General features: G+C 36.9%; 8 protein-coding genes across 17 annotated transcripts in view; 3 read left to right on the plus strand and 5 right to left on the minus strand.

Moving 5' to 3' along the window:
- The first annotated feature begins 964 nt into the window (after positions 1–964).
- Positions 965–4025, plus strand: LOC125780100 (uncharacterized). The gene is made up of 2 exons (XM_049461685.1): positions 965–1769; positions 1851–4025. The coding sequence occupies exons 1-2, from the start codon at positions 1695–1697 to the stop codon at positions 2151–2153; spliced, it is 378 nt and encodes a 125-aa protein (XP_049317642.1). The 5' UTR covers positions 965–1694; the 3' UTR covers positions 2154–4025.
- A 2256-nt stretch (positions 4026–6281) lies between these two features.
- Positions 6282–11458, minus strand: LOC105224842 (uncharacterized). Its single transcript, XM_049461679.1, has 7 exons — positions 10844–11458; positions 10552–10784; positions 9852–10494; positions 8782–9009; positions 8370–8526; positions 8034–8173; positions 6282–6589 (listed from the first exon to the last, which is right to left on the minus strand). The coding sequence occupies exons 1-7, from the start codon at positions 10943–10945 to the stop codon at positions 6344–6346; spliced, it is 1749 nt and encodes a 582-aa protein (XP_049317636.1). The 5' UTR covers positions 10946–11458; the 3' UTR covers positions 6282–6343.
- A 2004-nt stretch (positions 11459–13462) lies between these two features.
- LOC105224789 (uncharacterized) lies at positions 13463–25593 on the plus strand. Of its 2 annotated transcripts, none has more exons than XM_049461684.1 (7): positions 13463–15196; positions 15256–15461; positions 17996–18168; positions 18233–18295; positions 20468–20651; positions 20730–20874; positions 20940–25593. In XM_049461684.1, the coding sequence occupies exons 1-7, from the start codon at positions 14262–14264 to the stop codon at positions 23164–23166; spliced, it is 3933 nt and encodes a 1310-aa protein (XP_049317641.1). In that variant the 5' UTR covers positions 13463–14261; the 3' UTR covers positions 23167–25593. The 2 variants fall into 2 exon arrangements, with proteins under 2 accessions (XP_049317641.1, XP_049317640.1); XM_049461683.1 differs by having other exon boundaries at positions 13476–15196; positions 20727–20874; positions 20940–25592.
- Positions 25594–28462: 2869 nt separating this feature from the next.
- LOC105224788 (probable chitinase 2) lies at positions 28463–37613 on the minus strand. Of its 4 annotated transcripts, none has more exons than XM_011202994.4 (5): positions 37427–37613; positions 30368–30458; positions 30085–30249; positions 29506–30011; positions 28463–29440 (listed from the first exon to the last, which is right to left on the minus strand). In XM_011202994.4, exons 2-5 carry the CDS (start codon positions 30456–30458, stop codon positions 28751–28753), a joined length of 1452 nt encoding a protein of 483 aa, XP_011201296.2. In that variant the 5' UTR covers positions 37427–37613; the 3' UTR covers positions 28463–28750. The 4 variants fall into 4 exon arrangements, with proteins under 4 accessions (XP_011201296.2, XP_049317637.1, XP_049317638.1 ...); XM_049461680.1 differs by lacking the exon at positions 37427–37613 and adding an exon at positions 33374–33496; XM_049461681.1 differs by lacking the exon at positions 37427–37613 and adding an exon at positions 33386–33481.
- Positions 37614–41375: 3762 nt separating this feature from the next.
- LOC105224786 (DDB1- and CUL4-associated factor 8) lies at positions 41376–45420 on the plus strand. 2 transcript variants are annotated; one of them, XM_011202991.4, is made up of 10 exons: positions 41376–41442; positions 41505–41837; positions 41909–42076; positions 42408–42888; positions 42953–43039; positions 43102–44058; positions 44129–44271; positions 44338–44482; positions 44628–44720; positions 44804–45420. In XM_011202991.4, exons 3-10 carry the CDS (start codon positions 41910–41912, stop codon positions 45047–45049), a joined length of 2319 nt encoding a protein of 772 aa, XP_011201293.2. In that variant the 5' UTR covers positions 41376–41442; positions 41505–41837; position 41909; the 3' UTR covers positions 45050–45420. The 2 variants fall into 2 exon arrangements, with proteins under 2 accessions (XP_011201293.2, XP_049317633.1); XM_049461676.1 differs by having other exon boundaries at positions 41438–41837.
- On the minus strand, positions 45171–63591 carry LOC105224787 (dynein axonemal heavy chain 12). The gene is made up of 14 exons (XM_049461675.1): positions 61407–63591; positions 59501–59681; positions 56766–59432; positions 56395–56709; positions 56092–56334; positions 55633–55857; positions 54276–54440; positions 49036–53512; positions 48817–48978; positions 48440–48597; positions 47626–48371; positions 47411–47560; positions 47216–47354; positions 45171–45615 (listed from the first exon to the last, which is right to left on the minus strand). Exons 1-14 carry the CDS (start codon positions 63464–63466, stop codon positions 45421–45423), a joined length of 11883 nt encoding a protein of 3960 aa, XP_049317632.1. The 5' UTR covers positions 63467–63591; the 3' UTR covers positions 45171–45420.
- A 1997-nt stretch (positions 63592–65588) lies between these two features.
- On the minus strand, positions 65589–69009 carry LOC105224784 (ankyrin-3). 2 transcript variants are annotated; one of them, XM_011202989.4, is made up of 7 exons: positions 68853–69009; positions 68361–68719; positions 67867–68286; positions 67578–67812; positions 67318–67471; positions 66965–67247; positions 65589–66903 (listed from the first exon to the last, which is right to left on the minus strand). In XM_011202989.4, exons 2-7 carry the CDS (start codon positions 68523–68525, stop codon positions 66061–66063), a joined length of 2100 nt encoding a protein of 699 aa, XP_011201291.1. In that variant the 5' UTR covers positions 68526–68719; positions 68853–69009; the 3' UTR covers positions 65589–66060. The 2 variants fall into 2 exon arrangements, with proteins under 2 accessions (XP_011201291.1, XP_011201292.1); XM_011202990.4 differs by having other exon boundaries at positions 68839–68997.
- A 499-nt stretch (positions 69010–69508) lies between these two features.
- Positions 69509–69830, minus strand: part of LOC105224783 (uncharacterized) — a 2692-nt gene continuing 2370 nt past the window's right edge. For all 4 annotated transcript variants that reach the window (XM_011202985.4, XM_011202986.4, XM_049461678.1 and 1 more), the window contains one exon: positions 69509–69830. This exon is cut by the window's right edge and continues 468 nt beyond it. In XM_011202985.4, coding sequence (XP_011201287.2) covers positions 69686–69830 — 145 coding nt within the window. In that variant the 3' untranslated portion in view covers positions 69509–69685.

Here is a 69830-nt window from a genome sequence, read left to right on the forward strand (position 1 = left end):
TTATATCGTCACCTAAAATGAAAAATAACGTATGATCAAAATTCGAAATTGACTGTTTCATTGATTACGACTCACTACTTAAAATTACATGCATATATATAAGTACATATGTCCAACATTTTAAGGTTCTGCTATTAGATATAACCCAGTTTTAACCAATATTTAAATTTGGTTTCACTCATGTTCCATTTTATTAAGTGTTTCATTCTTTCCCCTATAAATTACCGAAAATGTTGTTAGGTTATTTTGCATTTTAGGTGACGATATGTAGTATATGGGAGTCGGTAGTAACTATTATCATACCACATACTAAAGAAATGCTCCCTGGGTTGCATTAAGGTACCTCCCATACAATCACTAATCATAGGGTGTAAAGTCAGCCGGATGTTCGAAAATCCGGATATTAGTTATATGGAGGCTAGATCAAGCTTTCTCCCAATTGTATTTATTTTAGCCACAAAGGTACACTGTTATGAGTAAAACACATTCTTTAATTTTCATTGAGATAACTCACATATTGGCCGATATGTGCGGTACAAAGTCACCCGGAAGTTCGAAAAACTTTATATTAGGTATATGGGGTCTCAGGGAAGTATTTATCCGATTCAATCCATTTTTGATACACAGAGTTACTATTGTCAGGAAAGATTCTTTCTGAATTTCAATTGTATATCTCATAAATTGAACGGTATTTTCGGTAAAAAGTCAACTATAAATACTGGTGTCCACATATTCGGTACATAGGGGCTTGAACATTTTTTTTTTGTTATTTTCGCTTTGCCTAAACAACCAACATCTGTAGCAACAAGTTGCAAGAGTATAAAAAAATAGAACTAGGTGTAAATAAAACAATAATAAAACAATAATAACGTCACTCCAAAGATATTTACTGGCCTACTTAAATTATTTAGCTTTATTTATGTCAATTCGAATATTTTTTATTAAGAATGAATACTTTTCGTTATTCACGCCAAGTTCATATATAACAGCCGTTTTGCTTAGTGATGTCATTTTTGGTTGTTTTCTGGTTTGTATTTTTGTGTCTTTTCATTTAAACTTTATGCTTTGTTCGTATCACTCACAATTTATTATTTCTTATTACAATATCAAAATCTCGATTCATTTCATGAAATTCATTAATGTGATTTTATTTTTTCACTTATTCCAATCATGTCGTTTGAACTCACTCCCCATCATCAATCGCCATCATCAATATTTATTGTTTTTCTTCAAAAATAAATAAAAATGCGACACTTATTCCGATCTGCCATAAAAACAACGTAACGTTAAAAGAGAAAAATGTCGAAATTTTTTTAACATCATAAACGCATACATACCCACACACATATCATAATATACATATGTAAATTAATTTCCATCAAACATACATACATACTTACATGTAATTTATAAATCAAAATGCACTCACGAATTGGCTAATTGAAAATTGAAATCGAATTCCCTCAAAAAAAAAATATAATGCCAACCAACAGCGTCTAACGCAGGACATTTGCAATTTGAGTACGCTCTGCAGCAATTACAAAAAACTCTCACCGACAGTTGAGTTTTCGCCTTTGCAACAGCAATTACTCTGCCCCAACCAAACGTCGTTGCACAACATAACAACCGACGAGGGCGAAATCATTGGCAATGGGGCGGAAAATGATGCGGAGAGCATTTTGAATTTGCTTAAAATGTGGCAGACAGAAGGTCAATTCAATGAGCTCAAGATTCGTGACTTCCTCAGCACGTTTGTTAAATGCCAGCGGGTATTTATTGCAATACAATATTTTCCTTAATTATTTATTATTGACTATATTAACATTTATAATATTTTATATGGATTGCAGTGTGTACCAGAGCAGAAGCAGGAGCACAGCAACAATGAGCGTTTGCGTGTGTACGCCAACCAATTGCAGAATGTATTGTCAGTGCTGCAAGCATGCGAAGAATCAACACTCAATTATGCAGATTTGCAAAAGCTACGCTGTGACATTGAGATAGTTAAGGCGAACGCAAATTGGTCAAGTATAATCGCTGATCGAGCGGCGGAAGTGAATTGTAACAATGGCAAGCTGTTGAAAGCTAATAGCAATAATAGCAATGAGGATGTCAATGCCAATGCGGCGTTTGAGGAGAAGGAAGTCAATTGATTAGTTAAATAATTAAATGGTGGGTTTCCTATAAATAGAATATGACAAAAGGTTAGTCAGGATATTTAGATGAGGAATCAGCATAATTCGCTCCATACGCCATCCAAAAATGTCCATTTATGTATATTTATTAACTAATTAGCGTTATTTATTGCATAATAGAACTTACGTTTAAGGGTCTAAAATGCCACAGAAATGAGTAGTTTTGTAAAGTATGCTTAGCATTTGTCGTCAATCATTCATTGCTTGGCTTCTTTGGGCAATAATTTGTTCGGAAAAGAGACTAGCTTATGTATATGCAACAAGTAGAGACTTAAATAACGTTACTGAAATTTGAGAAAGCTTTTGTTTTTGAAATTATTTATTAATACTATGAGCAAAAAGTAGTAACACTTTGTTCATAGTTTTGAAATTCTTAATTTATTCTTTAAAATCTATGTTGGCCCTCAAAGTAATCCCCCTTGGTCACAATACACTCGTGCTAACATTTTGTCCAATCCTCGAAACAGTTGTTAAAGTCAGTTTCCGGAATAGCCTTCAGCTCACGCATCGATTTTCGTTTAATGTCTTCAATTGACTCAAAATTCCCCGGAGCTGTCGTTTGAGTTTGCTGAATAGCCAGAAGTCTCACGGAGCAATATCAGGCGAATACGGTGGTCGCGGCACTATATTGGCTGAAAATTTATCGAAATTTTGCTAAAAACCAAAAGTTGTCGGCCCATAATTCTGACCTCTTACAAATAGCTTCGCGCAAACAATGAATTGCACTCAAATAGTATTATTTGTTGGCAGTTTGGCCGGTTTTCCGGCATCGGCTCACCTTTGCCACGATAATCGGTCGATTTACCGGCTGTTTCCAGATCGTACGAATAGATCTAAGACTCATCGCCAGTTATAAGACCTTTCATGACAGCCTGGTCGTCGGAAAGCATTTCCCAGACGCTAACGCGACGCTGCTTTTCAAAAAAATTAGTGGTTTTATAGAAAAATATATAAATAATTTTTAAAAATAATAATTTTATAATAAATTATAAAAAAAATATTTTTTTGTTTAGATAATTTTTTATGATAAGTTTATATAAAGAACTCGGCAAAATTTTTAACCGCTTGTTTAACAAAAACATGACTCTTTGAGTTATTTTTAAAGTCTGACCTACCCACTGAAATTATTAAAATTGATGCAGTATTTGATTTGAAATACTATTTTGTATATCAAAAGTAGTACATTTATCGAAGGTTTTCTCACTTTTTAGTAACGAATGTGAAAAACATTAAGGACTATATAGCGAACCATGCTATATAAGAGTATAGAATATTAATAAAGAGTGCGTTTTCGAAATAGCCTTTGTATGTAAAGTTGTGCGGTACTAATAAATTTAAGTCCAATAATACTATTTATGAAAAAGTAATTAGCTTTTAATTTAATTTTATTAAATATATTATGTGTCCTTCTTTAACACCTTATTACAGAGTACATCTAATCGCTTTGCTCAAAACTTACATTATTTGGAGTTTTGTTCGAATACAATATATTTGTGGTCATTAATTATGTAGATTTATGCTTAGATATTCTAATGGAAAGGTTTTCTTTAATGATAGTTGCTTAAACAAGCCAATGCGTAGCTAGTTCTTGTTAGTATTATTCTGCCAACTAATTTTCAAAATTATATTAAAAATTTTAAACGTAAACTTAATTATACAATTATTATACTTAATCAATGGCCAAACATTTCCAAATTCCAAAATTGTTGATAATGAATTATTATTCGAAAATACATATATAAGGCGCGTAGTTATGTATGTTACAGTGTTAAATGTTGATTATACTCGAATTTAATAAACACTAAAAATAAAAACAATTTACAAAAATTACATTTTAATCGTATATTTGCATTTATGCATGAGCACATGTTGGTGTAAGGTTTGTATTTAGGTAAAACCCGTGAATGGCGAAAGCTTTCTCCTTCTTTTTGGCGTAGACACCGCTTAATCGATTAAAGCCGAGTTTACAACATCGCGCCAGTCTTTCTTCCTTTTTGCTATTTGGCACCAATTGGATATTCCAAGTGTAGGCAGGTCCATTCCAACCTGGTCTTTCCAACATAATTGAGGCCTCTTCATCTGCTTTCCCGGTGGGTACTGCATTAAATACTCTCAGAGTTGGAATGTATTCATCCATTCGGACGACTTGATCTAGCCAGCGCAGTCGCTGTCTCTTACATATGTAAATACAATATATTTGTCAATATCGTTGTATATCTCATACAGCTCATCGTTCCATCGAATGCTATATTCGCCGTTACCAATGCGCAAAGGACCATACATCTTACGCAGAAGCTTTCTCTCCAAAACTCGTAACGCCAACTCATCAGATGTCATGTCAATTCGTATGGTACGCTAAGGATACAGGTAAGGTTCGGTTAGGTTGTACTAGCTTGTCGTCACGTCATGCATATACCTACAGATCCTTTATAATGGCAGATAGAGTTAGTTTAATACGAGTTGAAGTTTACTTCTTACAGGAAGTTAACGGTTTTTGCGAAATTAGTAGATACTTGATATCTAATTCTGACATTTCATCTAGCCTCTTGAACTGCAGAAGCTCCTAAATTGCTAAACCGAGTATAGATAAGTTCGTCATGACCTTTTTACTTTCAAAAATGTTGTCGATTATAATGCTCACATAAGTTAGTTGTGACGTGTGACTAGGTCAACAACTGTCACGCCGTCTTTTTAAAACGGGGTGGTTTAAAAACCTCTGTGTATTTGTTTTCCTTCCGCTTCCTTGCACATGATCTTGGCGATCCTGAATATACTTGAGGCATTTCAGCTCACTCGTCTCTCAAGCCTGTAGGAAATTTCAGCATTGACTTGTGAATTTCTTGTACTGGTTTGGTAGCAAAGCCGATATTACTTCTAGTAATCTCACCGCCTATTTCGTTTCCTGGAATGCTCTTGCGGCCTGGAACCCAGTATATATAGTATTCAACCGTTTCTAGGGACATTTTCTGACGCAATGCTTCTAAATCGACATACAACATATATTGACTTTCTTTATGTCGTCTCCTGTGTCATTATCTATCTCATCAACTTTCCTGACCGCCAAGACTTCCGGACTGGACACCAGACTAACCTTCTGGATGCAAATCCAGCACGCCACAGGAAAGGCAGCGAGATCACCCGTGAACTGAGCCGACTAATGGCGAACATAGAGGTCCCTGCGAGTTCAAGGCAGACTCGCTTAAAAAGGAAAACCGACGAAAGGTAGTGGCCAGGGTGCACCGCACCACAGCCCATAGAGTGGCATCAGCCTACCGAACTGCATCAGGCGAGACAATATTAGTTATAAGCGCCAATTGACCTTCTAGCATATTAAAAAAAAACTGAGGGAGCTAAAGAAATCATCCGATAATAACAAGAACGCAATACAACAAATAAGGCAAGATACAATAACAACATGGCAACAAAGATGGGGAATGAAAGTTGCGGCAGAAAGATGGCCAGGCTAATAAAAGATCTAGACTTATGGAGAAGCCGTAAATTCGGTAAAGTAGATTTTTACGTAACCCAGCTATTATCCGATCACGGATACTTCAAAAACGACATCCACAGAATGGGAGCGAGACTTCGACGCAGGTGCGCAGATGTAAATCTCTCAATGAGAAAAAAGGGAACGCCACCCTGAAGTAATGCAAATGTGGTCCCAGGGTGGGTGACGGTTCCTTAGAGGGGGGTTTTTAGTGGCCTGCAAGTGGCACATACCGTTGCTTGTGACGACAGCACTGATGATGCGGAAGGCATTTTCCACCCTCTCACCCGCAAAAAAAGACTTCCGTTTGTAAGATACTGCAGTATTCCGAAGGGTTACTGGACGTCTAGCTCCGTGAAATAGATTTCTCTACTCACTCCATCAGCAATTTTTGATTCAACCGTTAAGATGTTAACCCCAATGAAAAATGTCTATTATAAGTTTCCAATATTAATTGTATCTTTGGATTAGCTAATCAAAGCCTATTTTTTGTATGAGCAGCAGTTTTATTAAAAATATAACGCCTGTCGCGGCAATATTACTTAATTTTATTAATATTATTAAAAAATACGAATAAAAAGATATTGGCATCATCTGATTGTAACAATATTTTATTGACTTAATTTACTTTTCTTTCTATATTATACACAAATTTAAATGTCTATGACCAATTAGAATGCGTCAACGAATCATAGAGAATTGTAGGAGAATGTTGGGAGCCATAAGGGTGTATAAATTCATAGGCCGATAATATTATAAACAGAAAGAACATGGTGTAAAATATGATTAAAAAAATGCCATAGCTACGACGCAGTTCAAAATTAGATATGCTTAGTGCAATAAAGGTGTAGCCGATCATCAGGAACAGAAACACGTATATGGTAGAATTATTGTTAGTGATGAAAAGCTGCAAATAAAAAACAAAATAAATTTTTAATATAAAAAAGTATGGAAGAACTTATTTCCGGTGCAACCCAACATTATATACTCTCGCAATTTGTACAAAGTAAAATCGTGTGAATATTGCTCATAACTTCGACATACGTTATTTGAGGATATTTTAAAACCATTCTCCTTGTAGAGACGAGTTTACGCAGCGATATGACACAATTTCTAGACTGAACCAAATTCTACTAAACATAATTTATTGTTTTCAGAGAACTCGCATAATAAGCAATAATAAGTATATATTACTTAGACATATGAGGGCCAATGGAAGTATGATCGGGTTCATCAATTTTTGGCATCAAACTTCAATATGCTAAGTGTAATATTTCAGAGACGGCGATCTTAAGGTATTTGAAGAGCACACGTGACACTTTTTATATTTACACGTTCCTCATTCCTTGAATATCTATCTTAGAATCATTTCTACTTATAACGGGTGATCTAAGTAGAGACACTTCACTCAATAGCATTTTTTTGGCAGACAACGCATGAGTCGTGTCAAACTGTCATGTTATTTTTGTTCAGTATTGTTTAGGATTTCACCGTGAAAAGCCTTCGCCTAAAAAACGCTTACAAATCGTTCGACTTTATTACGAAAATTCACGTTCTGTAAAGAATGTGTTTTGTGTGCTTCGCTCAGCTCAACATAATTGTCCTACTGAGCATATTATGGCATACTTGGCGCATTTTACGTCAAGATCTTTAATAAAAAAGAATACGGCTTGTGCAAGAACTTAAGCCGCTCGACTTCTTAAGCGACATCACATCGCTCTATGGGCTCTTGAAAAGTTCCAAGAAGATCCGTCGTTTTCGAGTCAAATTTTGTTCAGCGAAGACGATTAGGACCAGGAACTAATCTTCGAAAATTGGACTCAACGGAAGAACCATCTGAGACCTTACCCCGACCTATATTTGAAAGAGATAATCTTCAAAAAATAAATACCAAAGAATGTTCTTTCGAATAATAATAAACATTGTGTTTTTTCTCTAAAAAAGTAGGGAACTTCGAAATGGATCACCCTTTATAAGCTGACTAAGTCAAAATCGCATGATATGAGAAGGGAATAGGAATTTATCATACAAGTTGTCTATTATAGTTTTAAAACATCCATATTAAAGTCCTGTAGTTAAGTTGGCCGGCGGTCAAACAGACAGACACATTGATATATGTATAAGATTGGTAAATGAGGAATGCACCGCGACCTTAGGTCTATTGCGCCAAGTATGCATATATCTCTTCAACTTTCTGAATTTGTTGCAGTTGTTACAAGCAACTGTTAGGTAGGGGTACCATATTATACCACAAATTGGGAGAGCACAATAATCTTTACTAGCATATACATATATAGTATAGTACCTATATACATATATAATAAGTATATGGAAATAATACACCCACTTACCGGGGATAATGTATCAAAACATGGCTGGAGAACCATGGCAGGGAAGCTACCGATTGTATTGTATACAACCAAACCGGTGACGAGACCAAACGCAATATCCACTTCTTCGTATTCTATTAATTCATAAACAAGAATCATCTCTAAAAACAAAAGAAATTAAAGATATATTAAGTATATGCCATAACTCGATTACCTAGATTATCTTTTGAAAAGAAAGTTTATCAAAATCTGTCACATAACATTTTCAATTATAAGCAAAGTTTCAAGCTTACAAAATACAGTTAGTTTACAACACTAACTCAGTAATTTTTTGCTCAGATATTTATTTAAGTTTACCTGTTACACTGCTGGAAAATGAGGAACTCGCAACAGCAACATCATCGAGATTCCATCGTATTAGATACTGAAGACTTTGATGAATTAAAGTATCAGCTTCCATGGTAAGTAACTGCCAAATCATGAAAGCAGCAAACAATCCAAATACACTAAAGATCTTGAATTTGGCAAAAAAAATATACAAAGGTATAAATATAAATTGGAAAAGTGTTGTGGAAAAATACTCAGAAAGTAATCAAGGACTATCTGTTCTAATTAAAACGATTTTCTTGAATATTTGTGGTGTTGATATACTTCTAAATACTACTAAGTAAAACCAAAAAAGTTAAAACGTGATAATGAGGATATCGCGAGATTTTTTAAGAAGGTCGGCGGTCTTTCTATATTGAATGAGTTCCAGTTGCATACTTACTTTGTACAATCTAGGCGGCTCCCTAGCGCTTGTCTTAAAAAGTAAAATAATAGCGGCTAGAAATCCAAAAGCGAAAAACCCAAGACAAATTTCCAGTTTTATGTATACTATTAGTGGCAGAGATATGAGCATAAGATTCGCACATAACAGATATTTATTCCAACCTTGGAAAGGTGAACTTTCATTTATAACAGGAATCAATAGGGTCAGTATAATCCACATGGGTGCCTGAAAGTATATATATTTAACATAATATTTACTTTAATACTTGCCTATATAAATCATTTAAATAGCAATAGGCCCAAAATACGCATTTAAGTACACATTCAGAGTTTGTCCGGAAAGGAATAGGACTGATTTTCTTCCGCCGCGATTGTACTTCATAGAGATTGATCAGTTGTCTCCGAGCACGTGGAGAGTCAGGACAAATCAGCTTCGAAAACTTGATTTTCATATTGTCTTATTAATCCTATAACATCGCTACAAAGTTGTACTCTATGCGTAAGTTGTGGAGATATTACCTTGCGCGCTTGAGGTCAGCTATGTATATAGTCACTTAAAACTTTAAACGCAACTGCATTTTCAAAGTCGGCTGTCCAGATTTCTTGCCAGCTACTACATGATCTTAATAAAATTTTACACAGAACTTCGAGACATAATTTACAAGGTCTTAAACGAAGATGTAAAACATCAACCAAAGGATCGGAATCAAAGCAATTTTTATTATGGCAGTGGTCCGATTATGCCCATCTACGAATTCGTAATTTTCCTTACCAAAGTTTCATCAAGATATCTCAATTTTTATCCAAAATACAGGTTGCACGCAAGGACGGACAGAGACACAGTCACCCGGATTTAAAATTTTCTCGTCATCCTGTTCATTTATATATAAATATATAATCCTGTATCTATGTCGATTAGTTTGGGTGATACATACAACTGTTAGGTGAACAAAACTATTCGATATTGATCATTTCAAATTCCATGGTGCAAGAAGATCTATTTAAGTGTCTTACTTGATTTCTAAACTTAAACTTGTTACACACCTTTTATACGCTCTTCATACTTACAAATAAGATATTAAAGATCATACACTTTCTTCCAAAAATGTCTCCGTAAAAATTTTGACAATTCGTTTTTAAAGGGGAATTATCGGTTTCACCATGATTCGCCACCATAGTAGTGACCACTTCGTTTAGCACATCCTCTATAACATTTTCACTTTCGATTTGCTCTGGCGCTGGAATAACGTCAACATTCGTACTACTTCTAGAAAGCACCGATTTAAATGGATCGTAGAGTTGAGCGAAAAGATAAATCAAATAAACGACGATTAACATTTTGGCATGCCATTCCAACTTTAAATCTGCTCGCTCGTCTTTGGGCAGAATATCATTCTTAGTTTTAAGACTTATTAAGGTATATACGTAAATATTTCCAAGCAAGATCACTAACAGACTGACAATGCAATGAAATGGCGAGACATGCAAATTCTTTTGAATTGCGATCAATCCCAATCCCAGAATATACATAGTAAATGTCTTGCTTCCCAATTCCGTGAGAAAAAGAGAGTATATCTCTTTTGGTGAGTTGCAAATAATCGAACTTTTAAATAAATTCGGCAAGATGAATAGAGTTGAGACAATAAGGATGCCACAGTGGTAAGGTTTAATTGTAGACCAGTTACACAAGGTAAGCACATTTGGTAAAATACTGCAAAAATCATTTAGAAAATATTAAGTGGTCTTTTGTATGCACAGGGGTACTTACAACCACCTGGTCATTACGAACACGGAGAATATGAAAAACAAGAGCAAGACGAAGGAACAGACGATATATCCGACTTCGCCAAACCAAGGTAAATTGTCGATCTTAATTGTACAAACGGCGAACTCCAAATAGTTGATAAGCTTCGTATCGAAATTGCAGTGATCATTGTGGCGAACGAGTTGACAGTGAGCGTCGGGATCTATATTTAATCCTATTGGTCGAAAGCAACTGATCTATAGAGGTTTAAAAGTTATTATGCGACTAATATGTGTTTATATATAAAAAAAATTACCTCTATTTCACTCGTCATGTACTGCTTGTGTCTGCGCGTCCGTGTGTGCAATTTGAAATTCGTTGCATTTTTTGTTAGCAAACCGTTAGAAGAATTACTCATGATTTCTCAGTAGAAATGAATCTTTAGCGCAATTAATCGAATAATAAGTTTCAATAATTTAAAACAAATGACAAAATTATATAAAGTCATAATATATCAAAACAAATGAACAAATAGATGTACATATGCATACATATACAAATTTCCTTCAAAATGTTGCCAACAAGCAATAGAACCTCAAAAATTAGTTTATATGTAGTTTTGAATACAGTATATTGTATATTTATTGAAGCGGGATTATCGGGACTTTAGACTTTAGATATTCCTACAGGAAAAAGCCTAACGGCGTGATATCACACGAACTTGGTGCCAATCTACAGGCCAAAAACGTGAAATCAACTTCTTACCAAAGTGTTCTCTCATTAGATCCATCAATTGATCTTGTTGAAACCAAATGTCGCCGAGATCACGAGCTGGAATTTCAGGCATCAAATAGTTAGTTGCCGTGGCGCGACAGTTCTTTCCATACCCGTTGAGCTAGAAATAGACCTCATCGCTGAAAAAAATTTGGGTCGAAAACGTCGGATCTTCTTGAAGCTTTTCTAGAGCCTATAGAGCGAAGTGATGTCCTTTGGGAAGTTCCGTCTATTTTTTTCATTTTTCAGAATGCACCGATGAATACACTTTTTAAGTCCGACAATTTTTTTATCGCAAATATCGGACTATCTGTGACATATGTACATATATTAAAGAAATTTGGACGGAGTCGTTTTCTAATAAAAACGTGTGATACAGTAGAGTTCCTTTTTTCGATAGCCTGGTTTGGATAGATCATGCGTGAATCGTGTCAAGCTGTCACGTTAAGACTTATGTCTGAACAACGTTTACAAATCGTTCAAATAAAATTCACCTTCTGTTCGTTCAACTTATGGTCAACATAATCGGCCTACTGAGCGTACTATTCACAACACCATGCCTCATCTTGAGACCCAGCATTCATCATTGGATAATATTCGACCAAATAGACCACTTCTAGTACGCAGTGAAGAAAATAAAGGTGCCGTAACTGAGAGTGTACATGAAGACCGTGGAGAGTGCATGGAACGACTTGGCACTTTTTATGTCGAGATGTTAAATTGAAAGCGTACAAAATACAGCTTGTGCAAGAACTGATGCCGCTCAACATTTTCGGGACAAATTTTGTTCAGCGATGAGGCCTATTTTTGGGTCAATGAGTATGTAAACAAAATTTCGCATTTATGATCAAGAGCAACCTGAAAAAAAACTCAGGAGCTGCCATTTCATCCAGCAAAAAAAACGGTTCAGTGTGGTTTGTGAGTCGGTGGAATCATCGGTCCATATTTCTTCAAAAATTATGCCGGTGAGAACGTAGACTTTTTTCTGTGGATATATGTAAAGTCTAAAGTCTAGGCGGCCAATCCCGCTTCGATTCAAACTTTGTAGTAAAACATCACGCGTGTCATTCGCCAGTTATCAGTCGAATTGCTCGAACGTGTCATTAGACTCGACTGATGGACCATCTGAGATGTAGCCAACATTTGAAAGAGATAATCTTCAAAAAATAAATGCCAATGAATGTTCTTTCGATTGATAAAGTTTCTGTATTTATTTTTAGTAGAGAACATCGAAATAGATCACTCTTTATAAGCTGAACTTTCTCCAAAAAATGTTTATAATTGTTGATTCAAAACATTCATTAAAATTTTTCCACTATGCGTGGATGTCTATGAATGCTGGGAATTCAAAGTTCAATTGTGACCTCCCCTCTGTCTCAACGAATCACATAGACCCAGCACAGTAATAAATTCCTATATTCTGCTGGGCGCCATTGGAGCGATGTGATCCGAAGGCCTTTATCCTGCATCTATAGACTGCTGTACAGTCTGGTGTCAGGACGTCGGGAGTTTCCGGCTTCTTGTCGTAGAACCGGCAGTTTGCGCAAGAGGTTAAATATGTTAGGTGTTTCTCGTGCCTACAGTGCTAAGTATCAAATGCCACAAGTAGCGCGAACCCGTCTCAAACGCTGCGTTGTACTATTCCACACCTAGTGGAAATATTGCGGAGTCTTTTAAACAGGTGAGGCTAAAATTATAATCTCGCTACGGTGATTAGAACAAATTAATTCGTCGCCCATAGAAATTAATTAACAAAACGAATTTAATTTATATACATACATACACCTAATTCTTCACATGGGCTACGATGAAAGTGATGAGGGCTATTCATTTACTCAGTAACTAAAACATTAGTTCATAGTCAGTAGGGTTTTCCGTTTCTATAATCAAATTGGTTTGCTTTCACGTTTCTATTATAAGATCGTATTGTAAAGTCCGCACTAATTGTTGTTGTGCATGCTCATTCATACCTGCATACCTTTGATGCATTCAATGTTGCACAGTAAGCAATTTCTGAACTACCTCTCTCATTGTCCAGGTATCTTTAGGTGCTGATTAAAAGAAGAAAAATCACTGCTGTTGCCACGATGCTAAGCAGGCAGCGAGCAAAGTAAACGCATCATGTATTTGAAGATAGTCAAACAATTGATTTCTTGAACGAAGCGAAGAGATGCCAAAGAGCAGCGAGAGTAAGAGTTGTATAAAGAAGTCAATGGAAACGAGTAGGAGCGCGCTGGCTTCTAACTTCTTACACGTACGATCGTATTATGCTCCCCACAGACTATGCTAGTATGTATGGCGAGTATCAACAGATCTACTGAGTAGCCAGTATACTTTAAGTCGTCGGTGAGCAAGGCTCATATTATGTGACGGTGTTTGGCAAAGAAATTACATTTCAAGTGGAAGTTGCGCTTTTCTTTGTTAATATTTATCATAATTGGAGTAGAATTTCATTAATTTATTTACAAAAGTTGTGCAATTGGTTATTGTGTGAGTGCCTGCACCGTTGCACCTGGTAATTCGTGGAATTTTTCGCAAGAGTTCAACTTCAATAATACTTGTGCGTGCCTGGTTCGTCACGGCTGCTCCCATAGAGTCATTGTTACGACTTGGGAACACGTTCGAAAGCCAGTAAAATAAATTGTTGTGTGGTTTTAATGAAAGGGTCAAACCGGTTTAATGCCACAATGGACGCAAACAACCGTGTGGGAGCATGCTAGTGCCAGAGCAACGTAAGATCAACAAACATTTTAGAATTGGAGTATTAAGTGCAGGAGTGCAATGAAATTATAATTATGTATATATAACGCATATGTATGAATTGTGAATTTGTGTTCTTCTGAAAGTTATGTGGTGAATACATAAGTGCGCTTCTTTTAGTTTTGTCAATTGAAACGAGATATTCAGTCGCCAATTATAGCATACGAGTATGTCAACCAAAGGCTCTTATAGTACAAAACATGGCTTCTAATGATTTAAATACAAACTCAGCGAATCAACAACACCGACCAATCGATGAATTGGATTTGGAGTTGCGACAACATGCGTCCACCAGTCATTCTTACCCGTCGAATATCGTAAACGCATCCAATCATCACCTCTCCAGTGGCAGTTTGGCAGAAAATAGCGCATCCTCAGTGGGCACGCAACAGCATCAATACCATTACATACAATATCCGCCATATTACTATCACATAGGTGGACAGGCGTATCGAACGCAGCAGCAACAGCAACAACAACAGGCACAATTTTTGCATGCGCAACAACTGACTGGACTGCCGGAAGTCACCTGTCATTGTCATTGCTCGTGCGGTGCCCAGCAGCAGCAACAACAATTGTGGAATCAAAGACAATATCAGCAGCAAAATATTTCGGCCTCCACGGCTACGATCGGCCAGCGGCAAAATGAGGAGGACTCCAGTAAAATTGTGGTGCAGGTGCATTGTCAATCAAATGATGACGCGGATTGTGAACGCGATCGCGAACGCAACACGCAGCCACCCACCAAAGCGCAATCGGAGCAATCATTATTAAATCACTCGTACCAAACATTGCAACTGCAATCGGGTACGGAGGAGAAACCCTTGAATGTGCTGCATAGCTCCCAGTTAAATGTCAGCTGTGATTGTGATTTGGAATGTACTTGTGGTGCGGAAAGGTTGCGTGGGACCGCCGGTGAAGCGGCCGCTATGCATACTAAAACGGCTGCGAGCGATGACAATTTGGACACAGATGTTTTGGACAATCCATCGCCTTTGAAAAACCATAAGCAATGCCAGCTGGAAGCCATGCTAGGTGCTGATGAGATCACGGTCAGCGAGTCGGACAACAATAGTACTATGATTAAGAAGAAGAAGAAAACGGGTGGTGCTTGCAAGCACGCCAACAACGAGATGTAATGTTCTATGAAAATTTAGTTCAATATATATTTTTTATCGTACACGTGCATTTCAGGAACTCTTGGTGCCATATGCAAGACCAGAATTCAGCGCTGGCGACTGATAAAAGCTGTGATTGCCATTACAATTCTAGCCATATAGAAATCTACAGCGATGGCGATAGCAAAGTGGGCCATGACTCTATTGATGATCAGCGGCCACCACTGCCTCCGCGTCCACCACCTCCTCCTCGATTGCGTAATGCAACAATAACCGGAAATGGTAGGTGTAAAAAATTAATTTTACAAAATGTTTATTTTATTTTTCAGTTTTACCGCAAACACATCATTGAAATTTGAGGAAAATCTAAATTTTTTTTATTTACATTTTTTTTTTAATTAAACATGATTATATTTAAATGCGTTCTACTTGAGCAGAAAACCCAAACTACAAGTATAAAATGTTTAATCAGTTATATGAGTTAGTGGCTTTCGTTTGGGTCGTCCCATGGGAGAAGTTTTACCTTCTTGGTGAACTTCTGTCACATTATCTTTCGTGTCGCCATTTCAAGCGCACCAATTTTTGGGGTCACACTTGAAGGAGAATCGTCTTTACATATAGTTCCCTGACTTCGCTTCGTGATTTCTCTTCAAAAATAGGAATCGAATCAATGACTGATACAAGACATGTCCACTCATGATTCTGTATTCCATATTAAATATATTTCAAAAATGAATACCTCTGGCAGTTGGATGGTCTCCTCCGATAACATTACAGGCCCATAATGATGAAAAAAAAAACACTTATTCGTGGACTTCTGTCAAGCTAACCGTCCTTTTAGCCATTTTCGTGGCACTAATATTAGTCTGCCGCCATCGATGAAGAAGAGTATCCTTATACAGCATCTAAGCGCTTTTGCTTCGTGATTTTCCTCGGAGATGCCAGCTTTAACAAGTGGAAGAGGAGTTTTTTTCATCATGGTTATGCCTCAGTATTCCATATATAGAGTTTTTCAATAGGCACACTACAAAAGTAGACCAATAGGGACAGAAAACGACGTCATATTTTTCTCCGCTCTTTCGACATTTCTCTTCAGTAAGGTTTGCTATTTCATCATGGAAAGAATACGATTCAACAACGAGTCGAAATTATTAAAATTTACTACCGAGATTCGGACTCAACTTTAATTGTTATAATAGATCACTGCTTCCTCTTTGATTCATTATACACTTGTATTTATAATAACATAATTGTCTCCCTAATCGAGCCTACCACAAAACTTTTATTCATTTCTAAACCTTGTGGGAGCATTTTTGGATTCAACATGTAATTTATTCATAAATAACAATAACAAAATGTAAACAACATGATAACCTTTTTTGACCAATTAAAAGGAAGACCATCAACCGTTGCTGAGTAAAAGTGTTTAAGATGTCTGTGAGTTGCAATTCCTATAGGCATTATGCTCAATTAGCTATTAGTGTACATAAACATACATACATATGTATTTGAAACTGTGTGCATATGTCAACTCTATGCAATGACTCTACTTGCAGTTAGACAAGCCTACACATTTATGATCTGCACATGCGCTTGGAAGATATCATTTACCCTTTAGGAAAATATGGAGAAGTGTTAGAAATGCTTTAAAGTTCAGTAACTTGAGAAGAAAAACAAGCAATATCTCTTCGAAAGTAATGTTGTTTAATAAGTTTACCAGAATGAATAAGATCTTCATAATCCTCAAGAAACTTACTTAGGTACTTCATGTTCATGTTAAGTAGTCTTCACGCCAGCCGATAAATTAATTCATTTTACTATTATTACTTGTATTTTTCTCCATACTTTCCTCCATACTTGTATTTTCATTTACTAATACCGTATATTCATTACTCGTTGCCTATTCAATTTCCTACCGGGCTTGTGTGCATAGACAGGCAATGTAAACATATTTGTTTATGAATATTATCGAAGGCGTTAAGAGAAAATTCCTCAAGTGTACATGTTAAGGAAGGATGTGACGCGTGGTCCAAAGCACAGGACACAACGAACAAGTGTCTGACAGAGGAAAGCTTTTTGTTTTGCTAACGAAGAAAGCTTTCGCTGTATTTGCGCCAACTCGGTTAGGTTTAGGCATTCAGTATGTGGGCAGAACGTTTAAGAAAAAGTATGGCAACGGATAGTTGAAAGTGCGAAAGGATATTCGCTACGATACTCATTAAAATTGTGTATAGATACTGAAAATTGGAGTCAACGAAATTTTACACAAAAATTTTTTCTTATCTTCCAAAAAATATTTAAAGATCTTTCCTTCACTTACTTAACGGTAAAAATGTGAATATGTGTTCGTATTGTGCCAAAAAATAATGTGCGAAATAGTTAATTATTAGTTAGTTGAAAATCTTTGTACTAACCACATCGACGAGCTATTCATGTGTATTAAATTGACGTGAATAAATGTGAATTTGTACAGGTGCTTCCAGCTGCATTCTCTGCTTGATATGGCAGCAGCAATCCAAAAGTAAAAAAAAAAATAATTTAAGTTGCATAAATTCCTTTGGTGTTCGTCGTGTTGCATTCCACAGAGCTAAACGCGTAGCAGTATGCACGGTTATCCTGTAATGCAGTTTGTACAGTATAGTGTGCCGCCGCCTTGTGGCTGGATACCACAGCCTGATCCACTACGCAGTGTCGCCCCCGCGCCTACGTTGGGTTAGCTCAATTTACTTAATTATTATTTAATCTTTTACTAATGCTTTACTTTTGTTTTCTAAATTTCGTTACTTATTTATTTTTTTGTTGTAATTTTTATATAGGCCCTCATCGTCATGGTCCGGGTATAAAGAAATACGTTGTGTGGTGCCTCATCTGTGGCGGTTTTTCGTGCCTGCTAGGCATTTTATTTCTGGGTGTTTACTTCCTATTGCACTCGTACACTATTACCGTTGGAAATTTCGAAACGGTACCCACTTTTGTGCCAGCAACAATGGTAAGTGAATTGTATAGTTTATTGTAATACAATGCAAATATTAATTTTTGTAATTTTATTTTAGTTGATCTTAACTGGAGTCTGCATAATATGCTTGGCGCGCCGGCGAAATCGATACAGTTATTTGGTAAGACGTTCAAACATTTATGTACTTATGGTATCAACTAGCTTTCAAAGCTGTTGATCTTCTTACCTATCCTGAACAGGGTATACATATTAAGTTTGCCACAATGTTTATAACACTCACAAAGAAATGTCGGAATTCCAAAAAAGAATATACATACAATGGGATGATCCTTGTCGAGTTTTCCTACTTTAAAGAAAAAAACAGAAACTTCAAATTTATTGAGGAATATTTATTATCATTTGAAGGAACATTCCTAGGCATTTATCTTTTGAAGATTAGCACTCTCAAATATTGGCCGCGGCTACGCCTTAAATGGTCCATCCGTTGAGTCCATTTTTCGATGACTCTTTCGAGCATTTCAACTAGTAACTGTCATATGCCACGGGGTGATGTTTTGTTCCAAGGCCTGAATCAAAGCGGGATTAATCGCAGAGACTTTAGATTTTAAATATCCCCACAGGAAAAAGTCGAACGGTGTGATATGACACGATCTTGGTGGCCAATCAACGGCCCAAAAAGTAAAATTATCTGCTCACCAAAATGTTCTCTCGTTATAAAAATTATCGGCGTGACGAGCTGAGTCGATTTCACCATGCCCGACTATCTGTCTGTATTCTGGTGTATGCAACAAAAAGACCCTCAGTTTTTGAGATCTTGATGTGAAAATTTTCACATGTCCTTTTTTCCCAACTCGGAACCGCCGATATCGAAAACTATATCACATACAAACTGGACGACCAAACTCAAGCTCTTGTATGAAAATTTTTTCTGTGACAAATTATCTTCATGAGATTCTCGAATACTATCTCCAAAAAATCTTTTTAGATTGGACTAATGTAGCATATAGGAGGCTCTATCATACAAATTGACCGTTCAAACTAAAGTGTTTGAAAACTTTTTTATTTGTCAAGGTATCTTCACGAAATTTCATAAAGATTATTATCCAAGGCAGTGCTCCAATCTCCGCGCATACTGTTTAGATTGGGCAACTATATCATATAGTTGCTATTCAAACTAGCCGATCAAAACCAGATAAAGCTCTTTCCGTCCTTTTTGTGCTCTAAAAATTCAACTGTGGATTCATCTGGGTTATTTCTACAATTGAGCAAACGTCTCAAAAATTCGCTTTGTTACCAATATGGTAACCTTTAACTTCCTCGTTTGAAAGATTTTTAGTTTGACAAGGTTTATCTATCCAAACAAAGTTTACCCTTGGTAAATCGGAGTTCATACGGTCAGTTTTTTTTGGGGATTCACATGGAATTATTTTCGTCGATTATCTCTTGGATTGATTGGATGTCGAGATTTAAGTTAGACCAAATTGTTAGCTATACAACTTTTCAGCCGATGTGAAAATTAATATCTATAATTATTTCCTTTCATTGGGGGTATTTCTTTTACATGGTGGGTCCCAAACCCAGCGCACAACCCTAAGTAGGGAATATTTCGCCTTCTCACTTTAGCTCGCCTTCAAACGGATGTTCTTAAGCTACCCAGAGGATACTTGGTCAAAGACCGGAAGTCGTGAGCTGCTTGAGTCATATGTAAAAGAATCGTTTCTGGCCACTCCCAAGTGAATGGCGATCAGAGAACTTTCCTCACTTGCGTGAACTTCTACACATGACTCCATCCTCCACCATCACCGCGACCTAAGGTTTATTGTGCCGTGCCCTCTCTTCCATAACATCTATTTCCAAAGGCCCCACACTCCGACGAATTCCAGGAAATTGTTGAGTGTTATTAAGGTTATGAGATCCCTATCCACATAAATGCATCCAAGGGCCTTTAGCCTGCGTCTACAAATTGTTGTACAATTTATGTAGAATCAGGTGCTCTGGAGTTTCCGGTTCCATGTCGCAAAACCAGCAGTTTGCAAAAGAAGCCATGCCCATATTGGTGTTTCTTCAGCTGCAGTGCTATGTTTAACCTCCCACTAGCAGCTTAGCATGGCTCATACCTATTGCTTGTTGTTAGTATATTTCTCTACCCACTCTTAAATGGTGTTGGGATCCACCACAATTCATGTTTTTGCCCCCATCATCCTAGAAGCTGCTGCAAAGCGGCCGAGGTTATTTATTTAAGACATAGTTGCATACATATACATATGTATCTATTGAAAATCATTAGCTTTAACTTCTTAACCAAGCACTAACTACAAATATTTCCTTTCAGATTAAACTTTCCGGTGTTTGTGGACTAATATCCGCATTGACATGTGCGCTTGTTACCGTCACAACAACCGTGCTGCACATGAGCCGTTTGCAGGCTCTGCGTGAGTGTGAATATGCACAAAAGACACGAACTTGCACTTGTTATTCCGATATGATCGAGTCCCAAGTGGATCGAGTGGACAAAGGTAAGCATCGCTCTTAAATTTTCTTTTTTAGACGTACGCAATTCTAATTCAATTTGTTGTCCCTTTTATCGCTAGAAGGTGTTCGCCTAGTGTTTGATTCACTGTCTGATTGTGGAGTAGTACATGGCTTTCTCTATTCTTGTTTACGCGCTATATTTGGGCTCTCTGTGGCAGGCGTTTTGGTTGCCGTATTTAGCTGTATGCTCGTCTATCAGCTACTCAGGTAAGTACTTAAAAAATTCCCCAACTTTCTTTTACGCTGAAACTAAAATATATTTTTATGTGCAGTCATGAGCGGAAAAAGATGTATTGGGAGCAATTGGAGTTGCGTTGCCGCTCGCTATATACCAGCCAGCAAGGTCCACCGCCAAATATGACCGCGATGGGCGGTGGTCGCGGACCGGTTTGTCGTTGTTGTGAACAATGTCATCTGCATCGGCAAGTACCGCTACCAGCAACAGCATATCCTTGGGATGATAACGGCGAACCACGGTTCTGGACAGGACAACCGCCAGGCAATTTTTACTCACCAAATCCGGGTGGCGATGATTTGCATATGGGCAATTCAGGCACAACATGCCGGGGTCATGGTGGTGCCTCTGGCGCACGTAGTCGCACGACTGGTTGGAGTTGGCCGCGTATGCCTTGGCAAAGAAATTCTCCCGTGCCCAATGCAAGGCAGTTTCGTCAAACACCGTCAAGCCCAGATTCACAGTATGGTTTCACAAATAATGCACCCGTGGTCACGGATAATATGATGACTGAATCCGATGCTGCACAAGGCGTGACGCATAATACAACGGCGCCCGCCTTTAATGTTGTTGGTGGGGCATTGCCTTACGGAGTTTGGGGTCCACCACCGCCATACAGTGATCCCAATAGTCCCGCACGTCGTGGATACTATCAATATATACAACCGAATCCGTGTGGCAATAACATAACTATTGCCAACAATATCAATCACAGCAATAACAATATGTCCGCTGAAAATATCGTTGGTGAGTCTACTGAACAGCGCATGCCTTGCCTAAATCATCGTTCAGTTTTCTTGGAACAACAACCACATCAAGTTAACAATGTCAACAATTGCTGTCCATCCGCCAGTATGCGTCGTAATTTGGCAAAACGTCGTACAACCGGCGGTGCCGGTGGCGGTAGTGGCAGCGGTGGTGAAGATACTATGAAGTCAAAGTCAGGTGGTGGTGAATATGAGAATACCCCTTCAGAAAGTGATGGATGCAACATGCGAGATCGCTTTTCCAATACTTTGCCTACACGAAAGGTCAAAAAACGAAACGACAATAATGCCAAAGCCAACATTATTGGTAATGTAAATCCTCAGCCAGCTCCACGACTTGCCTTGCAACAGGCCAACTCTAATAACGACACAAGCTGTGCTAACGAGGTGTCAGAGTCAACTCTTGGCGATAATGAATGCATGGAGGAGATCAATGCCAGTTTGTGTAATGAAGAGATCAATATGGCTACGCCAGGTGGTCGTACATCCACACGTGTCAGCACCAGAACAACTCTGCGTCGTAATTGTGGAATTGAAAACAATGGTTTCCAATCGAATAGTGAGGTAGGCGCTGTAACCCAACCTATGGCCGCTGTAGAGTCTGATGCACTTGTGATAGCTGCAGATATGCATGCTACCGGTGATCCCGCCGAGTCAGAAGTGTATTTTGCCGACGTTAGCAGTTGTTGCAATATGTCGCTAAAAAACGATAACTATTACGATGAGGCGCACCAGACTACCCATCACCATCAGCATCAGAACAGCAATTGTAGTCAAAATAGTAGTAGTACCAATGAGGATTATCTGGCACAACGTTTTGGTCAACGAGAAAATTCGATACGGAGTCGTCTTCCATTTCCACAGACGCGTAGCAATGACTACGAGGAAAACTTGAATACACACAATACGAAAGACATTAGTGGCAATGTTACACCAGTTAACCAAATGCAAAAAGAAATTTCACGCCAAAGCATGTGTTCTGTTGAGTCCGAAGCTCAGACTGAATGCACCGACTTATCGCCGGCCACACCGTGTAGCAATAAGTTTGGTCAAACTAATTTTGAAGGCGGTAAAATCAAACCTAATAATGATGGTAGTGAGAATACGCTGCAACCACGCTCAACTGGTGTACCGTTGCCCAACTTCGTAGCGAAGTTTCCTTACTCTTCGGAATCACAAAGTTTGGAAGCACATCGACGCTCTACAAAAGACATACACGATCTGATACTCTCATCAGAGGCACACTACGAGGTGATTAATGACAATCCGCAACCGACGCTGCCTTGTCAATTCACCGCACAACAACAAAATACGCGTATTAACAAACCGCAGCCACAGCGTCCCACAAATCTTTCGTCTAGCAAAACAAAAACGAAACATGGCATCAAAACACGCGACCGCATAGAAGTAAATGTGCTGCCTAATGAACGAGACTGGAGCAAAGGGCCAGGTTTAGGTGGCGGTGGTTGTGGCAATAACGAACGGAAATGCTTGTGAGAAGAAGTTTTCGTATAAAACGAGGTTTAGGAAAAGTATATGTATAATAAGATTAGATCTGAAAGCTGAAAATGTTTCTTCAATTTTGTGAGAACAAAAGGTGCATGTAATTGCTAATATATATACTTTAGAGAATGATATAGAATATACATATGTATACATAGCATTTTTGAAACTCATCTGCTCTACAGCTTTAAAATTATCCATTATTTACTGTACGAAGGGCAGTCCATGTGAGATAAAAGCTGAAATTTATGAAAGGAGCAGTGTTTCTTTACTTAAACATTAGGTTTGTGATTATTTTTGAAATAATTGCCAAGAAAATATATTTTAATTTTTTGATAAGGAAATGTTCGATTTTAGGTCATAAAAGGCATTTTTTCCCATAAATGTTGAGTGTTCATATTAGAAATTTCAATTACCAAAAGTCAACCACACTTATACATATATGGTGCATAAGAAGTTGTAAGTTGAAAAGTTGTTCAGTTATTCCTTTCGTAAGCTGAAAATGGAAAACTTAAAGTTCTTTCGACCAAAAGTATGCCATTGTGTTGAATTTTTTCTTGTTATGTACATACTTATCAACAGAATTTTTTTTTAAACTGATGAATTCATACCCGGAACAACGAATGAAAAAATCGAAAATTCCAATGGATTTAAAAAGTCGTTTCTATAAGCCAGAAAATATTTATTTTTATAAAGGATACCTGATGATTTTCTAGAAGACACATCATTCAGATTTTCTCATACCATTGAAATATATATTTAAATATATGAAAATCTATTTCAATTGATTTTTTAAAACCCGAGCACTTCCAAAAGGAACATTATTTTGTTAACTCTTCCGTTCGTTATTGGCGTCCATTACATGATCACTTCAGCCGTCCATCAGCTCCCAACGTTTCAGTGCTAAACTTGCCATATAAAGATAATTGTTTAATGGTCTCAAATGCTCATATCTAAACTTATTAATATGTGTAAGGTATACACATACTATATGCTATACATAATAATTATATATCAGCCACAAAACATATTAAAATATATTTCATTTTTGATTTTCGAAATGTCTATACACATATCGTCACTTAAATTGCAAAGAAAGTCTCATAAAAAAATTCGAAATTCAGTTTTTTATTGTTTACGATTCAACTTTTAAGCTTCCGCTGCCCAATACTATACCCAATATATAATCATTTTGTAACCAAAACACGCATTTTGTTTTGTTTGGTTTCTATTATATCGTTTTTCCCTCACTTGTAAACTTAGGAAAAGTGATGTTACGTTGTTTTGCATTTTAGGTGACGATATATTTACGCCTCACTGACTATATATTTGTATATACTTACCTATTTATGTACGATTTTATATAAGTTCGCCAAGCCACATACACATAAATATACAAATTTATTATTTATCAAATAAACAATTTACTCTACTACTACATTGATGTATTGTATGTTTCAAGAAGTAACTTCGGTGTCTATAAATTTAAATTAATAAAACTTACAGAACTGATTTTTCGCATACTCAATATATAATAAATATATACATCCTGTACATTATACATATTAAGTATGTATCGAATATAATTGATAATTATTTAGTGTTATGCATAGACAATATATAAAGTTATATATATTTGTGTATGTACGTATTAGTTGTGTACACAAGATTTGATTTTATTGAATTAGAAAATATACAAGCTCGCACACTAACACACTTACAAACATACATATACATATATAATGTTAAAAATGGTATTCATAATATATAAATATAATATAAATAAATAAATATAATTAATTAAATAAGAGCATACTTGTACGTGTAAAGGTGTTGGTTCGGTTATGTTTGAGCAAAATTAGCTGCTTTTATATGTTTATATAAATGAATTGTTAATTTTAAGTTTAATTTGTTAATTTACTTAAGGTGACCCATAAGTTTACGTTTTACTACAAGAAGCTGTATTCATAAATAATAAATGCCGGCGCATATATATTATACATACATACATTAAATAAAATTAATATATGATAAATATTAAATATCAAAGTATAAAGATTTTTGATTCTAATTATAAATTGTTGTTTGTAACGAATTGCAATTATCTTACTCTAAGTATGTAGTTAAATGCATATAAATAAATGTATGTACATATGTAGACTGTTAGCATTTGAATTTGTTATACACATTATATCTACTATAGCTAAAGTAAAATATACTGCTGAGAGTATGTCTAAAAAATACATTAACAATAAATAAAAATCCAAATACTATAAATCAATGCGAAAAATACAAAATTTTATTTAGAATTCGGAAGAAATCAATAAGTTAGGTTTGTATTATTATGTTTTTATTCATTTTCAGCACTGCTTTGTCTTCTCCTTTACTGGCGTAGACGCCGCTTACGGAGTTATAGCCGAGTTTACAACGGCGCACCAATCTTCTTCCTCCAAGTGTAGACAGGTTCTTCTCCACCTGGTCTTTCAACGGAGTGGAGGTCTGCTTCATTCTCTGCTTCCACCGGCAGGTACTGCGTAGAATACTTTCACCGCTTGAGGTATTCGAATTAGTCACAGAATATTTTTAATCACAAATTTTGCATTAAAAATTATTTTTTTTTTATTTTTTAACCTCGATATTGTGATTAAAGATTAAATTCTCATAGTAATTTAAAAAAAAATCGATTTTTTAATTCAAAACATTTGGAATTAAAAATTGAAGATTGAGAATCTTATTTTTAATTTAAGTGAAGCACGCCGAACTCGAAAAAAATTTTAAATTTGACTTTTTTTTAATTCTTACTTATATGCCTGAGATTGAAATTGTTCAGTTTTAGTTTTTAATCCGATAGTTGGGATTTTGAATTAACAATAAATTTTTAAACCGGTAAGAGGGATTCAATTTTTAATTTCAAAACGAAAATGAACATTACATTATTTTTTATACCCTGAACAGGGTATATTAAGTTTGCCACGAAGTTTGTAACACCCAGAAGTAAGCGTCGGAGACCCTATAAGGTATATATATAAATGATCAGTATGTTGAGCTGAGTCCCTCAGTTTTTAAGATATCGTTTTGAAATTTTGCAAACGTCATTTTCTCTTCAAGAAGCTGCTCATTTGTCGGAACTGCCGATATCGGACCCCTATAACATATAGCTGCCATACAAACTGAACGATCGGAATCAAGAGCTTGTATGGAAAACTTTCGCATTTAGCGTGGTATCTTCACGAAATTTGACATGGATTACTGCTTAAGGTAATAACATAATCTATTAGTGTATGTAAGTGTATGTAGTTACGGTGCAACCGAAGTTAACGTTTTCATCATCAATTGGTGTGTTTCAGTACTTATGCAAACAATATATCAGGTTGGCGAAAAATTTCGAATTTTCGTGAGGTAACGCTACTAAAATATTATAATATTTTGTTTTAGTTTCACATATCTACTACTTCTACGAGTATTAAATATAAGCACCGAAAAAGAAAAACCCAGTGAACATCCACATGAGGCCATTTTAACTAGGTAGTCACATTCAATCTGACATATGAAAGAGCAGGCTTTTCTGACTTGAAAATTAATGTAACCCTTACCACTTGCGAGTAAAACAACGGGTTTTTTGTGACTGTTTTTACGAGACAGCTTATTTATAAATAATTAAAAAAGTGCATTCTTTAATAATCGGTGTTTCACTTTCAATACTTTCGGAATCTCTTTACCGCGTAGCCGGTCTCCAGAAGGAGCTCGGAAAACACGAGTCTCAAAGTAAGCAATTTTTTGGTTTAAAATTAAAAAAACTCTAAAAAACCCAAAAAATATGGTTTTTGTACAAGATGTAGTGGTAGTAGAAGTTTAGTGGTCGTAGGTCTATCAAAAATTTGATTCTTAACAAAAAGGCGGCTTGCCAAAAATTCGGTAAAATGTACCTTCACTTCAGTGGCTTACAAAATCGAAATTATTGTTAAAATCTCATTCCTTCGATCACTACTTAAAAAATATATCGGAGAACATTTGTTCTAACAAAAATAATGCTTATAGTCACCCTCAAATATCCGAACACATGCAAAGTTTTGTTGAAAAAGGTTTTATATAGATCCGACAGATTCCACAATAAAATAGACTATGTACAAAGACCCCATATACTCGTATTCTATGGCAAAAAGTTTGAGAACGTTGTTTCCATATCGATACTTTTAAAGATCTACTGCTTTACTTAGTACCAAACGCTATCCATGATTTATTTACGCCCAATTTTAGGCGCAGGGGCACCCTATTATGAGAGTAAATCACGCTTTCTCATTTTCATTGTGATAAATCAAACGTTGGCCGATATGCGTGATATAAAATCACCCAGAAGTTCGAAAATCTTTATTATTGGTATATGGACGCTTATTCAACCCACTTTTGTTACACAGACATACTATTGCCAGGAAAGTATTATATCTGAATTTCAATTATATATCTCACACATTTGCCGACATTTGCGGTAAAAAGTCAACCATAGGTACTCGGATCCAAATATTCGGCACGTAGTGCTTGAACAGTTTTATTGGATTTGGACAATTATATTTTTTATTAAACGGTTCTCAAGCGTGGAAAGACAAAAAAATCGGCTGGCAAGGTTATGGCATCAGTCTTTTGGGATGCACGTGGTACATTTATTATTCATCGAAAGATTACTGAACCAGTTTTAATCCATTGCACTGGGTATTTCGTTTTAGTTCTTTTCTACCATTCCCAATATTTAGCACTTTTATTATTTTTTAGGAAGGAACAGTTTGAAATTGTACGCATACGAGTATACTTCATCGTTCCCGTTTAAATATTGCACTGCTCTGTGCAGTACTACGAAAATATTAGGTTGTTAAAAAAGTCTTGCAATTTTTTGTATTTATAAAATGTATTGCATTTTAACATAAAGAGATAAATAGTATTCTAAGTATGTTCTTACCCTGGTTCTAAGCTACCTCCCCATCAATTCGGTTCATGAGTTATAAATGGAACACGACTTTCTTTTATATGTACATATATGTAGGTATTAGTTTCTTCTTGATTTGGAGACCGGGAAGTAAAAGAATCAAACAAAATTTGTAATTGTGTTATGTAAAATTGGCGTAATCGGACTACTGCCACGACCACAACACGACATTAAACGAAACCTTATAAAGGGCCATAACTAAGCATTAAATTAAGATATATGTAGAACTGTAATTTGGCACAGAGAATAAAGTAAATAAATATTACAGGGATTTGCTATGATGAGTCATGAAAAGTTAATATGAAGCTTCAATTCTTCTGTTTTTTTACTTTATTAAAATGTATATAAATGGTTGATTAACTACTTCTAGTGACTTTTTTACATTTATTTCACAACTAAATCTAATTATCAAACATTTTATATATTAAGTACTTTATAAATTTTTTAACTACACGTTTTTGTGGTATGTACATATATAAGTGTGTTTAATTAGCCATGACATGATACGAGACATACAGAAAAAAACTAAATTAATTACATAAAAGTAAGTAAGACCTCAATGCTTAATAAGTACAAGGGAAAAGCGACTTTATCACAATTTTAAAACACTAAATGATATGTGAAAAGTACAAATGCAATGAGATCAAGAAGACTTCGTTGCAGCAATACATTTCCAGATGCATTGCTGTTCTTTCGATCTTCTATGCTGCCATGTGGAATCTCATTGTCTTCTATAGTTTGCTCCACCTCGTCCAATGCCAACGTGGTGGCTTCGTTAATGGTGCGCAATAACGGATAGTTTGAATTGATGCGCTTCGGCATAATGGCATGTCCATTGCTTTGTAGATACTTGTAATCCGCGTAGATATCATCCTCAGGCGCGCAGCTGCCGCGGAAATCATCAGTGTCTATGGACCATATCATCGTACCAGCAAGTTTCTTCTCGACAGCAAACTTGACTTTATTTGCAATTGAGCGTGCGCTATCGTATGTTACTACTTGGACTAGGCCACTGAAGACATCGCGTTCGGAGCGTGCTAACATTTGAGAAGTTTTTGCATCCCAAATTGTGGTCCAGCCTGAAGTTTTGTTGCTTAGAATGTTGCAGATTTCATTGTAACCAAGGAAACCATCCTCACGAGTAAAGGGACCTTGAAAAGCGGTGCCGTCCGTAACATCGCCAGCATTGCCGTCTCGCGGTGTCCTAAAGGTGCGACCATAAAAGGGTAAGCCAATTACAATTTTATTTGGAGGCGCACCCATTTTCAGCAGATAATCAATGGTAAACTCCTGCAATTGAACATTTTTTTCGTGAGTATATATAAAATTGTGTTAAAAGCATTAATATTACTTACCACGCTGAGTACATCACCTTCGGGCGCTCTGAGCGGTGCATTATAACCAACTAGCTTATCCCAACTGCCATGATAATCATAACACATAATATGTAAATAATCGAGGTAACGTGAAATTTGGCGCACATCATATGCTTGATCAATCACATTCTTAGCCGCTCCGATTGCTGACGTCAACAATAAGCCATAATTATCGAACTCATCTCTCAATTCCTTTGTAAGTTGCACGAAATTTTCACGATCTTGTGGGCGGCCACCACGCTGCGTCGGGTACTCCCAATCTAGATCGAGTCCATCGAAATTATATTTACGTATGAATGTGGTCACTTGTTTCACGAAACGACGTCGTTGCTCCGGATCGGCTACTAGTAATGAGTAATTTTTCGAACCCTCATTCCAGCCACCAATAGCCAAACTGACCTTCAAATGCGGATGTGTGATTTTGAAACCTGTCAAGTGTTCATAACCACCCTTGCCGTAATCTTCTTTTAAGTCTTGCCATGGATCTGCAAGATGGAAGTGGAATTCCTTATGACATTGAAATATTTTGTAAGCAAAATTACAACAAATCGTATTTACCCAGCGATTTAATGGCCGACTGCGTGATATCAAGACCAGCAAAAGCATAAATTACGTGTGTGCATAAGTTTGGATCGAAGTTTTCAATCGCATATGCGCCATTACCTGGCCGGTAAACTGCCCACGTCGAAATGTAACACACCACCAATTTGCCATGTGTTGGTCCTGCATTCGGTTTTGGTTAGCAAAAAAAAATATCGTATTAAATTTCAAATATGGTTAAATTGGATTGCAAATGTGTGTGTATATGCATGGGGAAAGGTATTTGATTACAAATTATTACCTGTCTTCGCTTTCGCCGAGCACGCAATGGAAGCTATGACTAAGAGTGTAAGTAACAGCTTATTTCCGGTTTTTATGTAAGAAGAAGCCATCTGCAAAGAAAAGTTTTAAATAAAAAAGCTGTAGCTTTTCATATATACGTATATGTGGTAAATATCCTGAAGTAAATCAAAATAGGTAGTTCAGAGCTGTCTGCAGGTGATGCAGGTTCTTGATCTGTGTCGTTGCAATGCTTTCAACGCTCTCTTTTAACATGTCAACGTACAACAGGAAGGCAGTCATGATCGTCTGCAGAACTTTAGAAAATATACTTGGCAAACTGTATTAATTTTATCTTGATAATTTGGTAATTAACAACATTCTTTCGGTTAATTTTTAAAGATATTGCATTTTCCCATTAACAGTTTATGTAAAATAAATATTTAGAACTTGTATATATATTTTTAAACCATGCCACTTTGTATTCAAACCAATCATGTTTTTGAATTGTTTACTGCCTTCTTCTTCTTCTTTTTTACTGGTGTAGACACCGCTTACGCAGTTACAAGAGCACGCCGGTTCTTTATTTTCACTATTTGGCGACAACTGTTTGTTTGATGACAGAAGATATTTCGTCTTGCCCCCGTTCACTACCAAACCCATTTGCTTCACTTCCTTATCCAGTCTGGAGAAAGCAGAACTAACGGCGCGGTTGCTGAGGCCAATGATATCAACATCATCGGCGTACGCCAGCACTTGTACACTCTTATTAAAGATGGTACCTTCTCTATTTAGTTCTGCAGCTCGAATTATTTTCTTCAGAAGCAGGTTGAAGAAGTCGCACGATAGGGAGTCGCCTTGTCTGAAACCTCGTTTGGTATCGAACGGCTCGGAGAGGTCCTTTCCGATCCCGACGGAATATTTGGTATTGCTCAACGTCAGTTTAGAGTTAGTTTTGGGAGATACCAAATTCAGACATAGCGGCTTAAAGGCAGTCCCTTAAAGCAGCTTTGAAATCGACGAAGAGGTGGTGTGTGTCGATCCTCTTTTTACGGGTATTTTTTAAGATTTGGCGCATGTTGAATATCTGGTTAGTTGTTGATTTCTCAGACCTAAAGGCAAATTGATAAGGTCGAACCAGTTTGTTGACGGTGGGCTTTAATCTTTCACATAATACGCTCGATAGAGCCTTATATGTGATGTTGGGGGAGTTTATCCCACAGTCCCCTTTTTGTGGACCATATTTTACAAGGAAGCTGATGCATGCTCCTTATCAGTTTTTCGTCGCCGTATTATATCCCTCAAGAAAAAACTTCTCATAAAATCAATTAGTTGGAGTTGGGTTATTATATGTGGTGGGAGAAGTTTAAGAGTTTGAGACATTAAATTTTTCACGAAGTTTGTAACAACCAGAAGGATATCCATTAAAGTACATTTTTAAATGATAAGCATAATGCGCTCAATTAATTTAGCCATATTCAAATGTTTTACATGCCTTTTTCTCCCCGAAAAACTGCCCATTTGTCGAAACCGGCGACATCGGACCACTATAGCATATACCCATCATACAAACCGAAAGACCAGAATTATAGTCTCTTCAAAACAACTGTTTATTTGACGAGATCTCTTCACAAAATTTAACATCTGTTATTGTTCAAGGCCCGAAATCCGCGAGCAAATTTTTCAGATCGGATTACTATAACATATAGCTGCCATACAAACTTACCGATCAAACATCAAGTTCTTAATGGAGATCTTTGTATTTGTAAAGGGTATTATTCTAGCTTCGGAGCCGAAGTTAACGTTAATTGGGAATAACATATATTGTTATACATAAAATATTACAAAAGCAGCAATTTCTGCTGATAAAATTCCGTAGTGAAATGCGATAACTTTATTGACATGATTTGCTCATGATTGATTGTACAAATGTGAAGTTTCTACTCTTTGCCACAGTTTATATGGAGCATTGCATACAATTCATATAAAATACAAGTGAACTGCAATAACTCAAATCAGTATTTAAATACTATTTAATATTTCCTGGAATAATTGATAATATACTCTTTAAAGATAGCATCTATAGCTTTATAGGTTTATATTCGGTATGATTTAGTCTCCAAGACATACCTTTAAGATGTAATTATGTATAAATCCCAAACAAATATAGGGTGATTTTTTAAGAGCTTGATAACTGTTTTAAAAAAAAAAAAACGCATAAAATTTTGCAAAATCTCATCGGTCTTTATGTATAAACGTTTAGATTGGTTCATGCCTATTTACTTTTTGAAGATAATTTCATTTTGTTTCCTGCGTCTTAGGTTCCATTCGGAAAGTATTTCGTGTTTCGAGCATTTCGGCCGAATAGCCCGAATTTCTTCGGAAAATGTTGTTCCAAAGCTGGAATATTTGCTGGCATTTCTGTAGACTTTAGACTTGACGTAGCCCCACAGCATCTATAGCTTTATAGGTTTACATTCGGTATGATTTAGTCTCCAAGACATACCTTTAAGATGTAATTATGTATAAATCCCAAACAAATATCTTTTGAGTATATATAGTTTATTTTAAATTATCTTCAACACGATAACTTATGCAAGAAATTACTCCTTTGTACAACTTTTTACAATTAGTCACTATGGAGAAATCTCCGTAGGTCATGCTCAAACAATAGCTACATAGAACAGTTCGCTCCGTATAAAAGATCAAAAATCCATTATTCATAAGTACCTTTGCGACTAGTCGCGAACTCATTCCGATCTTGGCACAGTGAATATGCAAGAAAGTGTTTACAATTCCATAGTTTAGTTATCCTCCGCATTTTGGAGCAATTATTATCATTAGGTAAATGAGGCTATAGAGAAGTTATCACTTAAAGTTTTGAAATTGATAACTAAACCAAGCTTATGACTCAAGCTGTGGTCACTATAAGCATATACCATATGTTAACACACTATAATTTTTTTCTTATTCGGCTGTAAATGTATATATTTATTAAAATTAGCCTTAGTAATGCTTCCTTTCCCACCATGTACTCAACTTCCTTCGTGTCTGCTGGATATCCGCAGTAACTCTCTAAATTTGTATTAACACATATATTTTCAATATATAATATATACATATATATTACATTGGTATGCACATACAAATATCAATGAAACTGGTTCAGAAAAAGTCAATTAACACTTCGCGCATTGCAACGCTTGGGAAATAATTTAAAAATATATATATGGTCAACTGATATAAAAATATTTATATGCAAGTAATATAAAAGCAGAAATGAAAGTATTTGAAATAGGGTAGTTCTACATTACATGAGTTCAGTCTTTGTGACTAAGTATCAGATATTAAAGCTCCTTCTTATCGTTCTATAAACCATACAACCGCATTAACTCCAGAATTGTAAAGCGGACCTTACGAAAATTAACTAGTGTCAGCGATCGAAGTATTTCAATGCAGTAGATTATTCATCATTCCTTTGACTAATATTCCCATCTTTCAATAGAGAAGTTTAATTCATTTCAGACAATAAAAATAATGTCATACAATTTCTCAGCCATCTGAAGGTGACTTATAATTTGTTGGATAAACAACATAAAGTTAAAAAAAAAGATGTTTCTAACAGAAACGGTAATATGCACCAATATTAATCGCCGTTAAATATGGGTGAGCCAAGTAGATAACTTTTTTTTTCTAATAGCCTTTTTTTGATATATCACGCGTGAATCTTGTCAAGCTGTCATATTATTTTTATTCGGTATTGTTTTTCACTTCATCATAGAAAGACTTACGCCTGAACATCGTTCTGAGGCAATATGTTAAAGTAGTTGAAGTCGGTTTAAGTTAACGAGAAAATTTATTCCAGAGACCCAATATTATTTGATCAATGCTTTTGAAATGAAACGGTTAGATTATTGTAAATTATCAAAATCAATGATTTCAGAAAAGCTGTTTTCATATTGCATTCAAATTACCAAAAAAAAGTAGTTATGGGAGGAAAATCTGCACGTTAGGTTGGCTACAGAATAGCTGTCATTCACATTGCCGTTCAAATAACGAAAAAAGTAGTCATGGGAGGGAAATCTAGAGGTCTGTTTGACTACACCAAACTGATAATAGTGATGTCCAAACGGTCTCTGTTGGCATCAATATTTTCGCTGTTGAGTTAAAACAACTATTTTCAAAGTAAAGTGTGTTCCTCTCTTGATCTAAATGTGAAGCGTTCAAATTTTAGATTAAAAAATATATTTAATCAAACGATTAAAGCAAAGCCATTTAATATTGACATACACTCTTAACCCTCTGTAGTTTTGAACATTCCCTCATTCATATCAAAGATTTCAATGAAAAGTGCAGTCGTTATTAATGCCTAAGAGAGTTGGTCAATACTTGAAAAAATCTAAAACAGATTTGAAAATCGATTTCTTAGCAGATCACGTTGACTCATGAATTATTTATTGGACTTCATACAATAATAAAATTATATTATGTTTATACTATAAATGCATTTGTTTATAATATTTAATTTTAAATGTTTATATTTATGTCATAAATTCTCAAAGAAACTGCTATTGTAGGTTTTCGAGCAACTTCAAAATTTTATATAATAAAAAAGTAATGTCATTATGACTTTTTTTTCATCTTTCGAGCAGCTGGAACCATCCTAATGCGTGATGATATGTAACCAAACTGGTTCAAAAGCGTTTGTAGTCGGTCAAGTTGTTACTAAATAAATTGATATTAATTACGATATTCTTGATTGTCTCTTCGGTTCTGCGTGTATTTGTAGCAATATGTAAAAGCAACAAAGACCCACACATTGCATACAGATTATGCGATGAATAATCAATTGAATTAAAAGTGAAAGAGGTTCTTTAATATAAACGTGAGTGAGTAAGTTCAGTATGGCAAAATCATAAAAGACAACGCATACAAGTTTCGAAGAATTATTTCATATTATTTTATATATATAGTATATGTTGTAAATGAAGAATAAAAAGACAATAGCAAGGAACTCATAGCAAAGTAGCTGATTGCAACTGTCGTCCATTACTAGGAGAATACAATTTTACATGCTTTTAAATTTTGCAGAGAACAAGAATATGGCAGTTTGAACTCTGCGGTTTATATATTATTTATTCATGACACTCTCAGTTATATTATGTATGAACTCGAATTTCATTTTGCAAACCAACGAATCATCCGATTTGGCGCTACATATTATACTTGGTATATTTTTTTAACTTTCAGAAGATTTTTTTGTGTTTTTATAAGCAACTCTACCATAAATGCATATTACATATATATACATAACAGTCAAGTATTCCATAAACTAAGCCAACTCTGGCGATCCTCATTTCCTCTTCTAAACTCTGCTTTACACTAAATTTATGGTCTAGTAATATTACTTGAGGGGTTACATGGGTTTACGGGTTTCAAAAAATTTATTTTTTTATTGTCCTTTGAAATTCCACACACTGCTAGAATTTTTTCATAAATTTTCAAGTTGTTCCGAGTAATAGTTTCGCAGATAGAGCCTTGAGAACTTGTGCGCTCAAGGCTAGCTAGGCTAAATGCGCCGCCTGTTAACGCGTTTTTATCGAAACTGTGTTTTTGAAGTCGGTTGGCAAGATTTCTCGAGAATTACTCAACCGATCTTCATGAAATTTTACACAGGTCTTTGAGATACAATTCTTAAAGACTTGGACGAAGGATTTTTTTCGATTACAACTATTTGAAAAAAAATTCACGAAATTTTAATTTTTTTGTAAAAATTTCTGTCAAAATTCAAATTTTCAGTTTTTTCCTTTGTCCAAGTTCTAAGTTAAGGTTTTAACTACGTAATTTCATTTTTTTTTCACTTTATATGATCTTCTAAGTAGTTATCTTGCCAACGCGGGGCATCTTTTTCCGAGGGGTCACCGGAAATTGCTTAAAATATTTTTTTCCAAAAATTTCAGAACTTCTTTGTTAATAGTGTATGTCTGTAGCAATAAAAAATTCTAATAAAATATTTAATTTTTTATGAGAATTTTTTTTTTTGAAAAACAGCAACCCCTTAAATCATAATACAGAAATTTATTTGTAGTACTCATGGTATTTCCTTTTAATTCCTTAGTTGTTATTGGGCCACGTTTTATGAAAATTGCTGTGTTGTTTAATCTTAAACTTCTTACGACTTATAAATTCTTTTCTATTACTAAGCAAATAAAGTGTTAACTTTTTGTCGGTTAATAGGAAAACGTGATCCACATAGTAAAATAGTTTTATGTTGACATGAATCGTGCACATACAAATTACAAACCGTGTTTAGCTATTTTTGTATAATAACCAAGATGATACATTTCGATAAATGCAAATTTATATATTTATTTTTGAACTATATATGTTATTCAGAGCAGCCTTAACAAAACAAATCAGATTTATGCTTAAAAAACCGGAATTATAACATCTTGATTGGTAAGTTGGTTAGGGCGGCAGTCGCGCTGCATGACGCGAAAACTATTGAAAACAAATACTGAAATCAACTAATATAAGAGCTACGCGAAAAATACAGCGGAAATTTGTGATGCTAATAAATGTTTTTTGGTTCAGTTTAAGTGGTCATAAAAGCAAAAAATTGCAATGAGGAAGTCTAATAAGTCGAGAAATGTTTCAATATTGTGGCTAGCTACTTATGTACATCACCAACTTCATTGAAGCGTTGCGCATGCGCCACCGCTAGCAGGTGATTGCGTGGCGCAGTGGCTAAAACAACAAAAACAATAAACGTAGCATAACACGAATAAGTACTTATGCCAGTACTTGTACATACAAAAGCGTCCACTTATGTACATTTTTAACATATCTATTTGTAACGAATATTATTTACTTATGCGCATACTACATACATACATACATAAGTATATGAAATACATGCCCACACATAAGTATTCACGCATTTGTGGTCAAAATTACCAATTTATAGCACTATGCACTATTTTGTTAAGATTATTTTCATCGAATTAGTGAAAAAAAAAACCGAAAGTAACATCACAAAACACTAAAATTGCAAGTATGTATGCATATACTAAATATGTACCTTCTGTTGAATATTTATTATGTTTCTTTCTTCCTTTTTTTAATTTGTTTTTGGAGTTAAACTTTAACGCCAATTAAATGTGACAAAAATACCGCAACAAAACCGAGCACCGTCTCGATATCTACCGCGTTTGTCGCGCTCGTTTCGAAAACTGACTGTGTGCAAGATTGGGTGATGGGTTTGGGCTGCCGCTTACTAACTTTGACTCAATCTTGCTAGCTTGTACAATGAAATTGTTTTAAAAGAAAACGAAATATCCTCTCTTTAGTCACAATCGAAGACAAGATTGACTTTGTGCCACTTATTTGTATATGTGTACATATGTATACCTCTGCATATACATATGTATGTATATGTACACCGTATGCAGGTATTTCTAAAAAAACTTTCTGTTGAGAGCTTTGCCTTTATGTCGCTCCTTACCATAAATATCTCTTTGAGTGCTCAAAAGTTTAATTCGCATGATTTCGCATTGGTCTGTCCTTGAAGATGACCGAACTGATAAAGTGCGTCAAATGGTTCTCATACATGTAACTGAAAATTTGGTGACACATATTTATACTTTTAAGCTTCTACTAAAATTTATCTAACCCCAATTATGGGAAAAGAATGTAATTGTTACCAAAATATTGGTCGTAATGCAGAGAATACGGTGATTATTGTAGGGTGCCGTAAAGAAAACAGTTAACTAACGATATTAGCAATAAATAATAATTTTAAAAATGTAGAAGTATTATACCACACATTTCGAAAAAAAAATATAATATACATATGTATAACAAAAAAGGAGGGGCTAAGTCCGGGTGTGACCGAACATTTTATGCTCTTGCAACTTGCTACGATCAAAGTCGGCTATTTAGAGTAACGGAAATCATTACATGTAGTATAATATCATTTAAGATATTCCCGGCATTAAACAATATAATAGTATACCAAATATTGTACGTTCAGTTAATTTTACTAAAATATCTTAGTATCCGATTTGGACTGTATAAGGTTAACAGGAAATTTAAAAATCCCTTATTCGGTATACCGGAGATACGATTTTTTGACCCAATTTTATTTGTTTTTGGCATTTCTACATACTAATAACAGAAAAGCATGCTCTCTGAGCTTCTTTAAGGGGTTATATCGAATTTGTTTATTGCCTTTTTAAATTCTACATCACCTCTAGAATTTTGTCCTAAATTTTCAAGTTGATCCGAGTAATAGTTTTGGACAAACAGCTTTGAGAACTTGTGCCCTCGAGGCTAAGTGCGCCGTCTTTAAACGCGTTTTTCTCGAAACTGTGTTTTTGAGGTCGGTTGGCAAGATTTCTCGATAACTACTCAACCGATCTTTATGAAATTTTGCACTACGCTTGAATACAATTCTTAAAGACTTGGACAAAAGATTTTTTTCGATTACAACTAATTAAAAAAAAATGTCGCGAAGTTTTTACTCAAATTTTAATTTTTATTGTAAAAATGTTTGCCAAAAAAAAAAGAAATGTTTTTATTTTCATTGTCCAAGTTCTAAGTTAAAATTTTAAATTATATTATTTTTTCATTTTAGATGATCGTGTACGGAGTTATCCGGCCAACCCGGGCACATCTTTTTCAGAAGGGTCACCGGAAATGACGTCGCAACGGCCGAGTATAAAATAATTTTTTCCAAAAGTTGAATTTCATTGTTAATAATGTATGTTTGTAACAAAAAAACTCTAATAAAATATTTCATTTTTCATATGAAAAAAAATTGTTGAAAAAGGCTGTTTTTCACCCGAGGAAACCCATTCAACCCCTTAAGGTACCGCTCATACCATTACCAATTTATAACGAGTAAAATCAACCGAATGTTTAAAATTTTTGGTATTAGTTACGTATATAAGGGGGCTAGGGCAAGACTTTATTTATACATATATGTAAATTTAGTGCTTAATTGTGGCATTATATGTAGGCTTTCGCTTAAAGGCGTTTTGTGGGCGTGACAGTGGTCCGATATGCCCCAACTACGATTTTTTGCAAAGGAACACCCTATCTCTCTATTTTTACTCAAGTTACATCTTGCACAGACAGACGAACGAACGGACAGACAGATATACGGATTTCAATATCGTTATCATTCATATTTACAAAACCCTAAATCGACTATAACAACTAAGCCCCCTTAAGATTAATTTGTGCAAAACAAAGCCTATTTACGTATTTTTTTTATGTAAAAGATAAATGTACCACTGGTACATTCTAGTACATATAGTTGACATTTGAAAAAAAAATTATTAATGGAAAATGGGCCAATGACAGCAATTACTCTGGAGGGTCGTGAAAAAAAGTTGAATTGCGGTGCTCCTCATAACTCGGTTCCAGATTTTTGAAATCAAAATATCAAAAATATATGGGAGATAATCGCCTTGCCCAAATAACGCTGGGTCATCATAGCCGCTGGGGCCAGATCTGGAAAATACGGTGGCTGCGGAAGCAATATGAAGCATAATCCCTGGATGGTCATCGTTTTCACTGACTTGTGATACGGTGCATTGCCTTGGTGAATCAACACTTTCTATTTCCCAAATTGCGTCCGTTTTTCGGCGATTTCGTCTTTCAAACAGTTAATTAACGCTATATAATAGTCGCTGTTGATGATCCTTCCTTTTTTAAGGTAGTCAATAAAAACTATTCCATGCCAAGATACAGACGCCAGAACCTTGTCAGCCTACTCTTGCGTTTTCCTACGCTTTGGAATCGTCGTGTATCGTGTACAGTCCACTCGGTTGACTCTCGATTGGAAGTCGGGTTAAAATGGCGGAACCATGTTTTATCCATTGTTACATATCGATGAAAAAACTCGGATTTATTACGCTTGAACATCTCCAAACATTGCTCCGAATCATCAACTCGTTGTTGTTTTTGGTCAAAAGTGAGCTCGCGCAGCTTTGCTCAGACCTTTCTCTTACCCAAACATTCGTGAATGATGTGAAGTATTTGTTCAGTTGATATCTTTAGAGTGCTTCACTTTACGGTCATCCAGATTATTTTATGGATTTTTTTTATCTTTTCATCGAAAACAACCTCTTTTGGGCGTCCACTGCGTTCACAGTCTTCAGTGCTCATTTCACCACGTCAAAACTTAGCATACAAATCCTTTATGGTTGATTTTCTTGGTGCAGTGTCTGGAAGTTCGTCATCAAAACAAATTTTTTCTTCAAATGTATTGTTACAAAAAGTAGTATTAAGTTGTATTTGTATTGCTATATGCATCCCTTATTATGAACAATAGCTGTAGGTATATGGAATAGCATTTGTCTTGTTGTAGACATCTGGTGCCGCGGCTGTCTGCTTGTCGAAACAATAGACATCTGGCGCCGCAGCCGTCTGCTTGTCTACTTAAACAATTGCTGAGTCTGGCGAAACGGCTGTCTGCATTTGGCGCCGTATAGCATTATGTTCTCGTAATTTCCAGACGCAATATTCTAGAAGGACACGTCGGCATCAGCGAGAAGTGCGTGGCTATATAAGCCGTGGCAGCGCCAACGTAATGAATCAGTGCTAAGAGTAAACCGCTATAGTGTAGACGAGTTGTAAAATAAAGAGTTGTTGAATTAAATTAAACAGTTATTGGTTTTATTTGTCAATCCAGAGATACGAACCCAGTAAAGTAAAACTAGCAAGGAGTAAATTCGTAACAATATCATTTCCCTTCAAAAAGCAATATTATTCCATCAAGCGAATTCCCTTTTTATTCATTTTTCCACAATAACAAAAGTTGTTTCACTCAAAATGATATAATTCTCAAACTAATGATCTGACAGCTGTCAAATTTTGACAGTTGAGGCTAACTAAACATCTTATGGATTTAGGTATGTATCATGCCGGGCACTTTTCAATTGACCTGTTATTTAGCAAGTTTATATTGCGCGTGCAATTTATTTGGGCCGAACTGTATAAGTGTTGTAAAACGCTACCAAATTCGTCTAAACTTTTTGTCCATTATCAACACATCTTAAAAAAATTAAAATATTATTTGCATACAGATATGTAATAGCAAGTATTTGTAATAAACGAAGGGTACATTGAATTTAATATATATTTCTGGTTAGTTTCATTTTAGATTTAGCTAGACTGCACATTTACAACGACGTGCAATATTTATAACATCGGCCTGACACTCTTAATTAAGTTTTTGACTAACTTGGCTGCGAATATTAAGAGTTTTATTTTCTGGATAATACATCAAAAAATTGTTCTATTGATATCAATTCCTGATAATATTTCATATTTAAGCAATTGAGACAATAATTTGGGTCTTTACCTACACGTTTGACCTGTAAAAATTGTTCTACGCAAACAACTCGGTGCGATAAAAGCCAAACATAACAATAACGAATATATAGAGGTGCCAACGGCAGTAGCTCATCAAACTAATGTGAAAAGTAAGAAATATAACTGTCAAACATTTTCTTTTGTATTTTTAACTAAGAAAATATTTGTACTTCGATTAAAGTATGGACAAAATCGAGCAATCATCGTGTGACAAAAATTTGTCGAATAATAAACGGATATCAGCTGAGAGCTGTTCAGACGACGAAGGTAAGGAAATAGCAATGGAAACTGTGGAGGCACTTTTGGAGGCAGTAGTCACAGAACAAGCCGATGATAATTATAGTGAAAGGTGAGTTGAGTTCTTGAAACAAAAATGTGTCTTTGATATTATTGAAGCCGCACTACACATTTCCCAAATCATTATGTTAAAGAAAGTGACAATCCTTTACCGGTTTTAAATTCCGGATTCATATCCTGTCAAAAACAAGCGATTGTTGTGCATATGGAGTAATTTGTGATTTTATTAAACCAATCAAAATAATATTCATCGTTTTTCGATTTGAATATTTTTCATTTGTACTCTAATTTAATTAACATTTGGAAATATGGCTACCTTATCATCCAATGTGCATTGTAAATTATAATTTATACCACGACATATATATGTATATTGTTTTTAGTGACTCCCGTTCAACTCCAACAAAGACAGATAAAAGCAGCAGTGACAGCGGAGTTTGCATCAACATTGAGGATCAATCAACTACCAATAATACGGACCTTAATCCAGATATAGATATGAGTTCTACTGATGTAAACAGTACTGATAACCTGAATACGTCCCCCAACCATTCAGGAGACAATTTAGTACTTAGCTCTACCCTCAATGAGGAATCAGTAACTCAAGTTCACAATGACCAAAAAACGAAAACGTTATTACAACCCGATGCTGAAAAAGAAACGGAACAACAATCAGGCAGCAATATCAAAGCGGTGGAACACCTCTGTGGTAGCAGTGATACAATTGAGTTACCCGCTTGGCCGCGTCATACACGCCGTGGTGGTCGTAATTACCGACATAGTACCCAAGACGATGGTCAAGACGATGAAGACGAAAGTGATAGGGAAGGAGTCATTGTTAATGCAACTGAAGAAGAGCAAATGGTAGGTTTCTTTGAAAAAAATATCACTAAAAATGTGTTAAATAATATACATACATACATCTTAGCCGCTACTGTCGGAATCAACAACACAATCAACAAATGCGGAAGCTGTTAATAATATTGACACATCAATGCCTAGCGAAGCTGAGGATGTGAGTTATAATATTATATACACAAATTTCTGTAATAATTACATATATGACTTTACCTTCAGCTGCCTGCAAATTCCGCCACTGTTAATAGGTTGCCGTATATAAGCAGCAGTCCTATTTTCAGCGACGACGATGATGATATTGATGAAGACGATGACGATGATGATGATGACGACGACGATGATGATGACGATGACGACGAGGACGACACTGATGATGATGATGAAGATGATGCTGACTCCGCAGAGCATGCGAGCAATTTAGCTGAAATTATGAATAAACCTAAACCAGCATATACCTGGTGTTCGACGTATGAGTTGATGCGTCGCGAACATGGACTGAGTGGCGATGGCCGCAGATCTTTGAGTGGAGGATTATCTCCAGGTTTCAATGCACGTTTTTATGGAGCTCGACACGTTATCGAACGTATGAAGATCTCCCATTGCCTAACAAAGCATAGTGGCTGTGTAAATTGCTTAAATTTTAATCGCAACGGTGACTTACTCTGCTCTGGTTCAGATGACACACGCATAATAGTATGGGATTGGGCGCTAAAGAAGCCAAAATGCGTTTTTAAATCTGGGCATACTCAGAATATATTTCAAACGAAATTTATTAATAGTGCAGGTGTTTTAGATATTGTATCCGCTGGTCGGGATGGTCAAGTACGCCGTTCAATTCTACCGTCATCTGGCGGAAAACCACAAACATCATTGCTATATCGTCATAATGGGTCCGTGCATAAACTTGTGATGAGCCCAAACAACCCCTTTGAAATTATAAGTGCCGGCGAGGATGCTCATATACGTCTTAAAGATTTGCGTAGCGACGAGAGCTCAACTAGCCTTTGTAAAGTACAGAGCAGCAGAAAGAAACGCAAAATACGTCTTTTCAGCATTGCTCATCACCCCTACGCTCCGGAAATATGCGTCTGCGGCTGTGATAACTTCGTCCGTGTCTACGATAAGCGCCATATGACCAAACCAGTGCATCAAATGTGTCCCGAACATTTAGTTAAAGTAAGTTTTGTAGTCAAAACGAATCGAATATTTATGAATTTGTATGTATAAATAAAATATTAATTTTCAGAGTGCTATGCCTCAAGTCACTTGCGCTGTCTACAACAATACAGGTAGTGAAGTGCTCGCATCTTATAGCGATGATTTCATCTACTTATTTAATAACAACAAATACAAAACAGGCGAATATCTGCATCGTTACCGTGGTCATTAGTAAGCTCAAACATCCTATGAATATCCCTATTGAATAGAGTTCATTAAAATTTTGTTTTCACACAGCAATCACAAAACGATTAAAGGAGTAAACTTTTTCGGGCCCAATTCAGAGTATGTCATCAGTGGAAGTGATTGTGGTAATATATTTTACTGGGATAAAAATACTGAAGCAATCTTAAACTTTATGCCTGGCGATACTATGGGTGTGGTGAGTAAAGTGTAAAGTGTGTTTTTTTGAGTGCTTTGCTTACACATATTTGTGTTTAGATTCGACAATTTAAATGTAAAATCGCTTAATTCTCGTACTAGTGTCAGTCTATCAAATTAAAAAAACTATTTCACTTTCCTTATAGGTAAATTGTTTGGAGCCGCATCCATCAATTCCGGTACTGGCTACATCTGGACTAGATAGCAGCATAAAAATATGGACTCCAAGTAGTGACGTGGTAATTAAACTTTATATTAAATTAAAATTAAAATTTTATTTAATTTTTTTTTTTTAATAATTTCGTCTAAATTTTTCTGGCAGTATCCTCCTGATTTGTCTAAACTTGAAACGTGTGTTAAACGTAACCTCAGACATTCGGTATTGGGCGATGGCAGTGGGTTTAATGATCGCGAATTTCACAACTTTATCCGCCAATTTCTTCGTACTCCACCTCGTCGTGGTACATATCCGTCAGGTGATGACGAACATAGCAATAGCAGTAGTGATGGTGATAGTGATGGCTTCGATTGTCCACAAATGGAAGGTATACAATGCCAAACCCAATAAACTGGAATTCTAACAACAATTAAGTATATTTACGAAAAGTGGCGGAATAGTCAACATGTTCTTTAGGTTTCCTGCTAGAATTTTTCTTTCTTTCTTTTTAATCTGTTGCCAACTTTACACCCTTGTAATATACATACATATATATTTGCACGATGATATAATGCGTCAAAGAGTTTATTGCTTGTTAGACCAAATTAGAATTATCGTGCCAAAAAATGTTTGTTGGTTATCAAAATATACATATATATTTCGTGTAATGTTTGAATTAAATATTGAAACCATTGAATACAAAAAATATTAATAAAAAATATGCTTATACGCATGAAGAGTAAAAAATATAACTAAAAAATAAGAAAAAAATATAATAATAATTAATCAGTTTTTTGGCATAGTAGAGCGGCGCTGCGTTTAACCCAATGCGTGGCTTTTACTTTCGTTTTCAGTAATATCGGAATCACATAATTTGTCGAGTGACCGGTAGTCGAGAGTACACCTTTGCGTTCTGATGTTTTATATAAAGGACATTTGTAGCGACTCCCTTCTATGAGTTTTAATATCTCCACGGGCTGCAAAAGAAAAATGTATTACACATATGAGTTTGCCCATTATTTAGTGAAAATAGTTGAATTAAAGTGAGATCTAAAAATATTCTCATAAATAGGCTGCAATCAGTCGAATAGAAACTCGAATCTGATTCTGACTACATAGAGACATCTTCCTTGGGAAGGGAGACAAACATGAATTAGTATGTTACAGTTATAATAATAATAACGGAATTCGTTCGGAGAAAGAAACAAGAAAACACATTTCGATTGCACAGCAAAAATACCCTTAACATATAAAAAAGTTTCCCTGCAATAATTTTATTATGATCGTTCAGTTTTAATGGTCCAATATCGGCGATTCCGCTCAATGAGAAGCTTCTCGGAGAGAAAAGGACGTGTGCACAATTTCAGATCAAGATCTCAAAAATTGAGGAACCAGTTCGCATATAACAAGCGAGCTGGCTAAATTGACTCATACTTTTTTTACTGGCGTAGGCAACGCTTACGCGGTTATCGCCTAGTTAATAGCAGCGCGCCAGACGTTTTTTCCTTTCGCAATTTGGCGCAATTTGATGACGGGAGATTTTTCGTCTTGCCCTGGTCCACTACCATACCCATTTGCTTCGCTTCCTTATTCAGTCTAGAAAAAGCGGAACTAACGGCGCGGGTGTCTGAAGAGGTTCTTCCCGATCCTGACAGAGCTTTTGGTATTGCTCAACTTCAGTTTACACAACCGTATTAGTTTTGCGGAGATACCAAATTCAGACATAGCGGTGAATATCTGGTCAGTTGTTGATTTTCCAGGCTTAAAACCACACTGACAAGGTCCAGCTAGTTTTTTGACGGTGGGCTTGAATCTTTCACACAATACGCTCGATAGAAGTCTATTCTAGTTAGAGTTAGTCGAGAATAGCTTACTGCTATTCGAATTTCTACATGGTCGGGTAATGGAACGTCTGGTCCATCGTCATCGATTGGGGAATCGGGTTCGCCTTTTCCTGGTGTTATGCTTTCACTGCCATTCGGTAGGCTGCAGAAGTGTTCTCCCCAAAATTTTAGTATGCGCCGGACATCACTCACTGGATCACCTCTGCGGGTTCTACAAAAGTATGCTCCGGCCTTGAAACAGTCTTAATCGCCGTATCTTTTCGTCGACTCATATCATGATCATTAATATTTTTTGTTTATAAGGTCTCCTTCATTTCCTTCTGGGTGTTACAAACTTCGTGATAAACTTAAAATAACCAGATTAGAGTGTAAAAAGAGTGATCGCAAATATCACAATAATGAAGGTTGAGCAAACAGTATAAGTACTCATTTATCTTCTTCTAAACAGGAAATTTTTGTCGCGTATTGAAAATTTAGAGCAAAATCTATAGGACATTATAAATCAAAACAGATATTAACTAATTAAATTGTTTTGTCCAACAAATCCCTGAAAAGAATATTTTTGGGCCCAGAGGTTTACTCCTCGAGATTTCGAAAATGTTTGCATAAAAGCAGAACAGTTTATCGTCTACCCTCTCAAGACAAACCTGAAAGGTCATAAATATTCTATTGAATGAAATCGTTTCAGAAAAGTTTGGTATGTTCGCCGCCACAATTAATCATACATACTTACTTTAAAATATATAGCAGGCACAGTATAAATTAGTATTTTCGGTAGTTGTTCGTCTATGATGTTGTCTTTCAAATTCCAACGAGCGCCCTCAAGAAAGAGTCCGTTTATGTAAACGCCATCCACAGGTGCAGATTTCATGCTATCAATTATATATGTATATATTTTATAAAGTCTAAGATATACACAGGACTATACCTATCCTCATATAGGACATCAAAGTCAAATGTTAAAGTATCGATTGGAATTTTGTATTTTCGAGCAAAGTTCTGCATGGCTCCAGTTAGAAAGGCCTGTGTGAAGAAAAAGCCGGATAACCAGAAAGTAGGCGGCTTTCCATGCGCATACCTACATATAGAAATTAAAATTATATAAAGTAAGTTGTCTTTAAATGAGGTACTACTAATGCCAACCAGTGCTGCAGCCATTCGAGCCGTCTATATAGGTCTTGGATGTAGGAGCTCAGTGTTTTTAGACTTGGATATGACTTCGACAACCATTTAGCGGGTATACGATTTAATTTAATGGCATTCAAAACATTCTCTAAATCAGGGGTCATGACAACAATTCCTTTTATAGCCATATCAAGATCACGACAAGAGGCACGTATCTCTTTTTGTAACTTCAGAAAACGTTCCATTTCCTGTACTAACACAGTGTTCATAGATTCATTGTAATTAACTGGATACTTAGTTTTGGCGCTATCAATATCCATATCGGCAGGCATTGTATTGACTATATGGGCAATGGTATGTAATAAAGTTTCGTCCAAACTCTGTGTGCCGGCTCCAGTCGAAGCCATTTCACTACCAACAATCGCAATCATAGAGTCAAGCAGAGTTTTGGTAGTTTGAAGATCACGTGTAATGCCTGAGTTGCCGTGTAGGCCGTAAACTTCTGGTGCAGCTAATGACGGATAATTTTCATCAACATAACGTAATATTTCACGGTGTTCCGTTTTGCGCGGCAAAATAAAACGATCATCAGTGGCGAATCGGTATCGATTATCATTAACAGCATCTGGATTTAGGTAATCCGCAAGTATGGTGACAATGGCTCGACGATCCCAGTAGTCTGTGACGCGACCACCATAATTACACTCGGCCGTCAGATAAGATAAGGCATCATAAGGAACATGATCGTACTGATTAAGTAACATCTAGAAGAAAAAATATTGAAACCACGAATCAAACCAATATTTTATGAATTCAGTTCGTATATACTTACATTTAATTGCAATACAGATATTTGAAGATCAGATTCATTGAAGCCATAAGCGATATTCCAACCTAAAGGTCCATATTTGCGACGCTCTTGTACGACGGCATGAAAAAAACAAATGCCGAAGAGCAGACGAGTAAAAGCTCGATCTTGTTTGGGGCATCCTTCGAAGGAAAGTAAAGAAAACATATATTACGTTATTCTCAAAGCTGTAGAGAGGCCATTTAAGGAAAAATAATCATTTTTAACCTCAGAAACTTAGCTTTGCGATAAGAGTATTTATATCTCATTACACACTATCGAGGTCCGAATATACTTTTACATTAATTTAGTCAACTGGTATATTGATTTAGGCAACTACCTGAAGAAAATATGGAACTCACCCAAATAGAAGGTGGGATCGTTAATTGGTTCAGAGTTGTATGACCGCATGATATTCTCCTTGAGACCGGTAGGTGGTTCATTAGTCATCTTCACTCCATTTTGTAGTAAAGCTACCGGAAATCTTGGCGTAGGGTAACTTGTGAGCCACAACCGGAAGTTAGCTGCATTGATGGTCAGTTCAAATAGTATAAAGATGTAGTATACTGTTGATTACTTACGTGAAGTGTTGAAGGTATCCATATTTTCCCATACGTATTCCAATGTTGGCATCCATGAAGCAGCCAAATGACAGTTTTGCAAGCAGACCCAATAACCCAGATCTTGTGCATCCTTAATAAGCCCAAGCGCAATAGGACCTTGTCCTTGACCCAGTGAAATGCTTTGGAAAGTGTCCATAAAGCCCGCTTTCTCGGCATATGTCAGCAGTGAACCAAGTGGATCGGCACCAGGTGATAGTATAAATATGAGTGGCGTCAATGCATTTGACTCTTTATATGACATACCAATGTCGAACTCAGGCGGTGTCACAAATTGTGTACCCATTTCTGCAGCAATAAAATTGCGAATAGCTATGAATACCTTATCCGGACGTAGCGCTTTTAAAACAAGTATCTTTTCGAATCGTGATAATTTATCATGCCATGGCGATGGTATTGTCTGATTTTCGGGCTCAATATGATCATAGATACGCTTCCAATCATGTAAAGCTTTAGCAAAGCTACCTGCAAAACCACGCAGTTCGGGCAGATCCTCCAAACGCACCATATTTAACCATATTATATCCGTAATCCATGAGGGATCAGGATTGGGTATGGTTTTATCAGCTTCTTTGGCATCTGTGAGTAAATGTGATAGTTGTACCATCTTTAGTTGGCCGGTACCCAACAAGATCCGGCATGTCAGTATAAAAGAGAACAGTAACTTATCCTTCTCAAATATCGAACGACAAACATTATTGTATAGATTTCTCGTCACGCCATCTACCAAGAACTTAATGCGACGCGGTAGATCTTTAGATTTATTTGCAGATTCAATGGAATACTCATAGAGATTTATATACCAATTGAGTGAAAATTGATACATGGGATCTATGTTCGGCAGATCGGTGATGGAATAGTAAAGCACGGATGAATGCACAGCAACAGGCTTATAATTCAATCTAAATGCTTCTATTTTCATTTCAGTCTCACGCGAAGCAGCCTGCTTTGCAACAATATCTAATGATAGCTCCTTAGACTCGTTTAGGATTTGTATGGCACTCTCGTTTTCCAAAATGTCACCCTCGGCGGCAGATAGAGTTTTTAGAATCATATTTTCAGCATCTCGTAGAGCGGCTTTATTTTTAGCTGCTTCATTTATCAACATCATACGCAACTCTTGTAAATCAGGACGTTCTTTGGCAACCACAATGCTCAAAAGTTGATCCTCAAGAGCGTTCTGTGTTAGCGCAAAGTTTATAATAGTTACTTTATTGAAGGTTTCTGGCAAAAAATGTGGATTCCGCAAGTTGCATGTCATGTAGAGTCGGAAGTTATCATGTAGTGGCACTATATTATCACCTAAACTTATGAAGTTCTGTCCGCCCTGCTTGAAAGTTTTGCGCATCAGTATCGGATCCAGTGGAACCTCCAATTCTTCAAGTACATTTTCTATAATCACTGGCGAGCCATATTCCATACACTCGGCAATAACTTTCATATAATTAGCCTGATTGAATTTGACGCTGCTTAGACGATTTTTTCTTTCCATATTTTTAATCCAACTGTTAGCCTGACCCTGTGGGTCTATAAATAAACTATAGCGACTAGAACTGTCGGCTATGATTGCATTTTCAGTGGAAAATACATCTTTTGGCAGTCCATTAATATTCCAATTCTGTATGGTGATTTCCAAACCGAGTGTTGTGGTGATATTATATTCTTTTGATGTCGGTATACCAGCCTGCACACAACGTTTAAACCAGTCCAATGTACATTGTGTTCTGTAAAAGAGATTCACGGCAGACAAATATGCAATGATACCACATGAGAGCAGAATATCGCCAGGTAAATGATCGTATATGCTTTGTAAATTTTCAGCTGCTTGTGTCCAACGGGACTTTTCGCCGCCTAAACCGTCAATCAGTGCGGTAGCCCGTTCTAATTTGCTTTGGCAAAAGTCTGCTTCGTCTTGTGTACGCTTCATTTCCGCATTGGCTTTGTCCAATTCTTCATTGAGCTTCGCCACCTTAGCTTCTAATGCCGCTGCTAGCTCACGTTTTTCTGTTAAAAATTTCATTGTATCTGAATATTCTTTTTCGGCTGCAGCTAATTTCGCCTTTTTGGGCGCCACCACTTTCGCTACATTGTCATACAGATCCATAGCTATTATCCATTTGCAGAGACCTTCGGCAGCGCTAGATGCTTTAGCAACGATACGCGGTTGGAAGTCTTTATTCGGTATGAACTCTTTGCGTATGCGTGCCATAATCTCCGGTTTTATGTTGTCCTTGTCAAAGTCTTTAAGCTGTTGTAGAAAATTCATCTCACCCAATATACGTTTGCTAGGTCCCCAATAGTCGTTCACCATTTTTCCCGTACTGGGATCAGGTATCCTTTCGGGCGGCACTCCCTTAATAACACAAACCGCAGCCATAACCAATTTAATTACGGGTGGTGGATTTTTCATTGACTTGACTAAGGTAATATCAGCGGGTTTCAAAGTGTTGAGCGCCTGTATGGCTTCCTCAAGTACGGGTATAGCCTGTGCTAAATCTTTTTCACATTCATCTTTTAGCGCTTGCGCGGCTTCAGCCTGCACGGCAGCTATCACTTCGTCCTTCTTAACTTGTTCTGCGGCCGCACTGGCAGCTATAGTTTCTTTATTGATTTCAATTAACATTTGTCGTGACTTCTCAGCAAGTGCCACCAGTTGGGGTTGTAAGGCATTCAATTCTTTCTGCATAAGAGCAATAGCTGCAGCGGCATTCGCTAACGTGTCCAAGCCACCAATGTAGCGCATTTTAGCCTCCATAATTTCCTTTTGTTTGCGTCCAATTAACGTTTGAAACGATTTGATTAGCTCAAGAAAAGATGCATTTGTCTGGTAAATGTGTCGTCCTGTAAGTTCGCAGAATTCTCGACACACCCTAGCGGCACTTATATGAAAATACTGACAAATCTGAACAATGGAATCTTTAATACTAGTCGAGGGCACCTTAACGTCTTCCAACGATATTTTTGCAATCATAGTTAGAGCTTCCTCGGGCCAACTCTGGTACCAGTCAATTGTACAGCAGTTTACCAGCGATGGATATAAGCGTACACGGGTACGTAACGCATCGCCGATCGGGGAAAGACATAGTACAATATGTAACTTTTGTTTACAGCGATTGACAAAGAAGGAAAATACTTGTAACGGCGAAATGTCTATATTTCTGTTGCCACCCTGAGCCGCCAAGCGCACTAATTCCAATATCTCTTGCTTCTCATCGATAGCATATACATTGGGCACTTCACCTTGATTCAATAAACAGTCAATGTCTTGTAGGAACAACTCCATTTTAATCTGATTCTCAGTCATAAGAAATACGGTGTGTTTGTTTAAGCCACCAGATTCCTTCATTATGTTCTTTATGTCATCATGCCAATCATTTGGTCCGTAGTTCTTGGTGATTTCTGGTTGAAAGAATGATGTCTGCACCATGTTGGATGCCAATTTGGTAAGTGATTGTCTGCCAGATCCACCCATACCGATCAAAAGAGCGCTAGCACCATTAATGGCAATAATACGACAAATACGATTCAGATGCTCTAACGCAAATGTAAATAGTGTAATGTCCATCTTGGAACGTCGCGTCGAATTATAGTCTTCTAAGCTAGCCGAAGCGAATTTGAAGAATACTTCCATTGACGGTAGTTCTTCGTAACGTCTTTCATCAGGTACGTTGTCTTCATCCATATAAGCACCGAAGAATATACGATGAGCGCCCTCGATTGTGAACGTCATTTCACCACCCACATTTGTGCAGTAGTTCTCAAAGACCGATTCCAATTTCTCTCTGAAATTATTCTTGACACAATCATTTAATTTCTGAAACATCCACTGGCGATCCGACTCATCGACAAGACGATCGTAAAACACACGCATCGCTTCGTGATACCACAGTCGTGGAAACATCTTTTTATCAGTAGCCGATTCCTTTTTAAATAAAGCACAAGCGGAGACGACACGCGCAATGTCGCGTAAATTGAAAATATAGTGTGATTTTGCCGGTGTCGCTCGCAATTCAGCCTGTACACTTTTATAAATCTGCTGTGTGGCATTGACGATTTGGTTTGTGGGAAGGAAAACATCATTACCATGACCGGACCGTTTGAAACCGTTCATCAGTACATTCACAAATATACGATTCATAGTATCATCGCCGAATGTATTGATCGAGAAAACATTAAAATGGTTGAGAAAACGAGCATACACATCCTGCCGACTACCACCTGGCAACCCACAAGCCGTTATGACCAATAGATCGTTTATGAAGATTTTCGAGGTATCCTTTAGGTCATATACATGACCATAATCAAAGTATTGCCGTAGTAATTCTAACGGCGGTTGTGCACCATATATCTCTTTCACTGGCATATTCATATCGTCAACGAAAAGTACAGTTTTCATGCCCTTTGGTGGACCGTAAATGCCGCGTTTCCACTTAACGAGCTGTGAATAAACAGTAAATTTATAAATAAGACTTAGTCATTATTAGACCCATTGTGATAACCAAATTAAACCTAATTCAACAACACAGTAGATTTAGTGAAAAAAAACCTGATTTTTTCGACCCCTAGCTTTGCCTAAAAGTAGAAGCTTTATAGAAGTTGTCCACTGCTCCAAAGTAACTTTATAGCATGCCCCGTGTTACAAGCGATCCAAGGGCTGAGGCGCTCCTCTAGGGACATTTGCTTCACACAAAAGTTGAAGGAGCGGAATGATCTAGGGAAGCTTATGAGAATTGTATTTCTAGCTGCCCCCGAGCGGGCCATCTCGTCTGCCTCTACATTTTCTCCTTTTCCCATACGATTGGGCACCCAAGTGATATTAACCGAGATACCAAATGTGAGCCTAGTTATTATCTGCTTGCAGAACCTAACAAAGCCTTAATTGCCGCTTGGCTATCCACTACAATATTTGCAGGTTAAAGCAGAAACCCACTTGGCACCTTCTGTTATGCGCCTAATTTCGGACTGAAAGACTGAAGGCACTTAGCTTGAATATACCTTCTGTGTAAGGATTATTAGAAAATAAGTTCGTTCCTATTCCTATTTCAAAATTTGATTATCACACCTCTGAAATAAATGAAAGAGAATAAGTTCATCGACAAAAAATTGTTTCTGAGTAGAAATCTAACCAGTAGCTGCTAGCTAGAAATGAACAATCTTGGAAAATTTTTAAGAAATTAAAACGGAACCTCTAACGAACAAACCTTTGAGATAAGCAGTTCTTGTGTTTGATTTGCTGTAATCATAACAGTAAATGTTATAAATGCGGATTCGATGGTGTCTCGATCAATTTTATTCATGAGGTAATTTTGAATGTATGCGCTTTTACCAGTTCCAGTGGGCCCCACAAGCAGCATCTTCCGTTTGTTCTGAAAAATACCATATGCAAACATACAGTTGTTAAAATTTACGATGGACGAATAAAAACACCTTATTAATATGATTATTTTTAATCAGTGTTATATTGATTTATATGCCCTAAATATACTTGTACATTACTATTTTCAACAAATCCGAAGGAAAAATTGGCGACTGATGTGTTAAGAGGTCTGTAGGGTATTTGAGGTGTCCCGAATACCAATTTGAACTCAAAAATTTCTATCACGCACAGCTATTTATGTCATTTTAGTAAATGGTGGTGGTTTGACTTTTGACCCTTGACTACAACACACAAAATCCTTTATGTTAAATTAGTTATGAGATTTTTACTATCAATTTTGGCTCTTGAAAAGTTCTAAGAAGCTCCGAAGTTTACGAGCCAAATTTTGTTCGGCAATGAGGCCTATTTCTGGGTCAATGGGTATATAAAAATAGCAAAATTGCCGCATTTGAGTTGAAGAGCAACCTGAAGAGATTCAAAAGCTGCCAGAAAAAAAAACAGTTTGGTGTAGTTCGTTGGCCAGGGGAATCATCGGTCCATATTTCTTGAAAAATGATGCCGGTGAGTACGTAACCATCAATGGCGACCAGTATTGTGTCATGATAACCGACTAATTGACGCATAAAATTAAAGCTCATGATCTCGACGACACTTGGTGCGACGTGCGCCACTTCTCACTTATCGCTTTAATCAATGGATTTATTGAGAGAGCACTTCGATGAGCAGATAGTTTCGCGTTTTGGGCCGGTCAATTGGCCACCAAGATCGTGTAATACAAGTATCACACCGTTAGACTTCCTCCTGTGGGGATATGTAAAGTCTACATTATATGAGGACCTTTCCGCTTCGATTCAAGCTTTGGAGCAAAACATCACGTGTGTTATTCACCAGTTACCAGAATGAGTCATCGAAAATTTAACTCAACGGATGGACTATCTGAGACGTAGCCGCCGCCAAAATTCGTAAGAGATAATCTTCAAAAAAAATGCCAAATATGTTCTGTCGAACGATAATAAGCATTCCCTAATAATGGATCACCCTTTACAATAATCCCGGAAAACAGTAAAATATTCTATCACTAATTTATAACCCTTGATATCACACAGATTTTTCTACAGTTATAATTTCCAAGAAGCACAACTTCAAATGAGTTATTTTTAAACCTGGATTTTGCTACTCACTTTAATATGCAATTCGAGTAGATGTATATATCTAGCTGTATCTAAAGTTGGCACTTGTACGCCCATTGAATTTTCTTCGATATCCATACGCTTCGCCAATTCTGTCCAGGACTTCCACGCACCACGCTGCTTGAATACATATACATAATCCACCAGCAGCCCTTCCACGGGCACAGAAATCTCCAATTTGCCAATACTGTCTGGTATTTCATCGCCCAGCCACATCTACATAAGTAAGAATGGAAGAAATGAGCGATTAAGCTATTACAAAACAAGTATCAAGCCAAACAAATATCAAGCCAAGTTCTCTAATGTACTAAAGCTTGGAACAGAAAAACTCTGCATTCCTGATTGGAGCCATAAATGGCTCGGATGAAAGGATTTACTGCACCGACTTCATATTTCCGCTTCTTCCGTTCATAACAATACATATTTCTTAGTTTGGCACGTGATACTTACACCTTTTAGAAATGCGTCAAACTTCTCTCTAGATCCTGTGTCCAGTACACCACCTATGCCCCAAACAAATGAATAAAGTATAGATGCTTGCACATAAATCTGCATGTGTCGCTGATATTCATCGGGATTCTCGACAACCGCATCATCTAACAGCATTTCGATAATATCAAATGTTGTGGTTAAGCAATTGAATTCGCCCGGTTTTATGTGCTCCTTACAATGTTTGCGTACAAATGCTTGACACTGAGCCGAGGTGGAGAGTATTATATATATAATTAATAGAAAGAAATGAAATTATAGTACCGGTTCCAGCAACCACTTAAAAAATGTCATTATGTAATCTTTAATTTCATCATCTGCCCAAATGGGATTACATTTCTTTAGCCAACAATGCGCAAAGGAACGCCAACCCAATGAAGCAGTCTCCATATAAATCATGCCGCAACGTGACACTGTAGCTGGTGATGCCTGCGCCAGATCCATTACTTCGAAAATCATGGACATTTCATTGCTCATGGTTATAACTTCGCCGGAGTTGAGGCACAATTTTTTGTTGTCGTCCAATACTGTATTCATATTTTCTATCCAAACTGCATCCACAGGACCGTCAAAGATAACCTAAAAGTTAAAAGTATTAGGTATTACATATAGAAATCATTCACCTAGGTACACACCCATTTTCTGTCTGGCGTGGGCGTCATTGCAAACTCGCGAAATATTTTGGCTATTATACCGTCGTTCCATTCATACGAGACGGGATCGAATGAGCCGTATAGTTGATTCATTGTTATCGATTTTGGATTCATTATACCCATTTGCACATGCTGGAAGTATGAACTTTTGCTTGGAGCTTTGATTTTAAGAGCGGAAAGTACTTTTGCAAGTACTTGAAGTGTTTTACTTTTACCAGCCAGGGGCTCTCCTACCAACATAAAGCCATGTCGAACGATAATCATTTCATAAGTTTGTATTACTTTAATAAGAAAACTTTCTGTCGGTTCTAGTATCATTTCATCGCAAATTCGTTTGAATTCGGTCTCAATCAAGGTATAGTCGGTTTCAGGCAACACAACACCTGGAAATATATCCGAAATGATACCCTCGAAAAGGGGTATATCGAAAGACATAAATTTCGGCAGATTAACATCGAGCAATGAACGTAACAATAATATGTCCTCCACTTCATCTGGGAATTTCTTCTTCAGATTACCGCACGCTGAGAGCACGGTCTTGACGGCGCGCATGCCATAATCATAGTGGTTTTGCATAGACAATTGCTCCGAACATAGCCGATAGGTGGTGACGATTTTCACCGACAACTTTCGCGCATCTACAAAACCGTACGAGTACAATGATATTTCGCCAATCATTGCATAGTCGGGCACCATCATTGCAACCGAACGGAAGAGTACTTTAAGGTTATCGGGTAACTCTGAGCGGCCTGCATAGCCGGGATTCATGGTTATGCAGACATAACAGGCTGGATTTAGTGTTAGCTCTGTACCCTCAAAGTTAAACTTGACAGCTTTGGCGCGCACCGCTTGTATGATAAGTAAAATCTGTTGAGCCACCACCGAAAGCACCTCCAACTCAATGCGATTGAATTCATCGAAGCAAGCCCAGGCACCACAAGAGGCGAGTCCTTTGAAAAACTTGCCCATCGCCTTATAGTCTAAACCATCGGAACAATTAAACACTTTACATTGTACGGCCAGTGCTTTGGCTAAATCTTTAGTTGTTTCGGTTTTTCCTGTGCCAGCTGGCCCTTCTGGTGCACCATTCAAATGCAGCTGATAGGCACCAACCAAAGTGCGATAACAACGATCAGTTAATGGAGTGATTACCAAACGATCTGAGTTCCCCAAATACTCATTAGCATACGGCACGGTTGCATTTATAATACGCACAAGACTGTCACCATTCTCCCAGTAATAACGTAATTGAGCCATCCATTGAAAATCGAACTCACTGCTAATCTTCATGCGAATCAAATCTTCGACAACATCCTTTGCATGTACATCAATTACAATTAGCGACTTGATGGTTATGCGATTTAGGTTATTGATATGTGTGGAACGTATTAGAGCGACAATATCATTTAAATCCCTGTTAAGACTGCCGAAAAAGTCAGTCATAGCAATTTGATTCAGCGCAGACCGACGTAAATTCATGTGCACCATGGATGCCCAGTACACCTGAGAAATACATAGTACGATCATTTGCGGCCAATGTAGGACCCAATCGAAGCGTTGTACAGTTGGATAATGTCCATAGGAACGATCCATTTCATTGCGCACCGCTTTCAGCATCTCTGCTTCAACACCAACCAACCATTTTTCCACACTGCCACCAGCGGCAGCGGTCGACACTTGCTCGACAAAATTAATCTTTTCTTGATCACTACTTATCATTGCAAGCACATTCTTTTCGGCATCGAATTCGAGCAGATTTATACCTTCGAAACATTTGCTCAAATGCGGTTGCACACGGAGGGGATCTTTTGTTTCGGATAATATTTCTAGCATTTCGTCATTGGATAAAAAGAAGAAACGCGGAAAGTACAAGCGCTTCTTTTCCAAATAATTACTCACACCGGTAGTGATGTCGTCGAGCAGTTCATTTGCCTTTATCAGCGATTCGAGCAGACCAGCTTGCGGCGCAGTTTCCATTACAAGTGGCTGACGCAGCACCATAGCCATATTGCGCGTAAATGTCTGCTCTACAACTTGAAAGAGACGACCTTCTTCTGGCATTTGCGCCACGATATCTTTGGAGGAGAATATCGGTAGCAGGTATAAAAAGTTCGACTGAACTTTACCCCACTGGTCGAGAGTAGCATTTACACGCATTATTTTATCGTACCACGCCAACACTTCATCCTCACACGGCTTCATAAAAGCTGATCCGCGCATGGTAAGTGTTTTCAAAATGTGATCATCCAAGAGTGCCTGAATATCATCCAAATTCGAGAGAATCATAACGCCCGTGTCTTTATATGGACCGGTGGGAAAGAATCGTGAATCCCATTCTCGTATCATTGCGTGCAAGTTATTCTGGAGTTGTAGTTCTTTATTAGCACCAACACTGATAATCTCAAACTGATCTAACTTAGTGTCAAGATTCATATCAATTATTTTCTTGAGGGTTGTACCGGCATCGGGTGTTATATCGAAACCGGCAATCTCGGACATTTCCTTCCAATGTCGTTTACGCAATGCCGGGTTGCACATTATATTAACGATAAAAACGCCCGTGGTGAAGTCCTTTATAGTTTTAATCATTTTTGTGCAGAGTCGAATAGGTACAGGATGCTTTTCAGGATCGGGGTCTTCAGTTTGTCCCTTTAATGATATGTAAACATATTTAGTTATGCATTTAACAATTGCTTTGTCTATGTTGTTGTACTCACCCGAAACATGCATATTGGGGTTTCAATTTGGTCTTGTCTGATTTTTACGCGATAGTATTTTTGGTTTTTCTGAAACTCTTTTAGAAAGTTATCCGTTGTTTCTTCAACGAATTTCGGTTCAAGGTACTCAAAAGGTCCATACATCCAGACATTCAAGTATCGCATCCATTCGATGCAAGATCTTTGTTTATAACATGATGATATACATTAAATAAAATAATATAACATATTTTAAATTATACTTATAAGTATACAAAGTCTTTAAAGTCAGTCGAACTAACCTGCATCATATGGAGGCTAAGTTTGTTATTTTAGAAAATAATTCTGATCGTTATATACAGAAAACATAATGAGATGTATAGGGGCTAGAGGAACTTCTGAACTAAATATATTATCGAACTATGAAGATACTACATACATATACCCCATATATGGACTGATATCAATGCTTTTTTTACCTATAAGGTATGTACATATGCTTCTGACCGATGTTACGGTATGAATTCGAAAGAGGTCCATAATAGATTATCATGTTCTGAATATGGAAGATAGCAAATAACCTTTGTTATTTTTATAGTAGCAAGATAACAATACGGCCATACTAAGTAGACCGTTAGGGACAGCAAACCGGTTTGCGATTTAATCATGGAAAGATATACGATCCAACAAGGAGTCGAAATTATTAAAATTTACTACCGAAATTCGGAGTCAGTGGCCTCAACTTTAAGAGCGCTACGTCCAATTTATGATCGTCATAACGTCTAGCGTCTAGTGGAAAAAATTGAATCCACAGGCACAGTACAAAATGTTCCCATGCCAGTGAGACAAAGAAGTGTCCGTAGTGTCGAGAATATTGCTGCCGCTAGCGCATCAATTGAGGAAGACCCAAATCAGTCTCTCACACGTCGTTCTCAAGCGTTGGACATCTCTGTGACGTCGTTGTGGCGAATTTTGCGAAAAGATCTTGGTCTACATCCTTACAAGATCAAATTGGCGCAAAAACTGAAGCCGCTTGACCACCAGAATCGTCGTATGTTCGTGAATTGGGTTGAGCAACAACTTGAAAATGATTCGGATTTTCAACGAAAAATCTTCTTCAGCGATGAGGCTCATTACAGGCTGAATGGCTTCGTCAATAAGCAAACTATGCGTTATTGATCAGGCAGCAATCCACTCGTACTCCATGAGTCACCATTGCATCCCGAAAAAATGACGGTTTGGTGCGGTTTATGAGCCGGCGGCATCATTGGGCCGTATTTCTTCCAAGATCGGTCCGTTGCAGTGAATGGGAATTGCTTCCGCTCAATGATAACCGAATATTTTTGATCCGAATTGGATCATATGGACTTTAAGAATATGTGGTTCCAACAGGATGGCGCCACAAGCTACACGCGCAGTGGCGTAGGTACAACTTCGGGCGCCCGGGGCCAAGGATGTTCTACCGCCCCCCTTTATTCATGAGGTGGTTCGAACAAAAGTGAATTTTTACAAAATATCTTCCATATTAAGTATATAAAATTTGGGCTTCGCAAATTCTGAAATTTCAAAATTCTCACAATACGGTTTTTAAGGAAATTGATAGTAAATTTACAAGACATCTTATTAAACGCCATAGAAAAAAACCCATTTTCGCCCTATATCTTGTACACTTTTGACACAATTTGCAAAATAAATTTTGTAAACAAATTTTTTGAAATATTTTTCTGAATATTAAAAAACCGCGAAGATTGTTTTGCCGCCCCAAGACGTTGCGCCCGGGGCGACGGCCCCCTTCGGTAGACAGACGCCTGAATATCCATTCGACTCATCATCGCAATCAACTATCTAACGCGAAAATAACTTGATTACGAGTATATCCGCTGTTCAAAACTACCGTTATATGAATAAAGCTATTATTTATACATACTTCATTAATTCTGCAAATGGAATAATGAAACCCTTCATAACTTCTAGTTTAGGATATGTTGTTTGTGCCATCTTAAAGAGTTTCTCCTCCTTATTAATCCAAGCAACATAGTCATCGAATGTCTTCAGTTGACCCATGAAATTTCTCAACAGTATATAGTTATGCCGAAACTGTTCTGGTTCGCTCATATCGTCAATTATGGCTAAATTTGGCAACATAGCATCAATATCCTCATTCAGCTTCTTAATGACATCCTGCAGATGTTCTTCAAATAGAAATTTATAATGCTCCTGCTGTGAAGCATTGTAATCGCAGATTTCATTAATGTCTTGTAGCCAATTAATGGTGCGTATGGTAAGATCGAAATGGTATGGTGACATTTCGGTTAACTCAACCAGGTTTGTGCCAACTTGAAGGCAATATTGTATGCGATCCCTTAATGCGAATATAAGTTCCTTTTTCACACTTATCATGTACTCAGCGCTCGCGAGTAATTCTTCCGTTGATCTTGGTACCGTCAATGCTTTGGTTTTAATGTCCTCAAATGCAGCACAGATTTCCTCTTCGGCTTTTATATGCTCCTTAACCATTTGTTCAGTTATGCGTGCAATTAAATCGTCGGCAATTCGTCTTAGTGCCACAAACGCGGCCTTATTGCAGACTACACACATTTCGAAGTAATCGTTTTCCGGTTCGCCTTGTAACATACGTATAAACTCGAAGTAAGTCTCAATACGTTTGAAGTACTCGTCAAACTCACGGGATTCTCTCAAAAACTCGTCAAGACCACGCCGCACATCATCCGCATAAAGATTGTAATATTTCTTTTTATATCCAATAATGTAGTCTTTTATAGGCGCATATGTACGTCTCAATACATTTTTCAATTTAACTTTATATTCGTTAAGCCAATACTCGTTCATGGATATACGCAGATAGTCGGCCGCATTATTAACCAGTGTTGAATCGATTTGCGGCTCTAAGGGCTCTATACCAGTTGCCACCTGTGCTGTCGCATCGGTGAGATGCATATACATGTCGTAAATTGTTTCCAAACTCGGATCTAGTTCTATTGTGTTCTCATCTTCCAGATAGATCATATTAATTTTGAGCGTAGGAATTTTGCGTACCAAGCCGCCAACACGCAAGAACTCATCCAGTGTATTTATTTTCAGCATATTTATTTGTCTATTCATAAGCGCCTCCAAGCATTTGAACATATGCGCCTTGAGCCAAGTAGGCATTATGCGTCGGCGGAATTGACGACGTATAAGTGAGACCATTTTCGGATACCATGACCAGCGTAAAAAGTTACTTACATCGCCCAAATTGTTTTCCACATATTTTATAAACGTCTTGTAAAATAGTGCTTCGCGACCGCCGAGTCCCATTGTCGCTTGTACATGACTGGAACCGAGGGTTATTGGATCCAAAACAACCATTGTTTTCGGAAACTCCAACTCGGAGGTATTTAAAATCATACGCACCTGTGGATACACAATAAGTAACTTTTTGCTGATTTTACGTTTATTCTCAAGAAATTTCGAATAATTCGCTGTGCGTCCAGGTAACTTGAAGTGAAAATCCTTGCGTGGCAGTACAAATTGTGCGGGATCCTCATCAGCAAACTCCGGATGCACCAGTATGCAATTCATGCTGTAAATCTTCATGAGACGATCGAATTCTTCGTGCACATCTTTCATATAATTGTCGACCAGCTCGGGATATTTGGTTTTTAAACGGGTTGGCGCGTAGCTGAGAATTTTCTTTTCCGTTTTCCGCAACATTTTTGGCACTTCTATTTTACGTACTTCCCGACGCAAATTATCTATGTAATCGTTTTGGGGTAGTAGACGCATATCCGGTTCAGGTGGCAGCGGCTTGCGGCATAAATTGACTTTCTCGAGAGCGGCGCGATATTTGAGAAAGCGTGAATGTCGCTGACGCTGGATATCGGCAAGTCGGAATTTAAGTAATGGATTTTGTATGTATCCTTCATTGTCATATCTCTTAAGGTCCGAGGGCGGTTGATACATCCGTTCCAGTTTTTTCGTAAACATCTTGTTGAAAGCTCCGTATGCGATGTGAATTCGTTGAGATCAAGTGAAAAAATGAAAAAATTCTTCATGCAAACGACAATGTATTTTCAGTTTGATAAACGTTGTTGGGTTCGAAAGTTTGCTTAGAAACGATAAATGAATGCCAGTGCACGTACATCGATTTCGTTGCCAGGAAAGCTACAGAGTGACTGTTTGGCGTTAAAATGTTTATAAACGTTATGTTATGTTTAAAAGAACAGATATCCGGGACGTTACTTAGCGGGTTATGTAATTCGAATATGAAGAGTTTATAGGTTTAATTGTTGTTTTTACTTTAGCGTTAATCTAAATACGATTTACCGAAAGGATAAATTGGTTGTCATCAAGGTCATTCAAATGTACAAGTATACTTAAGATATATTATATTCAATTCTCAAGTCAGCCGGTTCTACGATACCGGAATTGACGCGCATTTTATCTGGCCAAGGGCTGTCATTTCGACGATCTAAGCCTGTTTAGATCCGTAAGTAATATTTTAACACAGTCATCATCAGAGAAAACCCTAGCAGCTGGGTTTCCCCGCATCCGCCTGATCCGTGCCGTTGTCCAAACGTGCTCCCCGAAGAAATTTTCTGTTGGGTTTGTGAGTAAACCGTCCCACGGAGCTTGACTAGACAGCATGACTTCCAGTCTGAACAATTCCCTTCTCAACCTTCATCCCGCTCTGTTCACAGTGCGACGGGCACAAGGCAATTCGTGGTTCCCCGCACCGTCTGTTCGGTGTGTCAGACCGTAATATGTCGGAACATCAGTTTGCGGTCCAAGAAACCAAGCTAATCATCCGCCGAAAACTTCTGAGATGCACAGGCTTCAACATTTTGCGTAGAAATCGATAGCGAGATAGTGGTGGTGGTCTAACCTTCATTCCATGCAGTATCGCCTTATCGTCGGCGACATCGACCGCAGTGATATTACCCACGAATGTCAGGGTATAGCTTTCCGGTCAGGCGACGTCAAGCTCGAAATGTTCAATATCTACATCCCAATAATCTCGATCGAGAGCTAACTGGGTCGACTTCATAGAATTTAACGAAATCGCCTCACCGTCAATTCCGTAAAGTGAACGCTGCTACTACCATTTGTTTTATACCGGCTTGAAGAATCACGGAACTCCGTCATAATATCCGAACCGAAGCAGCAGTTTTAATTAATAAGAGTGACACCTAATATCATGCCGATGCCTGTGAGCCCTACATACGGGATCCCCCAAGGTGAGATAACTAGTAAATCACCATAAGCGAACGAAATGGGTAGAACACCTGAAGTCATACAATCTCTCTGCCGTAGCGAGCAAGCTTTGAAATACTGTCAAATCCCTGTCCAATTCAAGGAGATACGACGATAATCGTGTCGGAATCCATTTTGACGGTCGTGCCTTCTCGAACCCGAAGGCGTGAGCGTGCTCCCTTTATACTGTACCTTTCGGAAGAGAAACAATGTGTTAACCGACGGGTATGCAAGATGCCAAAAGACTGCACACCGATTGCTTTCACCATCGGGGAGGTTCTGAGTATCATTAACAAATCAAAGGCATCTAAATCCATCGGCTCAGAAACCAACTCACTTATCCTCCTTCTCGTTTCCTGGGCATCCTGTTAAGTGGCTTAAATGACAGCTAACAGGACTTAGATACTCGCTACAACAACAGCAACAATAGGATAAAGGATATGGCTACCATAAAAATTGAAAGATTAAAATCATATCCTTGTATGGAAAACTTTTTAGTTGAGAAGTTGATGTCTTCAAAAAATTTGGCATAAATTAATGTTTTAAGGGGCAATTTATGTCCGGATTTTTCTTAACAATTCTGTAATATAAAGGTCTGTACCATTGACAACCACGCAATGGCCACGGATTAACCTGTCAAAAAGCCGCTATAATTATAATTATCCGGCATTATTTCAAGTTATTAGAAATAAATAAGCATGTGGGCTTCAATAACTTCCGAAAAATAAGGTATCCCATGGAATTTTTTCTCATAAATAGATTAGTCAGCAATTCGTGAACCAAATTTAATGTTTAATGGAATTGGCAGCTTTATTTTTATTTAACGGTGCTAATATTTATTAAATAAATTTTATACAATTTCATATATGAACAATAGTTTTATTAAATTGAATTTATTCGATACCTCCAAAAACATATGCATATGTACATAATGTTAATATATTTGATAATATATGCGCACATATGCATTATGAAATAATAATAAAACTTATCACAACTTTTTAGAACAGGTTCGACATATTAACTTATTTGTATATATGTATGTATGTGTGTATATTTTTGAACATTTGCTGATTATTCTCTTCAAAACGCAACCCTCGAAAAAATCTACATTTCACGCTCACATTAACTTTTAGGTACATTAAGCCTTAAATTATTATATTCTTTTTTAACAACTAATATTTAGTCAATTGATTTGTGTAGATCGTTGCTGGATTAAATGATTGTTTTTTTGTAATGAAAAGGGGCGTAAGGGTATCAAGTGGGTATAGGGGAGTTGTATCGACTACTAATGCATTGCTGCACCACTCCATGGCGAACTGCACTTGTTATCTCTCGAACTGCAGCACGTATTCTTTTAATGGAACTGGTAAATTGAGGCGGTTGACATTCTGAGCAAGTTTGCGATTGACCGCCTCATAGATGGCAATACGAGCCATTTGCTTTAGACTACGCGGTTTACGATACAATGAAGTGATCAGAGATATCAATTGTTCGGTCTTTTTATTTGGCACCTGCGCCACGTAGAAATTGTGCAACGATTTAAGGCAATTATATAACGGTCCATGTTGCATTGTTAAGAAAAACAGGTGTATGATTCGTGTGAATGTCAGTGCTGGATCATTTAGTATGAATTCCTTTTTGGTTATCAAAATTATATAGTAAAAAAGCAAGTAACGGGAGTGTGTACGAAACGAGTTGCGAAATGTGCCTTCTCCACCATTGTTTGTGCCGGCGCCTGCGCCATTGCTACTGCCACCAGTGCACAGCGTTTCACCAAAGCTGGCAATTTCGTTGGAAAATATTGCGCTGCCGGTTGTCGCCTGACTACTCAGTACGATGTTGGGATCAGCGCCATACTGTATTAGTGTAAGTGTTAATTCGTAGATGCATTGCATGTCTGAGCAGTTGCGCACATTTTGTACCATATCGCATACGGCTTGCAGTATATGCGGATACGTTTGATTGCAATCAAGTCCATGTTGCAATAATAATAACAATATATTCTTAATAAAGTCGAAGTTTGTTCGTTTTTGTGCATCACAATTAAGCGTAAAATTTTCACTAACAGTAAATACCAATACATGAAGTGGCGTCAAATTTGAGCGATATGAGCAATTCGGATTGGCGCCATATTGCAGTAAAATGCGAATGCAATTCAAATAACAAACCTGGAAAATAACGGCATTCAATTAATAGATCATTGCTTTATATACCTTGATGTATTCATACCTTCATGGAGTGGGTAAAATGATGCAGTTGATCCTTATTAATCAATGGAACAAGCAATACCATTATTGGTACTGAACCATCACGTCCCACAATATTCGGGTCACCGTCTTCTTTGATCAGCATGTTAAGCAATTCAAAGCATACTTCCCAATCACGCACATGTCGAAATACACATGCCAATGCACTATTGCCCGTTTGGTTAATTGAACTCTTAGCACCGTTTTGTAATAGAAAACGAACAAGATGTAGAACATCCCATTTGCTCCACTTGTCGTAACCATAGCTTTTCAAAAACATACAAAATTTATATATATAGTTAAATAAATTCATGTATTTTAGAATGAAATAGTTACCGCGCTTCCTCTAAAGCATAGCGCACTATTAGAGCATGAAGTGGCGTATTGCCTAGAGAGTCCGGTTCATTGATGAGTTCTTTGCATCCTCGCTCTAATAAAATTCTTAAGGTACTTAAGGTATCTTCAGCCGATTTGCGCGCCGCAAAAATAACTAAAAAAAATAATAATTTATTCTTATCTGATACTGAAAAAGCATATTTTATTTTTGTCATTGCGAATGCCTTAACTAACATTCCAAAAACACTTTCGTTACTTACCAACATGCAGGAGTGTCATTTGTTGAGTACAGGTGCGTACAGTTGTCACGGCACCATGTTGTATCAGAAGCTCCAAAAAACGTCCTTCATGCAACACAGCCTGATGAATGGGATAATATTCATCTTTAATTAAATTAATCTCTTCCGAACGTGTAATAACTAATTGCTGTACACAATTCCAAGCGCCACGTTCACAAGCCAAATGTAGCAGTGGCTTCTTAACCCGAAAGGGTACCTACAACGAAATGATTCAGTGATATTTTATTTTTGAAAAAGTTACCAAAATTACCCAAGGGTCTTCCATTTTTTGTGCTAATATATTTAGTACATTAATTTGATCACCATCAATAGCATAGCAAACGGCGTTCTGTAACTTCGTATTTGCACGTTCGCATACATTTGGCGCAGTACCAACATCATCATAATTGCCATGGTACTTGCCGCTTTCCTCACAGTTGTGTGAATGTACACCTGGAAAGCACATCCGTGAATCTGTGTCGATTCTTGCCCCATGCTTTAAAAGCAATTCGACGCACTCTTCATATCCTTTCAAACAGGCTATATGCAATGGCAGTGAACAAGGACTACGATTAACGTCTGGCCTATGTCGGTGTAGCAACCACTTGGTGAGGTCGATGTGATTAAGGCCCACACTACGTTGAAGTATGTTATAACCGCAATCATCGTGTATTACAAGAATATTTTCATTCTAAATAATATGATCCAAATATGCTCATTATCAAATAATATTACAACTTAAGAAAAATATTAGTTAATTCACACCTTCGGAATTTGCAACAGAAGACTTTCCAATGTCTGGATAGACACCTTTGGATTGGCCCGTAAAATTTCAAAGAGCGTTTGAATACGTGCCTCTGTAGCCTTGGATACTTTATGGCCGTCACGATGTGAAAGCAATGCTGACCCTGATCGAAACACCTGACCCATCTTTTTTCAATGCAAACCAAACAAGTACACAAAATGTTAAAGCAAGGCCAGCTTTTGTTTAATGTACGACGATAAAGGCCAAGTGAGAGCACGTTTAAGGATAATGGGATGAAATTTGTTTAAATAACATACGTCCCAACTATTTCATTTTTACCAATATTAACGTAAATGATTTCAAGAAAATAAGCTGAATCCTGCAAATATTGAACGAAATTGTATTTATTGTGAGTCGTTACGCCTTTGCTATTAGGAACTTATGTGAGGAAATAGGGTTTGAGAAATTTCTATTTGGTTGGCTTTATAAAGAATTTACACTTGTCTGTTTACTTTCGTTTAACTGGTATTTTAACTAGTTTTATCAAAAAACGCTATATTTCATGATGTTATTTAATTTTATTATTAGAATCGAAACATTTTGCAGCAAATCAAACACTTTTTCACGCAATACACACTTTTGACGCAAATAAATTCAGTGTTGCCAAACTGCAAGTATAGAAAGCTAGTTGAAAACAGACTATAAATAGCGAAAATGATAATACAACAAATGTTAAGAAGAAATGACAATATAAAAACATAAACAAATTTGTTTACAAGTTTAAACTCTAATAATTTTGAGTCGAAAGTGGATTCAGCAATCATTTTAAATTTTAACCGATTTTAAAGTTACCACAGCCTGGTATATGTACATATATTATTCGAAAGTAATTAGCATAGAGAAGAACATCGCAAATGACTACGGAGAAGAACGACACACAACAACGTTGACTCCCTTTGGAGAGCTACAAATAAAGGTAGACGTCGAGGTGGCACAATGCCGAGTACAAATGCCCGCCCAAATCTACCAACGGTTGGCGGCCAGCCGTTACCACAACCTGGTAGATATTTGTTTAAAGTTGGTAGCTCAGAGGACAGCATATTGTATGATACTAAAGCCTGTCGGCTCCCAAAGCTAGCACTTCGGGGAGCAACAAAAATACCAACTCTGACGCACGAATAAACATTAATAATTTTTTTATTTTTAACTTGAACGTAGAAACAATTAATTAAATTAAAAAGTCTTAATAAATTATATATATTTGTCTAATATTTTTTATAGAGCAGCTCATACAGTTTTTCTAGTATTAAAAAAAAAATTGTGCACAATATATTGAAAAAAAAAGTTATAGAGCACATTCATAATAATAGCCCTTGCAAATCTTGCAACTTATAGATTTATTATAGTCATCAATTGGATTTAATGAATAAAAGTATTTCTCAAGTTCGCTAAGAATTTCAACTTGCTTATTTTCGAGGAAGTCATATGTA

This window comes from Bactrocera dorsalis, unplaced genomic scaffold (genome assembly GCF_023373825.1).
Source record: "Bactrocera dorsalis isolate Fly_Bdor unplaced genomic scaffold, ASM2337382v1 BdCtg078, whole genome shotgun sequence".
Taxonomy (NCBI): domain Eukaryota; kingdom Metazoa; phylum Arthropoda; class Insecta; order Diptera; family Tephritidae; genus Bactrocera; species Bactrocera dorsalis.

Excerpts from the sequence above, each read along its gene's own strand:
- LOC125780100 (XM_049461685.1), top strand. The coding sequence starts at position 1,695 with ATGTGGCAGACAGAAGGTCAATTCAATGAGCTCAAGATTCGTGACTTC. Across the intron at positions 1,770-1,850 it reads CGTTTGTTAAATGCCAGCGG|TGTGTACCAGAGCAGAAGCA; the intron begins GTATTTATTGCA and ends TATGGATTGCAG.
- LOC105224842 (XM_049461679.1), bottom strand. The coding sequence starts at position 10,945 with ATGAGTAATTCTTCTAACGGTTTGCTAACAAAAAATGCAACGAATTTC. Across the intron at positions 10,495-10,551 it reads TTCGTAATGACCAGGTGGTT|TATTTTACCAAATGTGCTTA; the intron begins GTAAGTACCCCT and ends TGATTTTTGCAG. Across the intron at positions 8,174-8,369 it reads ATTTTCCAGCAGTGTAACAG|AGATGATTCTTGTTTATGAA; the intron begins GTAAACTTAAAT and ends TTTTGTTTTTAG.
- LOC105224789 (XM_049461683.1), top strand. The coding sequence starts at position 14,262 with ATGGCTTCTAATGATTTAAATACAAACTCAGCGAATCAACAACACCGA. Across the intron at positions 15,197-15,255 it reads AAGCACGCCAACAACGAGAT|GAACTCTTGGTGCCATATGC; the intron begins GTAATGTTCTAT and ends CGTGCATTTCAG. Across the intron at positions 20,652-20,726 it reads AGTGGATCGAGTGGACAAAG|AAGGTGTTCGCCTAGTGTTT; the intron begins GTAAGCATCGCT and ends TTTTATCGCTAG.
- LOC105224788 (XM_049461680.1), bottom strand. The coding sequence starts at position 33,466 with ATGTATATATTATATATTGAAAATATATGTGTTAATACAAATTTAGAG. Across the intron at positions 30,250-30,367 it reads CTCGGCGAAAGCGAAGACAG|GACCAACACATGGCAAATTG; the intron begins GTAATAATTTGT and ends AACCGAATGCAG. Across the intron at positions 30,012-30,084 it reads GTCGGCCATTAAATCGCTGG|ATCCATGGCAAGACTTAAAA; the intron begins GTAAATACGATT and ends TCCATCTTGCAG.
- LOC105224786 (XM_011202991.4), top strand. The coding sequence starts at position 41,910 with ATGGACAAAATCGAGCAATCATCGTGTGACAAAAATTTGTCGAATAAT. Across the intron at positions 43,040-43,101 it reads TGCCTAGCGAAGCTGAGGAT|CTGCCTGCAAATTCCGCCAC; the intron begins GTGAGTTATAAT and ends CTTTACCTTCAG. Across the intron at positions 44,272-44,337 it reads CATCGTTACCGTGGTCATTA|CAATCACAAAACGATTAAAG; the intron begins GTAAGCTCAAAC and ends GTTTTCACACAG.
- LOC105224787 (XM_049461675.1), bottom strand. The coding sequence starts at position 63,466 with ATGTTTACGAAAAAACTGGAACGGATGTATCAACCGCCCTCGGACCTT. Across the intron at positions 59,433-59,500 it reads CCCCAATATGCATGTTTCGG|GGACAAACTGAAGACCCCGA; the intron begins GTGAGTACAACA and ends ATATCATTAAAG. Across the intron at positions 56,710-56,765 it reads CCACGCCAGACAGAAAATGG|GTTATCTTTGACGGTCCTGT; the intron begins GTGTGTACCTAG and ends TTTAACTTTTAG.
- LOC105224784 (XM_011202989.4), bottom strand. The coding sequence starts at position 68,525 with ATGGGTCAGGTGTTTCGATCAGGGTCAGCATTGCTTTCACATCGTGAC. Across the intron at positions 67,813-67,866 it reads AAAAAATGGAAGACCCTTGG|GTACCCTTTCGGGTTAAGAA; the intron begins GTAATTTTGGTA and ends ATTTCGTTGTAG. Across the intron at positions 66,904-66,964 it reads ATTTTACCCACTCCATGAAG|GTTTGTTATTTGAATTGCAT; the intron begins GTATGAATACAT and ends GTTATTTTCCAG.